This window comes from Ursus arctos, unplaced genomic scaffold (genome assembly GCF_023065955.2).
Source record: "Ursus arctos isolate Adak ecotype North America unplaced genomic scaffold, UrsArc2.0 scaffold_27, whole genome shotgun sequence".
Taxonomy (NCBI): Eukaryota; Metazoa; Chordata; class Mammalia; order Carnivora; family Ursidae; genus Ursus; species Ursus arctos.
In genome coordinates this window covers 15,374,948-15,435,700 of record NW_026622952.1, presented here as the reverse complement: position 1 = coordinate 15,435,700, position 60,753 = coordinate 15,374,948, and the positions used below count along the sequence as shown (strand labels likewise).

General features: G+C 45.2%; 3 protein-coding genes, 1 long non-coding RNA gene and 1 other non-coding gene across 14 annotated transcripts; 2 read left to right on the top strand and 3 right to left on the bottom strand.

The window, feature by feature from the left end:
- Positions 1-547: 547 nt before the first annotated feature.
- Positions 548-21,297, top strand: RNF122 (ring finger protein 122). Of its 3 annotated transcripts, none has more exons than XM_057303441.1 (7): positions 548-651; positions 3,991-5,336; positions 10,112-10,268; positions 15,703-15,748; positions 16,048-16,089; positions 17,453-17,535; positions 17,790-18,912. In XM_057303441.1, the coding sequence occupies exons 2-7, from the start codon at positions 5,312-5,314 to the stop codon at positions 17,902-17,904; spliced, it is 468 nt and encodes a 155-aa protein (XP_057159424.1). In that variant the 5' UTR covers positions 548-651; positions 3,991-5,311; the 3' UTR covers positions 17,905-18,912. The 3 variants fall into 3 exon arrangements, with proteins under 3 accessions (XP_057159424.1, XP_026364190.1, XP_057159423.1); XM_057303440.1 differs by lacking the exons at positions 548-651; positions 3,991-5,336 and adding exons at positions 7,077-9,736; positions 20,200-21,297 and having other exon boundaries at positions 17,790-17,900; XM_026508405.4 differs by having other exon boundaries at positions 548-5,336.
- Positions 21,298-32,212: 10,915 nt separating this feature from the next.
- LOC123001542 (uncharacterized) lies at positions 32,213-37,724 on the bottom strand. The gene is made up of 2 exons (XR_008955987.1): positions 37,550-37,724; positions 32,213-32,433 (listed from the first exon to the last, which is right to left on the bottom strand). It is a non-coding gene; the product is annotated as an uncharacterized LOC123001542 (long non-coding RNA).
- On the bottom strand, positions 37,595-37,698 carry LOC113262311 (small nucleolar RNA U13). The gene has a single exon (XR_003318758.1). It is a non-coding gene; the product is annotated as a small nucleolar RNA U13 (small nucleolar RNA).
- Positions 37,725-37,971: 247 nt separating the features above from the next.
- Positions 37,972-48,043, top strand: TTI2 (TELO2 interacting protein 2). Of its 8 annotated transcripts, none has more exons than XR_008955982.1 (9): positions 37,972-38,067; positions 38,405-39,108; positions 40,257-40,443; positions 41,166-41,258; positions 42,602-42,789; positions 42,867-43,010; positions 44,945-45,107; positions 46,039-46,220; positions 47,853-48,043. XR_008955982.1 is itself a non-coding variant. In XM_057303428.1 (8 exons), the coding sequence occupies exons 2-8, from the start codon at positions 38,462-38,464 to the stop codon at positions 46,141-46,143; spliced, it is 1,527 nt and encodes a 508-aa protein (XP_057159411.1). In that variant the 5' UTR covers positions 38,002-38,067; positions 38,405-38,461; the 3' UTR covers positions 46,144-48,043. The 8 variants fall into 8 exon arrangements, 3 of the variants coding, with proteins under 3 accessions (XP_057159411.1, XP_057159412.1, XP_057159410.1); XR_008955981.1 differs by having other exon boundaries at positions 37,972-38,107; positions 38,402-39,108; XR_008955980.1 differs by having other exon boundaries at positions 38,007-38,067; positions 38,402-39,108.
- MAK16 (MAK16 homolog) lies at positions 44,150-59,040 on the bottom strand. Its single transcript, XM_026508402.4, has 10 exons — positions 58,771-59,040; positions 56,227-56,276; positions 56,025-56,134; positions 55,854-55,918; positions 55,313-55,464; positions 54,098-54,152; positions 48,654-48,728; positions 47,824-47,934; positions 47,024-47,089; positions 44,150-46,866 (listed from the first exon to the last, which is right to left on the bottom strand). The coding sequence occupies exons 1-10, from the start codon at positions 58,783-58,785 to the stop codon at positions 46,672-46,674; spliced, it is 894 nt and encodes a 297-aa protein (XP_026364187.1). The 5' UTR covers positions 58,786-59,040; the 3' UTR covers positions 44,150-46,671.
- Between the last annotated feature and the right edge of the window lie 1,713 nt (positions 59,041-60,753).

Here is a 60,753-nt window from a genome sequence, read left to right as displayed (position 1 = left end):
TGTCACCTCTGCTTCATTCTACTTGTTAGAAGGTCCACAAGCCCAGCGCACTCTCCAGGGAATGGGAACTCGGCTCCTCCTTTTCAGGGGAGGAATATGAAAGAATGTGTGGACATGTTTTCAAAACCACCCCAGTGACCCAGCCTGCATCCGAATTAATACACTAGACGTACTGGCTTTGGTGCAGTGGCGCTTCTGAGCCATGAGACTTCAGGATGTAGTTTGATGATAGCAATAATGAGCATTTACTGGGGGCATTTTTGTTCAGGTCATCTGCCAAGCATTTATCACACATTGTTCCTCACGTGCTCCTGTACGGTGGATTCTACTGCGAGCCCTGATTTTCCAGGTAAGGAAACAGGTTTAGCAGAGTTCACACCAGGCCAGATTCCAGAGCCTTCACTCGTAAGCACTGTACCAGCGTTGAGGAAAGGGCATGTTTGGAGAAGAGAGATGTGAGTTTGGTTGGAAATCTGTCACCAACACTTAAGAGATCTGTGATTTTTACTAAGACCTAACCTTCTTGGCCTTCCATTTTATCCTACAGGCAAAGAGCGAACAATAGTACGTGGAGGGTTGTGGTGAGGAATAAAGGAAAATACACGAAGCACTGGGCACACGGCTTGGCATGCGGTGGGTCGTCAATCAGAGGTATGACACTCCTCCCGTCTACTTTATTATCCTGTTTCCACTTGCACAAATGAGATGGTTCGGCTGTGGCCTAAAACATCGGCTTCATTCCAGAAATCCAGAGACACAGCAGGACTATGTATCCTTCCTAGGAAACACAGGACCCTAAACTCCTAGCTTCTGTTTCCTTCCCGTGTCCTTTCACGCTTATGAAGAGCATCACAGGGGCACCGGGTGGCTCAGTCGGTTAAGCGTCTGACTCTTGATTTTGGCTCAGCTCATAACTTCAGGGTCATGAGATCGAGCCCTGAGTCAGTGGACTCTTCTTAAGATTCTCTCCCTCTCTTTCTGACCCCTCCGTGGATTTCCCATATGGGTCAAGAGCTGAGGGACAGGGTAAGAAAATTGCTGCTTCACTTTCCTGGGGAAACAAGGAAATTATGAACACATTTCTTCAAGACTTGTATCAATCCCTGGAAAGCATCCTGGTACTGAGACCTCTAGGGTATCTGGACAGTGGAAGACCAGATCTTTCAAGAATAAAGTGAGTGAAGGATCTGATTTGCCCAAACATACAATGAACAACTCTCAAAGCCTTCAAAGAACCACATGATCCTTTCATGCAAACTTCTCTTAAGAAAGAAAACAGTTAGTTGGATTTAATTATCAGCTTTTCTTAAGATTTTATTTTTATTTATTTATTTGTTTGTTTGTTTGGGGGGGGAGGGGCAGAGGGAGAGGCAGAGAATCCCAAGCAGACTCTGTGCTGAGCTTGGAGCCCAACATGGGGCTTGATCTTACCACCCACAACACATGACCTGAGCTGAAATCACAAGTCAGATGCCCAACTGACTGAGCCACCAGGCATCCCTTGGTTATCACCATGGTTAGCATTCCCTTCCATATTGTAGGGCTGGATTTGGAAGACCATAGAAGAGAGAGTCTTACTGAAGGTGAAATGGGGTGACCGAGTCTTCTGGCCCCGTGTTCCTCCACAGAATTAGCTGTCTCTCCCTGAAGTGGTTCTCTAGTGCTCGCAAGGCCTAAAAATGAAGGGGCTCACGGGGTGTCTAAGAGGATGTTAGGGTAGGGCAGTAGGGATGAAGAGAATCCCTGACTCCTGAGAAGGTTTCCTAGAGGCTTAGTATTACCTTTCCCTCTTTCTGTGGAAGATTTAGAAACACAATTCTACTTCAGATTCCTCAAGTAACTTCGAATATATAATCTTTCAGCCTCCTTACTGTTTCAACGTCTTCCTCAGTAAAATAACCAGACGTGTCTTCCTGACTCACAAGAACCTGGGGGCCTGAACCATCATCTGGATAGGGGAGCAGGGCTACGTTACCTAAATAGTATTGATACAAAGTGGGAAATCAACTTGTCTTTGATAAGACCTTCGGTCTAGGAAATGCTGGGAGACTAAACCAGTCTTTTCGAGGATGCGCGAGACCAAAGCCCTTCAACCTGTATCTCCCCCAATCCAAGCCATCATCTGAGGCACAGCCCTGTGGCCACAATAGCCAGGAGGGATGAGGCTGAGGGACTGGGAAGGGGTGCATTGGGCTTGCCAAGTGAGAGTCCTTTAGTGCCTCAGGAGACCTTACTGAATATTTAAAATATCAGACTTAGAACAGAAATCGTTATAGAACATTCAGTCTAATGGCTGAATTCATGGTCCTTGTCAGTATGACCCAAGATGTTCACCGTCCTGACTGACGAGCTCTATCCCCATGAGAACTCCTGCTGTTCCTACCTTCAAGCCGTCTTCCCTCCTTGGGGTTCTCTTTAGTCTGAGGAGGGCGGGAAGAAGCAGCATCTCCCACTTCTTATAAATTTTTCCTTCAAAATTGGAAAATTTGTGCCCTAGAGGCTCCTGGCAGGAACTTACTGCAATCAGGCTCACTGATCAACACCTTTCGCCTGAGCCAATGTATAGAAAGAGTTATTGCATAACAATTATACAATTTAAATCCTCAGCATTGTTCCTAGAACATGGCTTAAACCTTATGGCAACTTATACACATGCACGTACATACATCTATTCCAAAAATACTTGTCGAACCAGACACTTGCAACCACAAAAGCGGTTCATGCCCTTGAAAAATCTCTTACAGGGAGGGCTCATGAAGGGTTCAAATTTAGGAAATCACCAAATTATCCTAATAATCCCATAACATACTACATTGTACGGGAAGTGTTGAGAGAGACGCAGAGACGGGGTGATGACAATGGTGAGCACAGAAGAGGTGTATTTGTATTTATTGATTTACTTTCAAATATTTTATTTATTTATTCGTGAGAGAGAGAGAGAGCGCCAGAGGGAGAAGTAGGCTCCCTGCTCTGTAGGGAGCCTGATGCGGGACTCGATCCCAGAATCCTGGGATCACCCCGTGGGCCGGAGGCAGACACTTAACCGCCTGAACCACCCAGGCGCCCGAAGAGGTGTATTTTTAGCTGAATCCTGCAAAATGTCAGGCGCAGAAAGAAAAGGGGCATTCAAACATAAGTGATACCATGTACAAAATCATGGTCAAGAAAGAATATCCTATTCAAGGGCCAACAACAAAAGCTTTGTGGGTGACCAATAGTACGTGAGGAAGGAGAGTGTATTTGGCATTAGGAAGACAGGCAAAGGCCAGATTGAAACCATTTGAACGGGACACTCTACAATTTGACTTCATTCAGTAAATAACAGGGACCAATAAATGTTACCAAGCAAGAGAAGTAAATGATCAGATTCATGTTTCAGTAAGATAACGCTGGCCCAACAGAGAGGCCGGATTTGAGAGTAAGATCAGAGCATTATTTCTCTCTGCATAATTGCAAGAGAATTTGGCAGGGAAGGGGTGGGGGGAGGGTAGAGACAAGGCATTCTGGGGCCCACCCTTTCACTACTGAATCAGAATCCCTGAGCTCAAGGCCTGGGAGTCTGGATATGTAACATCTCTAACAGAAGTGATTCACATGGGCTTTAAAGTCTGAGGCATAGACGAGAGTCAGGCAAGTTAGGAAGTTTTTGCAATTGCCCAATTAAGAGATGAAATGAGCTGGATCTGTACGTGATTCCGATCCTCAAGACCAGCTTATAAAGAAAAACTATTGTTTTAAGACAATTACGTAATTAGGTGCTAACCTAGTTGTGCGTACTGCTAGGTGATTTTAGCCAGGTTATTTAGTACCTTAACCCCCATGCTTCTCAATGACAAAGCACTCCTATGCATAATCTTGTTTGAGTGTCACAGATGCCTCCGAGTTAGGGAAAGTGTTTATCACCTTCAATTAACAGATTAAGCTTAATTGGGAGATGAGATTGAGTCATTCTTATTTGTTTGCTTGCTTGTTTACTGTCTGTCTCCTCAGGCACTAAACATCGCTGGAGAGTAGAACCCGGCTGACTCCGATGACCTTGATGGGTCCCCGGAGCCACAGTGCTTGGCACAAAGTAGGTTCACGGTGAATATATTCTGAATAAAGGGAAGACCGAAAGACAGACAAGACAGAGATAAACAAGCGATGCAACATCAGATAAAAAGAGAGCATTTTGGAAGGGGGGGTAAGAGATTCAGTCTTTCCTCCAACTGTATTTATTTCAACACCTACGTGGTGCCGGATGCTGAAGACGCTGCCCTCAAGATATTGCCAATGTCGATTTCTGTGTTTGATTATGCTTCCCAGGAGCGTGGAGCCCTGATAAATCTCCCTTAAACTTCATCTTCGGGACTTAGTTCCTTGTTTGTGAAACGAGGAGCTGACCAAAAAAGAGAGGCCAACTCGACTCTGCAGGTCTCACTTTTGTAATTCATCTACTTCGACCTCTTGCTCCAGTTCCCCCTTTTGCAGCGAGCAAAGGAACGTGCTAGCCGCCACCCAGGACCAAGTCCTTGCCCAGCGAGCAGAAATGTAACCCCTCCCTAGAACTGGCTTCTCGGAGAGCTATGGAAATGCTAAACAGTAACAGCTCTGGAGGCGGAAAACAATGTGGCACTAATTGTTCCGTTTCCTCCACGTCCCTGGCGGAGGAGGCCGGCTCCCCGCCTGCTCCGAGCATCGCACGGCACAGCCTGCTTCTCTTTAGAGCGAAGTTTCCCGAGGACTGGAGAAGGCGAAGCGGGAGGCGCCCACCGTGCAGAGATGCTCTCCCCTTGGAGTGGGGCGGGCCTGCAAAGAATACCCGGGGCCAGCAGGACGGCTCTCATTGGCCGGAGGGCGGGTGACGGGAGGGGGGCGGAGTTTCTCCGGGGGAGTAAAAGAGGGAGGGGTGTGCGCAGCCCGTGTCAGTTTCGGAGTCCTGGCCGCTCACCTTAGCACAGAGAATCGCGAGCCCAGCTTCCCGCTGAATCTTTTCCCTCCTCGGCAGGCCGACAGCCTCTGCGAACTGGGCGCCCCCACTCTGTTCTGCAGCGTTCTGCATCTCCCCCAGCCCGGGGCCCCTTCCTACATTTCCTCTGTGGTGTACTGATCCAGGGGACTTTCTGTCTGTTTTCTCCTTTTCCCTCTTTGTTGCTCTAAAACCATTCAAGCCCAAACCCCCCCTCCGGAGGGAGTTCGACTTCTCCAGAAAGGCGGCTGCCACGGACTACACCGGCCCCTCCTGCGGACCCGAAAGCCGGTGCGCCCACCCCGCCTGCCCTACCCGCCTCCTGCCTTCGTTCGCCGGAGGAAGCCAGCCGAGACTTCATTGATGCACCCATTCCAGTGGTGTAACGGTGAGTCCCCGGGCCGGGAGGGCGAGCGGACGCTGGGCTGGCCGCAGACGAGGTGGGGCGCAAGGCTTGAGATCAGAGGGCTCGCGCTCTTCCTCTTGAGCTAAGTTTCTCATGAAATGGGACGGGTGAGAAAGCGTCCTGGCGCCCAACTCGGCTCTGCACAGCGCGGAATTTGAAAAAAAAAAAAAAAAAAATCAGGTTTAACTCAAAGCCCGGGACCGTTTCTGAACGTGCGGGGGGCGTGGGAGCCGAGGGGTTCGCGGCCTTTGTGTGGCGGCTTCGCTCTTCTACCCCCTTCCCTTGCCTTTGTGCGCTCAAACTCTGGTCTTTGTTGTGGTTGTCGGAGGAGAATTAAATCCGCGCTCGGGTTGGGATCTCCTAGAGGGAGCTCAAGTTCCCGGCCTGGAACTTTGCAGGCTATTTTAAATATGTATACATTGCGGCGTGCGGGACGGGGCGCGGGGGCGGCTTCCTCTGTGTCTTTGTTGGCTTCTCACTGGCTGCTAGAGGGCTTTGTGCTTGGGGAAGACGCCGGATTAAAGAGCGTGTCTTTATTGGGTTGATAAAGCCTTGCAGATTTCTCGGCGCCCGGGTACCTTTGGGTGCAGGACTAGGCCGGCGGGAGCCGTGCTCTCTGGCCCCAAGGCCAGACTACGGTACCCGCTCCCGAGCCTCAGTGGTGACCGCACTTATTTTACCCAATCACTCCTCCACCCCACTCCCTACCCACCCTCCCTGGCCTGGAGTGATGCTAAATCCATCTCACCTGAGGCTTTTTGGCGTTTCAGGTGATACAGGTTGGGCTTGGGGCTGACTCCACCCAAGCTACGTTAAAGGAGGGCCTTTCTGAGCGGGTCAATTAAAAGGTATTGAATGGTATTGGATACTAATAGCTCCCAATGGCTTTGGTGTTTTGACCATGTTCCAAGGCTTGGAGTTTCTGGAGAAGTGGGGCGGGGGGCATACAGCTGGCCTTATCTCAGTATGGTCTGCTAGCTAGTTAGAAAAGAAAGAAGAAGGAAAAAAAAAAAAAACCACCCTTCTTGAGAGCAGACCCCTGCCAGATCTTGGATGAATTCTTCCAAGCAGCTTTTGTTTTAAGGCAGGGTTTGGACAGCGTGTGTATGAGCGGCCCCCCATCCCCCTCTTCCTCTTGCTGGTAGGATCTAATTTCCTGAAAATGAACCAAGCTGTGTGTGATAGGCGGGCAATGAGGGACAGGGGGCGGAGGATGGGGCTGAGGAAGGACGGTGCATCCCAGCATCTGGGAAAGATTCCCGTTGGCTGGGAAGGGGAAGCATTTCCCAGACCCACTGGTCTTTCTTGGCCAGCCCTTCTCTTGACGTCATTCCAGCTCCCAGCCTGCTCACCACCGAGATGAGACATTCTGATGTCAAGGCTTTCGTAGGTCAGCTGAGACAATGGAACAGAGACTTCAGGAGAACTAAGCTGGCTGGCACTTGATTCTGGCCCTCCTGTTTCACATGAGGTTTTTAGACCAGCAGAGAGCTTGCTGCTTTTTTGTGTCACTTAAAGTGACTGATAGATCCTGTTCTTTGACTCCGAGGAGGAAGTAGTCCCTTCCCCCATCCCTTTGTTGGGGGGAGAAATATCTGGAGTCTCTCTTTCCTGGGGTTGGTATTCTGCCCCTACAAGTTTTGGAGGAAAAAGGCCTCCTGCTGTACCTTTTGGCCAATATGTATCTTTACCATTTATTTTTAAGTATAAGTAAATGTACCATCTCCTTGGCTATGAAGCTCTTCTCACCTTCATCCTTTTATCATAAAGTCCCAAGCTCACTGACTCAGTCCTGGAACGCCAGGGAAAGGCTCTGTCAGAAGAGCTAAGATGGTCAAGGTAAACTGATCAGAGGCCCACTGAGGCCAGAGTGCCTGCAGAGTGCATATACATGTATATCCTCTCCAGTAGCCCCCGCTCTACAGTTTCCCAGGACAGGAAACCAATGAGGTTCTCTGGGACCCTACAGACAACCAGGATCTAGCTCAGAAAACCTGCATGGAGAGCCAGAATATGCGGTTAGACCCTCTTATGTCATCAGACGTTGCTGAGGTAAGGAGCCTAGAAGCAAGGGCTTCCTGCTGAACGTAACAAGGTTACGAGCTAATTGTTCATAATCTTTTCAAAGTCTTTCAGAACAAGAACTGCTACTTCTATTTTTTGTTTTCCCACAATGTCTAGGTCCGTGCAGAAATCAGCCCCTCAATAATACTTGTTGGTTGACCGGTCATTCATTAGCCGAGGGCAGTTTCTGGGCAGTTTTCCCAAATATCACTCTCCTTACTTTGAGTGGGAGCCTGTGCCAAGGGTAGCAGGTTGTCTTGAAAATCAGGAGTTATTTATCTGTCATCTAGTTAATTGAAAGCAAGCCAAATGCTAGGCGAGGCGCTGGAGAATATACACACGGCCAACCAAGTCCGCTGTCTTCAGGCTTCACTCTGGCTTGGGAGCGTTCGAGCTGGTTAGGACTCTTTTCCTTTCCGATTTCAGGATTCTAGCCCCACCTCTACTGCTGTGCCTCCCTCAGGACAGTGAAAGCCTTAGTGTTGTCTTCGTCCCTACACAGTAAAATCATCCAGTCATTCTTTGCTTTTTTATATGCAGTGTCTGTCATGGGACTTGTCCTGCAGTCAATATTTGAGTTCAGTTAAGTTGATGCTTGGAACAGCATGTGAGATGGCAAGAGCCGGAATGTGTGGTACAGGCCATGAGGCCTGTAGAATTCAGAGGAAGAGAGGGCACCCTGGGATATCATGAGGCAGGCTTGGTGGACTTCCAGAAGGGAGAGGGCGTTTCGGGCAGGGAAAAGTTGCGTGAACAAAGGCATGGAGGCAGGTTAAGGACGGATTGGACAAGAAATAATGAGATGGGTCCATGTTGGGTGATTTCTAAGACTGAGCGGGGGAGGTTGAAGAGACCCAGGGCGTGTGTGTTTAGGAGGACTCGAAGCCAGTCATGAGCTTGGGAAATACATGATGGGCTAAATTAGAGGAGGGACCAGCCATCGGTGAGGTGTCTGGGACTGAGACTCGGAATAGAATTAGGCCCAACATCTGAAAGAGGGTTGAAGGGAGGCTCGTGATACGGTCACCAGATTGATCTAGGGGATGACAAGGCATGAGGTGTAGGACATCAAAGTTGACTTCCAGTCCTTCTAAACCAGTCTTCTTCTGAGTTGTGGTAGCACTGGAAATTATAATCTAGAATTCTGAAGTATATTTATGGGTTCTGGCTCCCAACCAAGATGTCAGGCCAGTGCTCAAAGCCCGTGTTGAAGACTTGAGTGCAGAGGTCTTTGGATACAAGCCTTCTTAGCTGCTTGGCGATCGTTAGACGGGGTATTTAATGATTCTTTTTCCCCTGTCGAAGGGGGGAAAGTAAGTTTCACAGAGGCACTACGGAGATTAAATCCGTAGCCTGAGAATGTGCTTGGGATGTAGCAGGTTTATGGTAGATTGTAGTTTGCTTGTCTCCACACTTGCTGAAATCCAAGAATTGCATTAGGCATGCCTTTTGGATCACTCTTAATATTTTGTCCCGATTGTAGGACAGAACATTCCACCCGGCTTACTGTTTATATCCTGTATGTATTTTTTTCTTACTGTTAAACATTACAGGAAATTTACTAATTCTCAAAACGAGTACTCCCCAAATAGAGAGTGGCTCCAGGATTGGTTCATCCAGCAATCACTGCCATCATCTGGTCTCCCGTTTCCTTGTCCCTTCTGCCACCCTCTGCCCTTGGCTTTATATTGAACAGCTTTCTTGTCCAGCTGTAACTCGGCTGTCAGCATTCCAGTTGTCTCGGGAAGATGTGACTCTTTCCTTGTCCAGCAGAACTTCGTTCTGCTTCTGGCCAGAACCTGTCAACCTACCTACCTCCACACCAAACCCTGGCAAGGGGAAGGTGACTACAGCGATTAGTAGGCCAATCGGATTTATCCGAGCCACGGGAGAAGGGGAAGCGTCCAGTGGCTGGTCAGTGCTTCCCACATGGCATGCAAAGGACTCTGCCAAGCACCTTGTTAAAAAATGCAGATTCTGATTCATTTTGTTCAGGGTGGGCCTGAGATTTTGCATTTCCTTAAACAAAATTTTGCATTGGATGGCGATGCCACTGTGGAAACACACATCCAGGCTTTTGAGTAGAAAAGGGGAAAGTGGCCAAAGTAAGCTGCACCCCCCACAACTTTCTGGAACACTGGCCCAGCCTTGCGGTGAACAGTTTCTATTCTGGTCCTGGTGCAGCTTGTCTCCTGGAGCAGGTGGCTTCGTAAGGACGAATGACCTTTGCAACCGCACCTTGCAGTTTACAAAGCTTAGTTCTCCTAGACCTCTCGGTTTTTTGCTTGTTTTTAAATGACAAAGGGAAGCGTAGATAGGTAAGTTCTTAAAGGTCCTATCTCTAGGGAGAGGCAGTGTTGCAACCCCAATACCCATTTTGTCACCCAAGGCTCTTCGTTTAGCTGCTGCTTCTAGTTGATGGGATCAAGGCTTCTATTGGCCGATCCTTGATCCCCTAGGTGGGGATGCGGTTTTCAGTACTAGCGGTGGTATCCCATTTCGTGGAAGGCTGACTTGACCCAAGATCACAGGGCTGCTCAGCGTTAGAGCTAGGATACGGAGTTAAGCCTCTGTGTGGAAGAGGTTTAGGAACCCAGAGCCTGCTGTCCCCTCTCCATCCTGGCCGACCGAGTACCAGCAGCCGCGGTGGTAAATTTCCAACAGTAACATTTTTCCTCTCCCTTTCTTTGCAGGGTGTTTCTGTGGCCTGGGGCTGGTTAGTACCAACAAGTCCTGCTCCATGCCACCCATCAGTTTCCAGGACCTTCCTCTCAACATCTACATGGTCATCTTCGGCACGGGGATCTTCGTCTTCATGCTCAGCCTCCTCTTCTGCTGCTATTTCATCAGGTGGGTGGGGGACCTGGGGCAGGCAGGCAGGGAGAAGGAGGCCAGGGGTGGGGGGAGCCAAGTAAGACTCCCTCAGCAGAGTCCCTGGCTTCCCACTGGGGCCCCTGCTTTGAGGTCAGGGCTTAGCCTGCCCTTCGCTGGGCCCCTGAGGGCTGCTGTTTCTATTTTCATCAGCCTATCAAGTTGTCCCAGAGCATATAAGGTCACCATCGGTTGGGCTGTATCGCACCTCTTGGCCGGTTATCCCGCGGTGGCCTAGGATTACTGTCTGACCAAGTAATAGCGTGAGTCTGTCCCTTCACTGTGCCTCCACTTCCTGCTCTCAGCTCTCGGGTGCCAGGGGTAGGTGGGCATCGATGACACCCGTGGCGTGTCCCTCTGTCCTCCTGGAAGATCCTGTTGTCAGCCCTCCAGATGCTAATATTAGCAAGCTGATGTCTGCAGAGCTGGTTGTTTATTCTCTCTCATTTTTGATAGTGGGGGGGGGAACCCCCCAAAACCCTATAAAACATTACTTGTTCTTACTCCGTAGAGATGCTGGGAAGGACTTGAGCATGGCAGGGCTCCTGAGGCTAGCCAAGCTCCAGGCACTTTCTTCACCTCCTGTTGAAAGACATGGGAACTGGTGGCTGGTTTTCTACCAAAAATTTGGGGCATGACTGGTATTTAAAGTGGAAATTAAAGTAGTGTTTCTGAGGAGGGCATGGCTCTTGGTATTAACAGTTCCTCATTGCATGGGACTGCCTTGCCTACTGGGGAGTGTGGAACCTCCCTGAGCACCTTGTGGTTCTCAGCGCCATTGTGATACCCACTCCCTCCTCCCTCCCCCTCCCTCCTCCCTCCCCCTCCCCCACCAGGTACAGGTGTGCACATGCGCAGGGACACACTCTTGACCAAATGACTGCGTAGCTGTGAGCTGGAGTCTTCCCAGATCATTTAAGTTAAGATGAAGGAAAGAAGGAGTTCTGGCTTCCTATTGAGATGTCTTGGTGGGTCTGAGTGCTTCACCTGGAGGCAGTCTTGGGGGAAGGCAGACAACTCGTCCCTATTCCTGAGGCTAGAAGAGCTTCCTCTCAAAAGGGGAAGTGCCCTGAGTGCCCCCAGTCAGCCGCTTTAGGCCTCTTCTTTCTCAGAACTTCAAAAAAGTTCCTGGGACTGGAGTTTTCCACTTACAAGTTTATGCAAAGAAGATAGGGGTTTATTTTCCCTCTTGTACAGTTGAGTCTAAAATTTGCATAAGTGGGAACGGAACGAGGGCAGTTTTTCTAGTAGCTCTCCATCCCCCATTTCGCTTTCCCCAAGCCTATATTTTCTTCCTCAAACTTTCTGGCTTCCTGACCACCAGCCACCCCCGTCTCCCCACACCAAGCAATGCATGCAGTTCCCCAGAGACTGAAGACGGACACATACCAAATACCAAAGGTTTATGTATGATGCTGGGGGAGGGGTCTGCAAAGGCAGCTCCGTCTGGCACACACCCACACTGCAAAGGGGGTCGAGTGAAGAAAAATCTAGAAAATCACCCTGGGCCAGGAAGTGGGTGACTAGTGTTGATTTTCTAATTCTGTCACTAATAGAATAGGTGTTTTGGGTTTTAGCTACTGTTTACCAAGTGCCTTCTGTGTGCCACGTCGTGGTTGGTGTTTTTTGACACCTCCCCCTTCCCCAGCGTATGCATTAGCCCACTTCGTAAATGAGGAAACTGATGCTGAGGCAGTGAAGGGTTTGCCCAAGGTCCTGTGTCGAAGAAGATCCAGACGTGGGCTAGCCTGGTGGTCAGCAGCTAGAGTCTTTCAGATTCCATACGTGGCAAGTGGAGAAGCGGCCGTGGCATCCCCCCGCACCCCCTTTCCGCTAGAGAGCGAGGTCCCGCAGAAGGACAGGCTGCGGAGCTAGGTCTGGCTGACTTATTTTTGGCTGGCTGGAGTAAAAGAACAGAGCAGTAACCACATGATACCCAAAGCTTTCCTGACTGCGGGCCGCTTGGCGCCACCTGTCCCTTCTGTTACCCCACCTTCTGTCCTACAGCCTGCCCAGAGCCAGCTGACCCCGGGGTTTGATGGTTCCAGAGGCTCGCTGCTGTGTGGCAGCCTGTGGCTGTCTATATATAGAAAGACACACAAGCCCAGAAGCCACTTCCTCTCCCTGCTTCTCAGTTTCCTCCACAGCCAAAATAGGCCCGTGACCCCTGCTCTCCACCTGGCGAGCTCATTGGCCAACACCAGCCTCCCCTCTCCAGCTCCCCCTCACTCCTTCTTCCCTGGTCCCCAAGAGCTGACCTCTGCCCTACACAGGATGGAGGGGCCAGTGAAGTCCAAATAGGCAGGAAAGGAGCAATTATTTTCAGGACCTGGTTGCATTGTTTGTTCCAAAAGGGAAAAGGAGCCAGGGAGAGCCCACTGGCAGTGGCTAGAAATGGTCTCATTGAAATCCGAGTATTTTTAGGAGCTTTGCTCACCCGACAGCTGAGCAGGCCACCTGTCCAAAGTTGCTGGCACTGCGTCCTCCACTGGGATGGCCCAGGGGGTTTGCCTTTTGCTTTTGTTTCCCTTGCAACCTTTCTTGGCCCCCTCTCCTCACAATGTATACCTTCCTGTTCTAGAAATCTACACGCAGGGTTGAAGGCTCTCAGAGTTCTGGTGGTACTGGGCTCTGGGGCCCCGGCTGCAGGCGGGTCCTTGACCGTGACCATTGAGTGGAGCCAGGCAGATAGAAGGGATTGGGGGGGGGGGACCCCACCTCCTATGAAACAAGCGGGAAGGCACAGCCCAAACTGTTGCTCAGAGCCACGTGGCAGGTGAGGCAGTGGAGACACAAAAGATGCGAGCCGGCTCGTTCTCGGAGTTAAAAAGCAGGCCCCTCACCACTTCCTTATTTACCCTCCTACAAAGCAGGTAACAGCAGCAGCGTCTCCCTCAGAAGGCCGCTGTGAGCACTTTGATAATGAGAACACTTTCTTCCTTCCGCAGGTCGGTTCCCTGTCAGCCAGGTAACAGTTGTTCCTTTAGGCTTCGGATGCATCCACCCTGCCCTCTTGTTGGGAGGTGGGGACAGAGAGGCCTGCGTGTGAAAGGCTTTTCTGGACTAAGGAATTCCCTGCAAGGTTGAGGTTGGGACAGTGGGGGTCCCGGTTAAGCCTTTGGTCCAACGCGCCAATGACCAGAAACTCTCCAGTGGGTGTGTTACCCTGGGCCTTAGCCCCATGGTACGGGACTCCACCTGGACTGGAGTTCTTTAAGATTTTATTTTTAAGTAACATCTATACCTGACTTGGCTCAAACTCACAACCCTGAGATCAAGAGTCACATTTTCCACTAACTGAGCCAGCCAGGCACCCTTGGACTGGAGTTTTTTGTTTTTGTTTTTAAGATTTTATTTATTTAGAGAGAGGATGTGCAGGGGGAGGGGTAGAGGGGGAGAAAGTGGGGGGAAGCATCCCAAGCAGCCTCCATGCTGAGCAGGGAGCCTGACACGGGGTTTAATCCCACCACCCTGAGATCATGACCTCAGCCGAAATCAAGATTCGGATGCTCAACTGACTGAGCCACCCAGGCGCCCCTAGACTGGAGATCTTACGAGGTTCTGGGTACACAGCCTCGCCGGAGCCCCTGACTTCTGTTAGGAACAGTGGCAGTAGCTGGCAGGCCGATCTGGATCTGCTCCCTCACTGGGCTTTGGGCACAGCTCTGCTGCACCTTCCCCAGCTCTGGCCTCGATTTACCTTCTCCAGGGTCCATGGAGTGAGCACCTTCTCTCAATCCTTTTGGTTGAGGCTTGTGATTCGAGATTCTTTTCCTCTAACTCAGATCAGCACTGTTAATTCTGCAAAAGGACAAATACCACAGGCTTTGGAAGTCCTCCAATCTCTATCTTAATAACCCCACTCTATTGTGCAAAAGCAGCCGTAGACAATAGGGAAATTTTTTTTTTTTAATTTTATTTATTTATTTGACAGAGACATCCAGTGAGAGAGGGAACACAAGCAGGGGGAGTGAGAGGAAGAAGCAGGCTCCCAGCGGAGAAGCCTGATGTGGGGCTTGATCCCAGAATGCCGGGATCACGCCCTGAGCTGAAGGCAGACGCTTCACGACTGCACCGCCCAGGCGCCCCGACAATAGGGAAATTTTGAGCATAGCTGTGCTCTAATAAAATCTGTGGGTACTGAAATTTGAGTTTCATGTATTTTTCATATGACATGAAACATTCTTTTGATTACTACTTTCTACCACTTAATAATAAAAAATCAGTCTCAGCTCCCAGGCCCTATAAAACAAGTGGTCAGCTGGCTTTGGCCCTTAGGCCATAGTCTGCCACACCTATTATAACTTGATGGGCTTCTGATGTTTCCAATAATCCGGATCTGGGGTAGAAGGGATCAGTGGACAGGACGCCCCATCTGGCTCCTAAGTATAGAAGCACATAGAGCTACCTGCTTCGTTTGGAAGGTTTCTTTCACTGCAAATAAAACAGCAATTAAAAAAAAATAATAATGCATAATCATAGTCCCAGCCATGAGTTGTAGCCTTGTTGATGAATGGGTGTTTCCCAGGTGGTCTGGTGGCCTCCTCAGGACAATGATGTGTCTCACCTAATAGGGGAAACCGGGTCCAGTATGTGGTACAGAGCTCAGGCTGTCTAATCTGGTAGACTCTGATTCACAGCCGCCTATGTTGCCAGTTTGGGCAAGTTACTTTACTTCTTTGGATTTCTGTTTTCCTCCTCTGTGAAAAGGAGTTTCTCAAAGTACAGGCGTATGTTTCCACCGGGATGGCCGCATAACAAGTCCTCCACAACTACGGTGTTCTTGCCACTAGTAACAATGTCTGCGTTTCTTGGCTCTTGAGAGTTAGGTCGTATGTAGGCCCGCAGCTTGAAACGGGGGGAGAAAAAGAAAACAGGAGGGATCACCCGTGTTTGCCTGGTGCTGTGAAGGGGGGAGTGTGCTTTGGTTCCAGAGTGCTTACGTTCTCCAGGAGGAAAATTCTGCAGGGTCAACAGAGACGTACGTATCCTGCCACCCTGACTTCATGGCAATATCCCTTTTAAGACGATCTGACTCCTTCTGTATACTCAGGAAGCAGATCGTTGATCTCTAGACTTGGGGAACCTGAAGAACGGTACTGGGAAACAGCAGGGAGTAGGCGGGAAGCATTCTGCCAGAATGTGCTCTGCCGGAATTCCCCAGTCTGTGGGACCCGCCAATAAGTGGCTTTTGGGCCTGCGAAAAAGCCCGAGGCCTTAATCCACTTGGGGTGACCTGCACAGGTCCAAACCACACTCCGTGGATCTGTGGGATGAGCTCGCCCTGTGGCAAGCGGCCTCCCCAGCCCCAGAAGAATGGCCCGCGCAGCCCGCCTGCGTCTCTTACTCTGAATGGCTCTATTCGTGCCAAAGCATAGTAACCTCTTCTCTCCGCTTTCTCTTTCTCCCCCAGCAAACTCCGGAACCAGGCACAGAGTGAACGATATGGCTATAAGGAGGTAAAGTGCTGCCTCTTCCCCTGAGACTTCCTGTCCTCCCACGTGCCCTGCTAGGGAGAGGGCAGGGTGCAGGCAGGCTGGCCTGGAACCCCCTTGGCCTCCCCCCCGGCTCCCTTGGTAGCTGACACTTAATTACTGTCCTCACTGTCTGGCTTGTCCCAGGGAGTGCCTGAAGCCTTCCCCCTCCACCAGAGGGAGAGGAAGAGCTTTCTGTACAGGGCTGGCGACTCCCTTCTTTGGTTGAGCACCTGCCCCCATGGTTGGCTGCTTCTGACACCATGCCCCCTCTCTCTTCCCAGGTGGTACTTAAAGGAGATGCCAAGAAGCTGCAATTATATGGGGTAAGCACACTGGGACAGCATGCAGGAAGGGCCCCAGCTGGCAAGGCAAACGGCAGCTTCTCCAGCTCTCAGCCTGGGCCTTTCAGGAACGTCAGACCCCGTCTTCCTACCTCCCGGGGCCAAATAAATGGGACGCGTCCCAGTAGGTCTGGAATTCGTGATGTCTGGAACCAGCGCAGGCAGAGAACCTAAATGGATCACAGAAGGGTTTGAATAAGCGGGGACACGTGACACCATGGAAGGCTGCTCTGTGTAATGTTGAAGGGGAGGGTGGGCACACCACTCCATGCCACAGACAGAGTCCAGCCACCCTTCCTTTGACCCCCATACATGCGCACTGTCCTAGCCGACTGTGGAGCTGACCCGTGTATCTGTCCCTACCGTTCTTCCCTGTTTCCCCCCAACCAGCATAGCAAGTCCTGGGTCTCCTCACACGGACTCTTCAGGAGGCCGTTTCCTCTTCTGGCCTGCTTGCACTCATGAGATCATCTAACTTCTTTCTCGAAGCTTCCATCTGTAACCACAGACACTTGTGCGTGGGGTGTCTGTGGTTGTCTGGGAGCCGGAAGGATCCACAGGTATTGCTAGACACGAAACAGCCCAGCAACGCCTCATTTCATCCCTCTTCTTTTGTTTTTGTTTTTAAATTTTATTCATTTGAAAGAGAGCGAGCAGGAGGGGAGGGGGAGGGGCAAAGGGAAAAGCAGACTCCCCGCCAAGCAGGGAGCCCAACATGGGGCTTGATCCCAGGACCCTGAGATCATGACCTGAGTCGAAGGCAGCTGCTTAACTGACTGAGCCACCCAGGCGCCCCTCGTCCGTCTTTTTGATTCCTGCTGTTGCATTTCAGCAAATGCGGGTGTCCCCTGAGCCCTCCTTGAGAGGAAGAGTTCAGCTCTGAGGGGTTAATACATAATGACAAAAAGCTGGATTTAAAGAATATTAACGGAACACCATATCCCCCTCCTTACCTCTAGTTATCGATGCATGCTCCCTTGTCAAATGTACTGGGTGAGAAAGGGTTAAAAAATGTTCTTCTAGAACAATACTGGTCAATGGAAGTTTCTGTGATGAGAGAAATGTCTGATATCTGCACAGCCCAGTATGGAAGCCGCTACGGCCACATTGCAGCTACTGAGCCCTTGAAATGTAGCTAGTGCAACTGAGGAACTAAACTTTTAATTTCAACTTCTTTTGGTCAATGGAAATATCATGTGTGGGTGAATGGCTACCCTCTGACTGAAGTTTCGGTGGCTGATGAGGAAACCGGGCCATGGCTAAGTTTTTGTGTTGGTAGGGGATGAGCTGATGCGTGAGTGTCGTTCTTCTCGTCTTCTCTCACATAGCCCCCTTCTTCCCACAGCAGACCTGTGCCGTCTGTCTGGAAGACTTCAAGGGGAAGGATGAGCTGGGTGTGCTCCCGTGCCAACATGCCTTTCACCGGAAGTAAGTGTCCACTGTGGGGAATGGGTTACCAGGGATGCCCTTTGAAAGAAAATAAGCAGGGAGCATCTTCTAGAACCTGTAATCCCGCCCCCTCCTGTCTACCCTTTGCCAGTGATAACCTCCCTACATCCTGTCTGGACACCAGGCAAGCCGGAAGGGTTGGACTGGGGCAAGGATAGAGATGTTCTGGTCTGAGAAGCAGCTGGGCTCGAGGAGACAGATGTCACCGGCTGGGTGTCGTCTTCTGTCCACAGGTGCCTGGTGAAGTGGCTGGAAGTACGCTGTGTCTGCCCTATGTGTAACAAGCCCATCGCCGGGCCCTCAGAGGCTACTCAGAGCATCGGGATCCTATTGGACGAGCTGGTGTGAGTTCTGTCTCTACCCCAAGGCCTGGAGAAGACCTCTTGCCTCCCGGGTGCCCGGTCCCTCTGCACAGCTTCAGTGAACAGGACTGTTGGGCAGTGATTGACATGCTTACCTGAAGGGGTGGTAATGCAGGGCTGGTCTCCCACCATCAGCGTGAGACCGGAGTTGCCCCACCTTTCTGCTTCCTGAAGCCTTCCTCCCTGCTACTCAGAACTAATGGCTTCCCCCATAAAGAACACTGTATCTCGGTACTGGACTGTCTACCTGCCTGTCCCTGCTGGGGAAAGCCATCCACCCTTATCTGGCTGAGCACTTGGAGTTCACCCCCTGAGGGTTCCCCTTAGGAGGACAGGCTGCCCTGACCTCGAAGAAGGGATAAGATGGGCTGTGCCCCGCCTGTAACCTCCCTCCCCTCTTCACTCCTTGCCTGGGAAGGTGAGAAGGGGAGGAAGGGATGACCAAGGAACCATCAAGGAACCAAGTGCCTCCAGCGCGGGAGGCTCTGGAGGAAGTCGGGAAGAGCAGGGACGTAGAAAAAGGAAAGTCAATGTTTACATGGGGCCTGTGGGAGTAAAGGCTGGCCCGCAGGCGGGCCGGCCCACCACAGGGTAACCGGAGGGCAGATCCCTTCCCCCTGCTAGGATCTGTGGTGCTGTCCGTTCATTCTCTTCCTCGGTTAATCTCAGAGCTTCCTATTCTGTGTTGGGGTTTGAGTGCCCCTCGAGAGGAAGGGCTTGTTCTACACTCAGACGAATTCCCAGGGGCTTTTTCTAAAGGAGCAAAAGGGGCCTGGGGATGGGGGTGTCTGAAGGTTAATTAAGGAGGCAGCAGCAGATACTCTCTTCCCCTTTGTAAACAGTATTTTTATACTTCATCCCCACCATCTCAGGCTTTGTACGTGGAACCCCTGAATGGAGGGGGTGGGGTTTTCTCTCCCCCACCTGGAGTAGGTGAGGGTGGGACAAAGGTATGTATTTAAAGAAAATTAAATTTAATAACAAGTTTCTCTAACTTTTTGCCTGTGGTTGTGGCCTGTGTCTCTTGGCCCTTTTCCGCCACCAGAGGAAACAAAGTTCTCTTACTCCTCCTCACTTCCCTGAACTTCAGCACGTGCCCAAAGTTTCCTGAATCTTAAAAAGAAAAATTGATACCAGATTATTACCTGTATGCCCTAGGACTAACATTCGTGTACGTTAAGGCCCGATTAAAAATATTCTAGAAATCAGCTGAATGAGCTTGGCTTCAAGAAAGGTGCGATGTGTCCCACCATGATGCGTGCTGGAACGCTGAGGTTAGCAAGACTTGAGATTAATCAAATCCTACACGAAATTCAAGCGATTGTGCTCTTAACACCACTCAGGGTCCTGGTTGCAACCATATAGAGGCTTGATCTCTTTCCCTTATTAAACTTTTTTCTCATCTCCTCGCTGACAATCACGGACACATGCTACCATCCTATACCAACATTTCTTCGAAGTGTTGTGTCACCATATTTACGCCCCCGTGTGCGCTCAGATCTTGTACTCACGCCGTCCAACTTTGCTCTCAACATCTCAAGGGAGTGTGGAATCAATTACGGATGTGCAAAGTGGACTGGGAGGGCCGGGAACGGTTTTCTTGGCCATCACAAGCATGGAGCGGGTGGGCCGTGGTTGCCCTGGGTGGCGGCCAACGGTCGTCCCAGGAAGCAAGCCGTGCGTACTGTGCACAGTAGGAACATGGAGCGAAGGAGGGTGTAGGTCACAGGTGTGTGAGAGCTGCCCGTGCACCTGGAGGAGCCAGGGCTCACGGGTAGGGGTGATAGCGTCCCACCCCTGCAGTGGGGCTCGTGCCCCTCCGACCGAGATTGTCAGCACCCGTCTTGGTGGGGTCCTTTGCCCGAGTACCTCCTCCACGCTCTGAGGAATATCCCCCGGCTCCTTAAAGCCTCTGCCCCCTCCTTGCTGTTGCCACCCCTCCAGAGTCTGGTCTTTTCTTCATCAGGGGCACCGGGTCTTCCTCGAGGACGGCCAGCTTCAGTGCGGGGAGTAAAATGTATTTCCTAAGCAAGACCGCCCGCCCTCTAGCTCGTGCCGCAGACTCGTGTGGGTGCGTTGCTGGGATGACGGGGAGAGCAGGTGGTCTGCAGGTTGGCCTCAACATTAACATGCTCCTACTTCACCAGCTCCCCTCCTCTTAAACTTATCAGACTTGGCATATTCCCATTAAAATGTTGACACTAAAATGTCCGTGTTCGCAAACCTGACTAGCGTCCTGAAGTCGAAACGACAGGGTAAAAACGCCTTGTGTTACTTGCAGGGCTTCAGTCGAGCTCGGTAGAGCAGTGCACAGAGGGGGGAAAGCTGTTTTTGCTGATCGGAGAGGAAGGACAGTAACCAATCACAAGGTAAATAGTCGCTGGCCCCAAATACACTGTCATTAGTGTGGTCTTGTTTCTCAGGGCGGTGTTTCTGGGGCACCTGCCAGCCGGGGCTAGACGCTGCCAGGTGCTGGAAGGCAGGACAGCCCTTGCCTTTGGAAAGGGTGCAAGTACGGTGTATTTGGGGTGAGCCAGCTCATGGGGCAGAGACGCTGAGCTCTGGTGTGGAAGTGACAGCAGGGGGCCGGTAGGGAGGTGATACCAGAGCTGAGTCCTGAGGGGGTGACCCGGGCGAAAGCACTCCAAGGGTTAACCAGCCTGGTGGGTGTTAAGAGAGTGCACACAAGTCTGTATGAAGTCCGAAAGGCTGGGGGTGAGACCGTTCCGTGTGGTCCGGGAGCCTGGGACTTGATAGGGGGAGAATCCTGAAGTTCCTTTAGATCAGGCTTTTAAAAGATCCGAGCACCGTTTGGAAGCTAAGCCAATGCTTTTCTTCTCTGTGCACAAAATATCAGAGGCAGCATGTGTAGCACTGCTCCCATTACTGAAGAATTTGCATCCTGAGTAAAGAAAGAGCAGGGGCACCGGTCAGTAGAACATGTGACTCTTGATTTCGGGGTTGTGAGTTCGAGCTCCACGTTGGGAATCGAGATTGCTTTTTTATTTTTATTTTTATTTTTTAGATTTTATTTATTTATTTGACAGAGAGAGACAGCCAGTGAGAGAGGTAACACAAGCAGGGGGAGTGGGAGAGGAAGAACCAGGCTCCCAGCGGAGGAGCCTGATGCGGGGCTCAAATGCCGGGATCGCGCCCTGAGCCAAAGGCAGACGCTTAATGACTGAGCCACCAAGGCGCCCCTCGAGATTGCTTTAAAAAAAAAAAAATCAGGGATACCTGGGTGGCTTGGTTGTAATTCCAGGGTCATAATCCCAGGGTCCAGGGTCCTGGGATCGAGCCCCGCATTGGGCTCCCGGCTCAGTGAGGAGCCTGCTTCTCCCTCTGCCTGCCACTCCTGCTTGTGTGCTCTCTCTCACTATCTCTGTCTCTCTCTCAAATAAATAAAATCTTAAAAAAAAAAAAAAAGCAAAAACCAAAGAAAGAAACTGAAGGAAGCTGAGCGATAATCATATATACCAGGATCCTAACTGCAACGATCTGTGGTAAGCAAGCACCATTCCAACAATCAGAAGATAATGACCACTTACCCACCAAGTTCTTTTACAAAGTACATTTCGCTTTCTTCTCTGTGTATATATCCCCTCTGAGTTTGGGATTAGGAAAAGAGTGTTGAGGAAAGCAAATAAATGGCTTACTCGTAATTACACCGATTATGCAGATCTAAGCTCAATGTTGGCTTTGTTGACCGATAGTAGCTTTGGAGGCAGACTGCCCTCCATGAAGATACTTAAAGCAGGAGGTGCTCTTGGCTCCTGGGCTGAGGCCATCAGGGCAGACAAGAACTCCAGGGCACTGTCAGCTGATTTGTGTGCTTACCATTAGCTAGGACCATGGATTTTTTTTTTTTTTTTAGCTCCACAATAGATGACTGCTTTTATTTTGTTTTTAAAGATTTTATTTGAGAGAGAGTGAGCAAGAGCGAGAGAGCACAAACCCAGGGAGAGGCAGAGGGGGAGGGAGAAGCAGGCTCCGCACTGAACAGGGAGCCCGATGCAGGGCTCAATCCCAGGACCCTGAGATCATGACCCGAGCCGAAGGCAGACGCTTAACCGACTGAGCCACCCAGGTGCCCCAGATTATTTCTTTTAAAGAATCTTCTGTGGATCCACCAGGTAGAAAATGGTTAATTGGAGTGGGAATGAGAAACTCAGAATTTGAAAGTCCGGGGCATTGATAGATTGGGACAATGGGTGCCCTGAAGAATGGCACCTTCCTGTTCCCCTTCTCTCCCATCAGGTCTTCCATTCCAACTCAAAGTCACTCATTGCCCATTGGGGCTCTTCTGCCTCCCCGGTTTTGCCATGCCCACCCAACACCAACAGCCTGTGTCTTCCATTCTTCCACCTTCTTCAATCTCTCTGGGTGTCAGCATAACCTGGATGCCCTTGACCTTATCACTCACTCACTACAAGTGAATCTTTCTGTCAAAGCCGTATGCACAGATTCAGAGCAACAGATGGGATCAAATTAGAGACAAGAAGGTCAAATGATGACCAGTCATGTGTGCTGATATGTAACCAATGCCATTCTTGGGGAGAAAATCAAGCTGCTTACCATGCCTCAGACCCCAGACCATCAACACCACTGGATTCCTACTGGTCCTACTTTTTAAGAAATCATGCCCGTTTAATTCTTCCTTTAATAAACTGACATACTGGGGTGCCTGGATGGCTCAGTTGGTTAAGCGTCTGCCTTCGGCTCAGGGCATGATCCCAGCGTCCTGGAATCGAGCCCCTCCTCGGGTTCCCTGCACAGGGGGAAGCCTGCTGCTCCCTCTCCCTCTGATGTTCCCCCTGCTTGTGCTTTCTCACTCTCTCTGTCATAAATAAATAAAACCTTAAAAAAAAAAAACCTGACATACTATGTAGACAGGGGCGATATGACCAATGTCACCTTTGTGCTTTGAAGTGGCTTCTGCGTCTCTCCCTATATGACAGTCTCAACAACAAACCAGGGCATGTGCTCTGTAGAAGGGGAAATGTCCAGCACCACCAGCAGCACAAGGAGACATCTTTGGTGGCTGCTAGTGCGGTTCACAGTCTCTGTCACTCTCCATCACTGCTATACGTCAGCACGTTTTCTTACCATCCTCTCTCCTCTCTTGTTCCTTTCTTCTCCGTCTTCCTTTTTTCTTCATCACAGTCTACCCTGTGACATTACTGAGAGCACCAAAGCTACCACAGAACCCTCCTGATGGGCCACGATTTGTCATGAATCATTCAAAAGACAGCCCAGTTATTAAGGGTTTTTACCCAGATGATGGTGCGAGCTCCCCCGGGAGCCAGCTCTGGGTCTCCACGTGTTTGATATTTATATATGCTCATTAAGTCTCAGGAAGGTGGCTGATACCCTCCAAGACAGGAGAATCCATGATGACTTTAAAGGCATGACGCAATATGAGAGGGGCCAATAAATCCAAACCCAAGAGAAGGAAAACCCAGGTTTGCTTCAGTGGAGAGAAGCCGATTTGGAAGCACAGTGGTTGTCAAGTTGGGCAGAAGTTGAGAAAAATCCAAACATCCAAAATGCAACAGCATGGCTGTACTCAGCCAGGGAGTCAGCCTCTCTGCCTTCTTCAGTATTCGCCAAATCTCTGTTGGATAATTTGACTCCAATTTTTATGTCTGCGGAAAAACAGAGAAGCTATAAAAAGTCCTATGAGGGAGGAACTGGAGGATTTTAAATCTGGCTGGATAAAGACGAAGGGGCAAGCAACTTAGCGGTGGGCTTTGCTATTACATTGCCGGCATAAACCTCCATCACAAACTCAGTCACTCCAGAAATAGACTGCTTTCTTGCCTTCAAATTGCCTTTGACCCCGAGCCGCCAACCTTCTCCTCGTCTTTGTGTGCACACTGTGTTTGCCTTCCTCCCCAAATTATTCATGAGCCTTAACAGTCTTAAGCAGCTCACTACTCTCCCCCCATCCTCTGTACGTGCTATGAAACAACAGATCTGTCTGTTCTCTGGGCCCCAGAGACCCCACATCCCTCATCCCTGGTGTCCAGCCTGCAGTATGGGAAGCTTGCCGAGGTGCCGAGGGTCCAGCTCATCCAGGAACCCACACAGCTTCCTCCGCTCACACCCTCTCAGGCTGCTACCTGGGAGCTAAGGTGACCATCCGCACTCACCTTGGGACCCACCACCATTTTCCTTTTCAGGTTGGAGAAGTACAGAGCGAACTACCTGCATTCCACGATGAACATTCTGGTATTTGTTTTATCCCATACCTATCCATTTATCCATAATCAGTGTATTTTTCAATGCATTTGAAAGCCAACTTCAGATACCGAGACACTTCTTACATTAAATTTTACAGTTAGCTTCTCTCTTTGCAAGTGAACGGAGAATGACCAGAAATCTGCCTTGAATATGAAGATACGCACTTTCTGATAACTTGCTGCTAAATTCTGAAGGGAAGCTCTGACGTCGGGGTGGTTTTAGAAATTACTCAGATAGGAAATCATCTTATATTTAAAATGAGGTGAGAAAGCTTTTTTCTCTGCCTCTGGTAACTTTTAACCTTGCTCCATTTTATGCTGGCATCGAGGAAAAAAGGAAGGGGGGGAGGGGAGAAATGCATCGAGAGTGTAGGACATCCTCCTCTCAGTGCACATATTACCATTTCTTGCGCAATTACCCATGGAATATTCTCATTTTGGACTTTTTCCACACCCTAAATTTAGCAAGCTGGAATTATCTTTTAAATACCACTTTAAGCAACCTTTTTGAAAAGAAGAATGCCAAAGAGGGGGAAATCTGCATTTCTCTGTGGTTAGAATGTAATGGCCTCAACTTAATTATTCTGCAAAGCTGCAGATTACTCCTTTATTATATGCTGCAGATATAGTAAAGACAGTAATCTAGCAAATTCATTACAAGTCTGAAGATTAGACATTTATCCATTCAGATTGAGAAACAGGCAACGCATTTACAAGTATCTCTACTTTATACGCTCTGGTAACGGCGCGCATACAGGCAACGCATTTACAAGTATCTCTACTGTATACGCTCTGGTAACGGCGCACATACAGGCAACGCATTTACAAGTATCTCTACTGTATACGCTCTGGTAACGGCGCACATACAGGCAACGCATTTACAAGTATCTCTACTGTATACGCTCTGGTAACGGCGCACATACAGGCAACGCATTTACAAGTATCTCTACTGTATACGCTCTGGTAACGGCGCACACACTGAAATGAAAAGTTGCCTTAAATGTGTCAGGCAGGTTTCATTACTTAAGGGAATTCTATGTTTGAGTCTTTTTAGGTCTAAAAAAGTCTTTAAAAATGAGACCTGAGGACTTTTCCATTTGTTGATTTCTGAACTTTGAAACAGTAAAATCTTCATATAAAATCAGTTTTTCTCCAAGTGAGACATTGCTCTAGAATACAACAGAATTTCCTTTTTTCTTTTTTTAAAGATTTTATTTATTTATTCAACAGAGATAGAGACAGCCAGCGAGAGAGGGAACACAAGCAGGGGGAGTGGGAGAGGAAGAAGCAGGCTCCCAGCGGAGGAGCCTGATGCGGGGCTCGATCCCGCAACACCGGGATCACGCCCTGAGCTAAAGGCAGACGCTTAACGACTGCGCCACCCAGGCGCCCCACAACAGAATTTCCTTAAGTCAGGTTTACAAAGAGAAATATATGAAGCTAGCACAAATGTAGAGAGAAGTTTTGAATGGATGGTTTTCGTTCATAATTATTAGTTTTACCGGGGGGGGGGGGGGGCTTAGTATTTGAGAAACAAAAGGTTTATAGTGATGAACTGTGGCTTTTTAGGCGATCAGGGGTACCTTCCTTGCTGCTCCTCATTATGAGGCTAATTTGTACAGTGGAATAAACAAAAAATGGGTTTTAAACCCAGCTCTGTCTCCAATTAGCTGGGAGACCTGGCCTGGTTCTGTTAAGTGAGGCCTCCCATTTCTCCTCTGTAAAATGGAGCTAATAGTAAGTGCCTCCACAGTGTGGTTAAGAAACCTCAGAAACCAATAATACATTATATGTTAATTAAATGAATTTAATTTTAAAAAATGAAAAAAAAAGTACATAAAAGCACGTGTAATACAGACTCAAAGTCACATTCAAATATAAGCTATTTTTGTTTCTAAAGTAATAGGGACTTAGACCCGCAAATAAGAGGACTGAGTGACAAGTCTGCAAGAAACAAGAAAGCTTGTGTATTTCCCCCAACAGTCCGATAGTCCTTTATCAACTATACACGATGTCATAGGTGCTGCACTTTGCTTTCCTTCACTGGGCATGGCTGATATCCAGCAACTATGCCATCTGTAGAGAAGTCAGATATGGGTCATTGTACTTGGAGCCAAATACAGAGGAATACATACCTCGAACATTTTGAATTTATCGGTCAGCCAACGTATACGAACCGAGTGCCTGCGACGAGCCGGCCACCGTGCCGACCCACAGAGACCACAGTGGCCCCTGTTCCCAAGATGCGTGTGGTCTTACGAGAGACACGAAACGAACATCACGTATACAGGTGACGAACATCACGTATACAGGTGCCAAACACGATCAAGTATGCAGCACCCACCTGAATTAAACATGGGCTGGGGGTGAGTGCAGGCAGGAAAGGCCTTTCTGAGCAAGAGGCATTTAAGCAGAAACCAGAAGAACGACAAGAACTGAAGAAAGATCAGGCAGAAAAAGCATCTGTGAGCACGTGGAGGCCAGACGGAGCCTGGGTGGTCGGGGAACCAATCTGGCGTGGTTGGAGCTCAGCAAGAGAAGGGAAGTGGGGGTATAAGACGAGACTGCAGGGACACTGGGGCACATCCTGTAGGGCCAAGTGGCCACAGTAAGGAGTTTGAATTTATGATAACAGGATTTAAGAAGAGAAGCGACATTATTTGAGTTAACTTTTTCATGGAGATGGGATGGTGGGCAAGCATGGGGGCAAGAGGCCAACTGGAAGGCTGCAGAGTGGCTCAGGTGAGGTGGGCTTGGACCGAGATGGTGGTAGTGGCAGCAAAGAAACACTAATGAATTCAGGATATAATTTTGGAGAAAAAAGTCAATAGAACTTGCTACCAGATGACATGTGGGGAGGGAGGGACCAGCAAGGATGACCGGTTTCTGGCTAAATGGCTTGGTGGAGAGAAGGGTTACTCAATCGGAATGAGGTTATAGAAAGAGAAGCTTTGGAGGGGAAGATTCCGATTTCGTTTTAGAAATATTTAATTTACCCAAAGGCACAGCAAAGGAGAGGCTAGGTGGGAATCTGAAATGCACCGTTCCGAAGCCCAGCGGCACGCATGGGCGAGATGTCCCCAGCGGGGGTTGAACTTACAGATGGGATTGAAGGCCATGGGCAGCATGGGCTCCCCTGGGCGGGGGGAGAGGACTGGCAATGAGAAAGGGGTCCATGACACGTTCCAAAGCACCACCACCTTTCAAGACCAGGAGGAGGCAGAGGGTGTGGGAAAGGGGAAGGAGTGACAGAGGAGGAAAGAGAACCAGGAGAGGTGAGCTCTCCACAGGCTAGAGAAGAGAAGGCTTTCAAGAGAGAAAGATCAAGAGTCAAATGTTCCTTAGCAATCAAATAAGAGATGGAGGAAAGTGGCTGCTGACTTTGGCAATGAGAGCTACTGGTGGCCCAAGAGCAGTTTTGCTGGAGTGGGGGGCGGGGGTGGAGGCCGAGTTGCGTGTGTTGAAAAGTGAATGAGAAGAAAGAAGCCATTCCTGAAGAGCTGAGAAGAAACAAAAATAAATGAATCTACTAAACGTAGATTGAGTTGGTCACAGAGCCATAAACAAAAGAAACAAATTTTTCGGGGCACCTGGGTGGCTTAGGAGGTTAAGCGCCTGCCTTTGGCTCAGGTCATGATCCGATGCTCCTGGGGGGGCCCCTGGACCGGACCGAGTCCCCGTTGGGCTCCTTGCTCAGCAGGGAGTCTGCTTCTTCCTCTTCCTACCGCTCCCCCTGCTTGTGCTCTCTCTCTGTCAAATAAATAACTAAACAAAATCTTTAAAAAGATTTTTTTTTTAAATAAGAAAAAGTAAAAAATTTTTCAGGTGGCTAGACACGTAGCATTTGGTTGTAATTATTTACCAGTATATCCTAAAGATAAAAAAGAACAGCAAAGAAATCTTCAATTATGTTCAATAATCTTTAGTGATAACACTTCTATTTTAATACCTTTATGTGTATATTTAGGTTAAAGCAAAGAAGTAATTGTTAATGTTGTGAGAAGTGAAAGAGATGTTTCATACTTTAAAAGTATAAGCCTGATATCTTAATTTCAATAGGAAATATCAATATGAATCCATGATTTATTTTCATTTTCTAAAGAACACATATTTCTTAGATGTGTCTGTTGAGCCTGGAAACCTAAAATAAGGAAAAAAACCTCAGGAGCAATGGCATCCCACTCTTTCGATTATAGCCTTTAAATAGCATTTCCCCTTAGAAGGAGCCAGGGCTCTGGAATGGTTGATTCAGTCTTGCCATTCTAGAACGCAAGGAAGAAACCCAAGACTACTGGTCATGTCAGAAAGACACAGGAGCCAAGATGAAAAGACTCCCATTGGCCTCTAATATGTGTGTAGGGGAGGGAGAGGGTGGGGACAAGGGGTATATAGGAAATCTGTGTCTTATGCTCAATTTTGGTGTGAACCTTAAACTGCTCTAAAAATTAGACTATCTTTTAAAAAAAAATATTTTAAAGACTCCCTTTGGCCAGGAGCGCCTGGGAGCTCAGTCGGTTAAGGGTCCGACTCTTGATTTCCGCTCAGGTCATGATCTCAGGGCCATGAGATTGACCAGGGAGGAGCCCCTCTGTTCGGCTCCGTGCTCAGCAGGAAATCTGCTTCTCTCCCTCTCCCTCTGCCCCTCCCCTCACTCATACAAGTGTGCATGCCTATGGTTTTTCTCTCTAAAGTAAGTAAATAAATCTTAAAAAAAAAAAAAAGCCTCCCTTTGGCAAGAGATAGGACAATTAGAGTATGAAAAGAATAATGACAATGGAATGAATCTCATCGAATCTATAAAATTCCTTGAGATCATATGAAACTAACTAAACTAGGGCACTAAACTCATTCTAAAACCCGGTCAATAAAGGGGAAGAATCAAGCCGTTTCCCTGCTTTTCCCGTCCAAACTGTATTGAAATATCAGGGGAAAGACTGATGGGGAACTTTATAGCAGATCGCTCTCTCATCAGTAAAAGTGGGAAATCCCGAGCCTCTAGTGATACAATCAGAAGTACACAGCCCTGCCCCCAAGGCTGAGCCTGCCTTTAATCCGGCCTCTAGGTCTGACTATCTCTCTATAGGAAATGGGGGAGATAAAGGGGAAAATTCAAAGACAACAAGAAGAAGCCATCTGCCAAACCCAGAGTTGCAGTCCTTTCACAAGACAAATGGCCTGTTTCTTCAAGGGCATTTTCAAAAACAGAGGGGAGCTATTATAGTTTTCAAAACTCGACAGACGTAACCAGGAGCAAGCTTCCCGTGAGAAACGACATTCTAAGGGGACGATATAGGTGGGGAGTGAGGCAACATGTGCGGGTTTGTTACTTTGTTTTCCATTTGAAGACATTTCGCTGAGCAGAGAATCGGAGTCCTTGCTGCAGGGGGGCATGGTGTCGGGGAGAACATTCGAACAGTGGAATGGAGTCAGCCCTTTGGAGCACCACAGGGAAGGATTAGGGCACGGGAAGGGAATGCGGTTGGAATGAGGTCCTCAAAGAGACACAGTGAGCAAGAGCCCAGTCCCTGCGGAAGGACCAGTCCCTGGGTAAGATGTGTTTAGACTAATACACTAATAAAAAACACGTGTAGAAATATGACGCTGACGGCACCGATCTGAAAAAGAAGGTAAGCGAACCTAGACCTTTAGGAGGGAGAAAGATACACGGGACATGCAGTGGGTATTTTCTAGCACAGTGAAAGCTGACTTGTTGAGTCAATTTTCAACATGCCTCTGACTTTCCTTACTCTGGTGGATAGTCTATGTTTACAAGATTCTTTTGTTTATAGCTCTCTTTGCTACGCTGTTTCAAAGAATTCTGGCTCATTAAAAGCCATTTGGTGCTTACCCTACAAATCCTATGAACATGGGAGCCTTCCAAATAATTAGTATACTCTCTTCACCCAGACCAGCCTTCATTCTGTTCAAACCTCTGTAGCCTCCCAGGCAAAAAGATATAGTGGTAACCTCATTCTCCATAGGCCTTCAGGGGTTGTAAATATTGGACTCTCGTTTTTTCCATTTGGCCCGTCATCAGAAAAGTGGCTTTGCCGCAAGCCGTAATTACCTTCCAGTGAGTTCCCAATCCTATTATTAACCACGCCGAGACCACGTGAACCCTGAAAGACGGAGCTGCAAACGCTGTCCTGCTCTGCACACATCAGTTTTGACTCTTCGGAGAAAGAAAGGGAGCAAACTCTGGGTTTTGGTTTTTTGTTTTACTTTCTCTCATTTTTGTTTCTCCTGATGAGAAAGTCTTCACCGCATACCGTTGGTCGTATGGTCTTGGAAACCTTGAGAGATACAGCTAAAGGTTTAGCCACCAAATCTCTGGAATTTATTGCATTCTTCCATTTCTCCTTAAGGGAAATAGTTAAAAATTTAATCTCTTTGTCCATAACCACATTCATACATAATTTTACGTGGGTGCACACGGTGGCCTCTGTGCTTTGTGAAAAGGTGTGGCCAGGCTTTCCTTTCTGTGTGTTTGTTGTGCTAAAACTCCAGCAGCTTCCTCTCTTCCTCCTTTTCCCCACCTGAGCGCCCAGGGCCATCTATGCTGAGAAGCTGGGAGATACGCTCCCGTGTTTCCTCCTGGCTCAGGTATTCTTCGACCCATACCTAGGCATGTATCTACTTAGAAAGGCATGCGTTTTTTTAAAGCACTGTCTTATAAACAGGCAGTCACGGCATCTCTTGCATCCCATGTCCACCATTGCACAATACCTTGTGGGGACCCCCCTAGTCCCCTGGTTTAGCTCCACTTCATTCTCTTTGTGAATGGCGAGAGAATTCCCCAGTGTGAAGGTGCTCCTGGTGAGCCTTTGCTTTGCGTTCAGGTTTTTGCCCTATGAAACCACACAATGAACCTACTTGTTTCTCCTTGTGGTCTTAAGAACCCATAGCCTTACGTACGGTCATCTGTATTTGATAGTCTCAGGAACACAGCTGCCAAGGAATTCATTTCTTCTTTGAAGAGATGTTGCCAGATTGCTTTGCAAAAACTGGAGGGAGAGGAAGGGAGAGTTAAGGAGAGGACGCGAATGTGGCTAAAAGGCTTACTCTGTGAATTTCCATTGTGCGGATTGAATGAAGGGCCAGGTGCCATATAATGACCAATCCAGTGATGTTATTAGTTCTAAAGACGGTAGGCTCCCCAGGTGACCATCGGGGCCTCTGTGGAGGGTGGCCATTCACGAGGTGTGCAGCGAAAGGGACCCTCCACTTTTAATTGTGCACCTGGGGGTTTAGGAAGGAAGGTCAGAGCCATGAAGCACACAGGCTTTGGGGGTCAAACGGACCTCACCTCAAGTCCTCACTTGACCCCTTTCCAGTGTGGCATCTTGGGCAAGTGACCCAACTTCTTAGCTTCAGGAGCCTCCTCTGCAGAATGGAGAGAGTGCTGCTAGGCTCAGAGGGTGGCTGTGAGGACAAGCGTCTGGAAGGCGCTGAGCAGAGCGTCTGACACTCGGGATAGGGGACATCGTGTCTCAAAGGCCTTCATTACGGCTCTTCCCCGCAGCCCCCTCTTGGTGCACACGCCAGCAGGTGAGAGCCGCTGAAGCAGGGATGTGTCAGATTCATCTGGGCATCTTTACATATCCAGGGAGTATTTTAAAGTGAATCCCAGACATCATCTCATGTGGACTGTTAATACTTGTTGTGTCCTTCTCATAGCAGCTCGCAAAGTGGGATCTGGAGACCCCTGAGGGTTTTGAGCTGAGGAGGTCCGCCAGCTGAAAACTACCATTATAATAATACTAACACTGTCTTTTTCCTTCTCATCCACTCACGGATGTGCAGTGGCGTTTTCAGTCGCAGACTGAAAGCAGCAGCAGATCTGAGAATCCAGCTGTCTCGAACTAAACTGATAAGACCGAGTTGCAAAATTTTACAAATCTGTTTACAAAAATGTAAGACAATGCCACTCTGGGTTTGTTTGTTTGTTTTGTCTTGGACTATGTGCTTATTTTCATAAAAATAAATTTGAAAACAGGTTTATTTAAACATGTATATTTATGTTATTGCTGTTTTAAAAGAATCAAATGGATATTTTATTTTTCAAAAGATTTTATTTATTTATTTTGAGAGAGAGAGAGCGCGTGAGAGAAAGAGAGCCCGAGCAGAGGGGAGGGGCAGAGGGACAGGGAAAGGACGACTTCCCACTGAGCGCCGAGCCTGTTGAGGGCTTGATGTGGGCAACTTCATCCCAGGACCCTGGGATCATGACCGAGCCGAAGGCAGATGCTTAACCGGCTGAGCCAACCAGGCGCCTAGGAAAAAAAAATTTATTTCACATAAAGAAAAGCTCTTGGGGGTCCCCAATACATTTTTACTATTTTATTTGAGATTTAATTCACATAACCAAAGGATTCACCTTTTTAAAGTATATAATTCAGTAGGTTTTAGTATTTTTACAAGGTTGGGCAACCGGCACCACTAGCTAACTCCAGAACATTCTTATCACCCTAAAAAAGAAACTCCATATCCTCTACCCGTTAGTCTCAATTCTTCCCCCTCCACATCCTCTTTCTGACCCCGACTTGTTTCTTCTGAACATTTGATATACATGGAATCTTTTCACTTAGCATAATGTCATTAGGATTCATCCACATTGTAGCAGGGGCCAGAACCCCCTCACTTTTTGTACCTAATATTCCACTGCATGTATATGCCACATGTTGTTTATTCGTTCATCAGTTTATGGACTTTGGGCTTGTTTCTGCTTTTGGCTATTATGAATAACGCTACTAAGAACATTTGTGTCCAAGTTTTTGTATGGATACATGTTTTTAATTCTCTTGGCTCCATACCTAGGACCAGAATTGCTGAGTCTAACTCTGTGTTACTCTATGCTTAACTTTTTGAGAAACTGTCAGTTTTCCACAGCAGCTGCACCATTTTACATTTCAACCAACAAGGTATAGGCATTCCAATTCTCCATAGCTTTTCCAAAATTTGTTATTTTCAGCATTCTTGATGCTAGACATCCTTGGGAGTATGACTCAGTAATTTTTAGAAGTGTAAAGAATTTTGAGACTAAAAGTTTTGAGAATTGCTTTTCTGCCATAGAGCTTATAAAAATAAATACAATAACATTGTCGATCTAAAGAGTAACAATAATTCCACACAATTGTGCAACACCAGGGTGATCAAGTTGGCCTGGACAGACCCAATTTACACCTTTTTACCCTTTAACCTTCTCTCAATTGCCTTCTGTATGTCTTTTTCCAATGTATTGAGAATAAGATCCGACACTGCATATAGTTGAGATGTCTTTATTTATTTATTAAAATATTTTATTTATTTATTTGACAGAGAGAGAGAGACAGCCAGCGAGAGAGGGAACACAGGTAAGGGGAGTGGGAGAGGAAGAAGCAGGCTCCCAGCAGAGGAGCCTGATGTGGGGCTTGATTCCAGAACGCCAGGATCACGCCCTGAGCCGAAGGCAGACGCTTAACGACTGAGCCACGCAGGCGCCCCGGTTGAGATGTCTTTAAAAACTTTTAATCTCTATCAGTTCTCCTTCTACTCCATTTCTTTCATGTTCGTCATCGACTGAAGAAACTGGGTAATTTGTGGAACTGCTCACATCCTGATTCGGCTGATTAAACCATTGTAGTCTCTTTTCATCTGTTTCTTTGTCCTCCATGTTTCTTGCCATTTGGTAGTTAGATCTTGAAGTTCGATTACATGAAGGTTCAATGTTTGTGCAAGAATATTTCGTAGATGCTGTGTACTTCCTATTGCATTGCAACAGGAGGCATGTGGTATCTGTCTGTCTCACTCAGTGATGTTAAGATAAATCAGTGGGTTCAGGGTTTTTAACTTGATTCAGCCATTATATGTTTCCCACCAACATACTTTTTAAATTTTTATTTTTAAGTAATCTCTATGCCCAACATGGGGCTTGAACTCACCACCCTGAGATCAAGAGTCCCATGCTCTACCCACTCACTGAGCCAGCCACCTCATATTTTTATTAGCATGGCTGTTGCTGCCTTGTCCCAGTGTTTCTTTATGAGTTGTGAAGAGTGACTCTCTAATTCCAACTGTTCTGTTGCATTTATTTTTCTTACAAACTATTTGGTTACCCTGAAATGATAGCAGAATAAATGCTTGATTTTTTCCCCTCTTATTTACCAATTTTCCAAACAAATAGCTCCTTAGATGATACAAGAGTAAACAATGAGGGATTTTAAAATATATTATTATGCATTCATGGATTTGTATACATTTGATATGTTTCAATCAATCAGTCATTATTCTTTCTTCAGCCCAAACTGTTCCATCTTTAGCCAAAGGGTGCCCCTGTTATCTTTGTTCTTGGGCTCTTTTGACATGACCTTAGTAGTATTTGATAGCTACCTTACTTTCTGGCATAACAAAATGCCACAGGCTCATCTTACACAATCCCTGCCCCAGTTCTGAAATCAATCATCTCCTAAAGGGGTCTTTGTTTGTCTTAGTGGGCAATGGCATTCAGACGACCAGTTTGGACACTAGGGCTGTTCATAGCCAATGGATTGCCATTGCTGCTTGGCCTTTTCAGTGGACACAGCTAACATATATGTATTTTGTAGAAAGAGAAAAATTAATCATGACTCACATTGCCATTGCCGATTCAAATTTTCCATTATACAACTTATCCCTAATATCATTGATTTGAGACTTGTATCTCTTCGTCTTTCACTGAAGACCTTGGTATCTAACGATATCAGTTCAATGACTTATTTACTATTTTACTTACACATATATGTACAATACAAATACATGCAGTAGCAGCTAAACAACAATACCAGCATTATTACTAATAAATACTATTATTAAGTGCAGTTTGATTTCTTTGCCATTCTTTTTTTCCTGAGGATGTGTCATGCTAGGGATATGTAGTCAAAATAATGAATTCTAAAGTCAGTTACTTATTTTTCCAGGTAGTTATGTCAGTAACTCCTGATAACACTTTGATTAGTGACTTTTTTTTCCTTTGGGAAAATGATTTGTTATTTTCTTTAAAAAAAAATAACCATGTACACCATTTACATGATTCCAAAGTCAAACTATAAAACACAGTATATGAAAATAAGCCTAGCTTCCACTCCCATTCCCTTCACTCTTTTTTTCCTATATGTAACCATTCTTATTAGTTTGTGATTTACACCTCCATTGCCTCTTCTTAAAAATGTAAGCAAATGCACACATCTTTCTTAGAAGAAAGGCAACGTATATGTGGTCCCAGCCTTGCTTTTTTCACTTAATGTATCCTGGAGTTCTGTGGCCTTCCACAGAGATGGGCTTCATTCTTTTGTAAAGCTGCACAGAACTGCATTGTGTGGCTGTTCCGTGGTTTATTCAGCCGTTCTTCTGTGGGTAGACTTGTGGGTTCAACAAACATTTATTGCGTGGCTAAATAGTGCCAGGCACTGGGGATAAAGACATGGTCTCTGGCCTCAGGAAACTCAGAGTGAAGAGGGGGAGACGCCTGCAACACAAGCAATTTGCTCACAAGGGAGTGAGATCTTGGATCCACTTAGCACAAAGAGTGCGTGGAACAGGGCAGACAGGCTCACACACAGGAGGGACACAATGACACTCTGTTGGTTGGCATCTTCCTCCCACGCCGACCTTAATATGGGAGAATCCCCATGGCAGGAACTTTTTTTTTTTAAATCAATGTTTGAAATTACTTAGAAAATCATGAGTGCCACCAATTGGTCAGAGAAGGCAAGGCCAAATGAAAGAGGCAGAGAGGAAGGGTCCTAACCCCAAAATTCCCTTAAAAGAGGAAACGTAAATAAATACATAATCTGTGGTTTAACAATTAACGCCGGTATTTAACACTCACTGGAGACCAATCTAAGCCGTTGACACATATTTTTTTTTTTTTAAAGATTTTATTTATTTATTTGACAGAGAGAGACAGCCAGCGAGAGAGGGAACACAGCAGGGGGAGTGGGAGAGGAAGAAGCAGGCTCATAGCAGAGGAGCCTGATGTGGGACTCGATCCCGGTACACCAGGATCACGCCCTGAGCCGAAGGCAGACGCTTTAACGACTGCGCTACCCAGGCGCCCCCCCCCCCCCCCCGTTGACACATATTTAACTCCTTTATTTTAAATAACAATCCTAAGAAGTGGGGACTATGATTCCTCACATTTTACGGTTAAAGAAATAACGGCACAGACAGGTTACTGAACTCTCCCCCAAAGGCACATAGCGAGCGAAGGGAGCGAAAGGAAGAAGGGAGCAAGGAAGACAGCTCACACAGGATACTCGCAAGCAGTACCCTCTCCCCCAGATGGGACAAAAGCACAGTGTCTTTGCGGACCATAATCACCCCTGGGGAGGAGAAAGTACGGTTGAGACCTCCCTCTCCACACACATCCTCCCTCCCCAAGAATGGAAAAACCCTGCAGGGCTTTCTCCGGACTCGAGGGGCGCAGGAATCCCAACGCCAGTAGCTGAGCTGCTGGAAGCGCGCCGCAGGCCCAGCCGGCCCGCGCCGCAGGCCCAGCCGGCCCACTCCGCAGCACGGATTTGAGCAGCGTCCGCGAGCTGCGGAGTTGCCCGCGGAGGGTCCCCCTCCGAGCAGCCCCCGATACGGCTCTCCAACCCCTCCATACCCTCCAGGTGTGCGCCGCCCATTTCTCCGCGCTCCCGCTCACGCCTTGGCAGCAATGAAGTCCGCTTCCCCGGGCTCCTACGACAAGGGGGAAGCTACATGCAGTCACCGACAAACTCCCAGGGGGAGTCACTACCCTCCAATGGAGTACCCCAGGTCAACTGCACACATTTCTACACTCAGGAAACCCGCAGCGAGGGGACAAGTAGTGCTGACGTAGCATGACACGGGCAAGAACAAAGGGTCGCACCGGGCAGTGGCTCTCCGCCCCGCTCCGCCTCATCTTGTCTCTAACCGAAGGCAGGTGCTTGTGGGCCCCCCACCTTGAACCTGCAGATCCCCTCCGCCCACTGACTCGGGACTTGCTCCCTGCGTCGCCTACCGCCCAAACCCAGTACTGCACAAGCCTGCAGCCCAGCGCCGCGCGCTCACGCCCGCTAGCCCGCCGGGAGCGCGACTGCGCCGCTCTGGCCACCTCTCCTTCGCGGTGGCCTCGCTTCTGGAGAGGGGGTCAGTTCCCCACGCCAACTCTTCGCCCAACACTAGCCTACCATTCGACTTCCAGCAGCCTACGGACACCCACTTTAAAAAGCCGGCTTCCAAACAAAAAGCTACACCCAGTACCAGACCAGACTCCGAAACGCGAAAGCTAACGATCACAATTAGACTGGTGGGAAAAGTTGCTCCAACAACCTGCAGACACATCTCGGCCTAGAAATAACGGAAACCGTAACTTCCACCTTGAGAAACAGTGACAAAAATCCCTACCTTTTCTCAGGAGAGTTGAAAGATAAAAAGGATCCTCCAAGTTCACGTCAGACGGGTAATGTGCCCAGGTCGTAACAAGGTTTGAGGGAGGCACATGTCACACAACAGCGTGAACACCCAATCATCACGCTCATGAACTACAAAAGGATCGTTTGTTTATTACTCATGAAGAACTCCCGAGTATGTCCCACTGACTTTTTAGAAAGGGTGACAGACTACGTGCTTATATATTCAGTCACAACAGTAAAATCTTGTATACTTTTAAAATACCTTCGATATTTTTCTTTTGTTTCTACCTTAATAAATGAAAACAAAAACAAAATTGGCGAGCGGGTATATCTATGCAAATTTCTCGCCCAAACTCCACCTTTTTGGGGAACCTGGATCTATGTTACTTTACGATAAGCAGGTCGTGAAATGACGAAGTGTTGCCTGAGTATTGGCGGAAGCTAGCCTTGTGCTTTGCGGCAGCGAGGGGAGCTAGGTCCGGATCCTGATATGTACAGCCGTGCTGGAAGGTCTGGAGGGACCCGTGGAGGTGTTTGTGTCATGCCTTAGGTGTTTTTTTTTTCCTTCCTTAAACTATTTAGGGTTTTTGTTTGTTTGTTTTGTTTTTAATCTTCAGAAAGGCAAGAATAATCTATCTACTGTTGGGAGTCTGAGATTCTGTTACTCCCAGAGAGGCTTCTTTCCCTTTCCTGCATCTTTTCCTTTACGCAGACTTTACTCTTTTGCGGGTTAGACTCTCGCCCCCCACCCCCACCCCCCTACGTCTTGCCTTTTTATTTGGTTTTAGTTGTGTTCTTTAGGAGAATTCCAGCCTCTGGGGGGATTTTTTTTTTTTTTCTCTAGCAGATCCCCACCAGCCTCCCATCTTGGCTCTCTGGAGGAGACCAGCTTATCATTGCCGGGATGGAGCAGGACAGCTCTCGGGAATCCCCATCGCAGGAAGGTTCTTCCTTGCCGGGAGAGCCGCCTTCCTCTGCCCTCGGACAGTCCTTCTCCCAGGTTTTGCACCGGCTTACCAGCCAGGAGTCCCGACGGGGCAAGACCAGAAGTGCAGCACTTCAGGACCTCGGTGCTCTAATAGAAGCCACAGAATGTGATCAGTTATTTGAGGGGAGCGGCACATCGCTCCGCGGAATGCCCGAGATGCTGGGGCAGGTGGCAAAAGCCCTGGAGAAGTATGCAGCCCCACCCAAAGAGCAGGAAGGTAGAGGTCATGCTAACGCTGAAGTGGCCGAGAAAGCGGCAGCGGTTGGGTTACTATTTCTTAAACTATTGGGGAAAGTTGAGGCGGCCAAGAATTCCTTGCTTTGCCCTACATGGAAGATAGGCCTGCGTCACTTGGCAGGACCCATCTATATTTTCGCGGTCACGCACAGCTTGGAGCAGCCATGGACCAGCCCAAGAGCCCACGAAGTTGCTGGAGAGGTGCTCTCCTTACTCCTTCGAGTTACTCAGTGTGGTTCTGTGGCAGGATTTCTGCACGGAGAAAATGAAGATGAGAAAGGGAGATTTACGGTAATAATGGAGCTTCTCAAACCCGACTTGAATAAGTGAGTATTCTTGTCAGAAGGGCCACTAATTAGAGCTTCAGCCTAACATTTTAGAATGTTAGAACTCAAAGAAACCTGAGTTTCTCTGATGGTAAGATAAAGGTGTTGTAATAATAGCAGATGTCTTAAGGCCCAGGAAGGTTGCGATTTGCTATAAATGACATTATTAGTTATTGGCAAATTCGGCATTAGAGCCCAGGTCTTCAGATTCCCATTTCCTAGTGCTTTTTCCAGCCCTGACAACTGCCCTGGACATTGGAAGTTCTTTCTCATTTATTTATACTCAAATTTCTTAAGGTAGGTGAGGGTGGGGATTTGGAGAGGATTTAAACTTATGGTTTGAATTTAAACTTAGGGATCTTTAAATTCATCACTAGTTATTAGATAAGGATGGTTATTAGATATGGAAGTGAGGTTTGGGATGAAAAAAGCCCTTTAGATTGCTATTAGCTGAAGTATTTTCTGTGAGTTCCACTTGCGACTTTGTATGTTACTATTAGTAATACAAGAGTGATGACAGAAAAATGTGTACATAACTGTCAATTTGCCAGGAGCTTGGAGTTTTGAGGTAGTCTGGTACTTCTTTTTATTGGTGCTGAGTAGGACCAGGTCAGAGAGCCTTTCTGAACCTCTTTCATTTTTTTGTGATATAAAAATAATTTTATCTATTACACAGTTATTTTGAAGGTTGAGTGAAGTGTGTAAGCCCACTTTATAAGCTGTAAATTGCTTTTGTTCAAATATTGATTCACTTGCTCCCTTGTAATACTTATAATAATACTGAAGACATTTCCTTTACTCCCCTCTCCCTCCTTAGCGGATCGTCCCTGTAACCACCCACACCTCACCACAGATTCTTTACAAGCTACTGTTGTAAATGACTCCTCATTGGATAAGCTTTAGACCCAGAGCCCTGGCTGATTGATTGTTAAATGTATTTAGTGTCAGGTTTTTGGTTTTTTTTTGTCTTTTAGCGCAAGTTCTGTAAGTTATTTTGATCTAAATCTTAATGTGTAACTATCAAGAGTTATGTGTGATGTATTCTTTTCAGGGACAAGAAAATGCTCTGTTTAGCTTGAAGAGGTTGATTTTCTTTGCTCATTAATACCACGTCACTTTACTTAATGTGGTTTCACGTTTCCATGTAGGGAGTCCTGGAAGAAAAACCCTGCCACCAAGCATGTTTTCTCATGGACTCTGCAACAGGTCACCCGACCCTGGCTGAACCAACATCTGGAAAGGATCCTTCCCCCATCACTGCTCATCTCGGATGACTATCAGACCGAGAACAAAATACTGGGTGTACACTGTGTCCATCACATTGTGCTGAATGTGGTAAGCAGCCTCTTTACTCTGTCATCTTGGATGGGACAGACCGAGTCATCATGGTACCATTTTATTGTTGTCTTTTTTTATGTCTTTTATTAACTTCCTATTACTATTGTTATGTGACTAAGTTCACTTACTGATATTTTTTCTTTATATTTTCCTTTTGCCAACGTAGATTGTATCTCATGGGTAACATGTGTAAGACACCTGGGCCATTATCCTGCATGTCAAACTGAATAACCAGACCTTGAGTAATTAACAATTAACTTTCAAGGAGCAAAAAAATCAGAAACTGAAAGAGGTTATACCCAAATGTGCAAGCTATTATTATATTACTCAAGGGAACTTTTTTTTTTTAAACTGTGTATTATGGAGCTTTTAAAATATACACTGTAGAGAGTGGTATAATGAATCCTATGGCATGATAGATTCTGTGTAGCCATACTTCAGTTTCAAAAATTATCAACACTGGGTGCCTGGGTGGCTCAGTTTGTTAAGCATCTGCCTTGGGCTCAGGTTGTGATCTCAGGATCCTAGGATCTAGTCCCACAGGGGGCTCCCTGCTCAGCGGGGAGTCCGCTTCTTCCTCTGCCCCTCCCCCCTGCTTGTGTGCCCACGCTCGGGTGCTCTTTCTCTCTCTCACAAAAATAAATAAAATCTTTAAAAAAAATTATCAACCTTTTGGCAACCTTGGGAAAGTTTTAATTGGGTAATTTGTCTGCTTGCAGCCAGCTGCTGATTTGCTCCAGTATAACAGAGCGCAGGTCCTCTACCATGCCCTTTTCAACCACCTGTACACACCAGAGTACAACCTCATTCAGGTAATGGTAAGATTTGTTTATAACTGTGAATCTCAGTTCTCACATTTGAGTGGAAGGTGGTATTATGTGAATAAGGATAGTTGAGACACATTTTCCTCTTTTGGAAAGTGAGGATGATGACTAAGTCATAGCCACCTTGAAAATAAAGAGGTAGCAAATGACTAGTGAAAATGTCTCAGTACTAAGCAGGCATCCACATTTCTGAGTCTCCTTGGAGGAGCCAGTGCTTTGTCTTCATCGGGGTCAATTATATATCACTTGAGGGTGGCTTTGTCTGAAAAGTTCTATTTTTATTAACTTGTGTCCTTCTCTGCCTCTTTGTATCAACACACACTTGAAACTCTTTGTATGTTGGATATTACATTGTCATTCTTCCTTCCAGAAGACAGTGAATACCTACTGTGTGTGACTAACCATTGTAGGTTCCAAGAGTGAATGGATCAGACAGGGCTTCTGGCTTTAAGAAGCCCTTTGGAAAGACATGTAAATGAATGAGTATTTATACATGTCTATAGTACAGTGTGATGAATCTATTAAGAAGAGGTTTGTAGAGAGTGCAGTGGGTGTCCAGCAAAGGGCGGCTAACCAGGCTTGGTGGTCTTGGGATGGTTTTAGGAGGATTTGGTGATATTTGGTGATATTTGGTGAAGGAGGTGATATTTGAAGGATGAACAGAAGTTTCTTGGGGGGGGAAGAACATTCTGAAGACAAAAGAAACAAGTTATATAAAATCAGAGGTAGAAATAACCTCTTCTTTTATGCTTGTCCTTCCTTACCCTCTCTCCTCTGCCACCTTTTGTTTTAAATATTAATTTAAGTATTAAATTGAAAATTCAGGCACCGACAGCCAAAAAGTTTAGGGCTCTTTAGATGACGGTTTAAAAACAAAACTAAGAAAAGAACCCAAAAATCCCAAGAGAGCTAGAAGGGCGTGCCTAGACACTGAAACTTCACATAGGGTGGTCAAACTGGACACAAATGAGGACCATCATAGATTCTTTGTAGGAGCAGTTTTATTGTGAGTACGTGTAACTATCAATTAAACTTAGAAGTCTAGTGGCAATAGACTCAGATTCCTAAAATTTCAGTTAAAGTCCCAGCTGTGCCCAAAAAGTCCCATTTCACAGCTTAGCAAAGAGCAGTCTGGAAGAGAAGGTGTTAACTTGTTTGGAGATCATGTAAAACAAGCTTGAAAATATAAAGAAATATACACTTAATGTATTACTGGTATCTTTCAGAATTCTAGGACACGGACCCCAAGGATAGATGAATAAAGTTGCTAGGTCAGTCAGCGAATGTGAATGCAAATGGACGAACAGTTCTTTTCTGTTACTTCCTCCTAGGCTGTGCTCCTGTGTCTGCTGGATTTATTCCCTGTCCTGGAGAAAGGCCTGCACTGGAAGGGAGGTGCTGCTCGACCCACCACGCACTGTGATGAGGTCCTGCAGTTGATCCTGACGCACATGGAGCCAGAGCACCGCCTTCTCTTACGCAGGACCTACGCGAGAAACCTCCCTGCGTTTGTGAAGAGGCGAGTGCCTGGGCTGCTGGTCCGGCCTCCTCTTCAAGCTCGTCTCCTTGGTGCCACATTTTCTCTTTCTTTTTTAGGTTGGGGATCCTAACTGTCCGGCACTTAAAGAGGCTGGAGCGAGTCATCGTTGGTTATCTGGAGGTTTATGATGGACCAGAGGAGGAGGCTAGACTGAAGATACTGGAAACTCTAAAACTTCTCATGCAGTATGCATGGCCCAGGTAAAACAGCCAAGCAGGCAGGTGTGCCAAGAGGGGCAGAACTCAGCCAATTTTCTCTTCAGAACTTGCCGAAGTGTACTTCCAATACAGAGTCTTTTTTTTTTTTTTAAGATTTATTTATTTCACAGAGAGAGAGACAGCCAGCGAGAGAGGGAACACAAACGGAGAGTGGGAGAGGAAGAAGCAGGCTCCCAGCAGAGAAGGGAGCCCGATGCGGGGCTCGATCCCAAAACCCTGGGATCACGCCCTGAGCTGAAGGCAGACGCTTAGTGACTGAGCCACCCAGGCGCCCCTCCAATACAGAGTCTTAAGCACATGCCTTATATTTGAATATCTTCCATTTTTACATTTCTATTGGATTTTGAACTGAGGAAGTCGCATTGAAAAGATAAAATACACCCATTGTTATTGCAGGTGTACCTCTCTCTAGATTTATAATGCATATTAGAATTTCAAAGGCCCTTTAGAAGTGCTACAATAGACATGCTTAACTTTGTTCACCCCAAGGTTTTTAAAATCTAATTGAGAGCGGAGAACTTCATGGCACATTACTGAACACCTGAGAGCAGTGACCAGGCGAATACTAATTGAGGATATGATTGCTTAGAAAGCATTACAACTCTGGCTGGAAGTTAGTGTCAGGAACAGTAAACTGGAAAGTAAATACTTTCTTGCACGGACAACAAAGTTTAATTCACCGAGTCCGTTGCTCCAACAATGTCTGTATCTGTTCTGAACCATAATACTCTAATTTCAATGGAAGATTCCCAAAGTCTTTACCCTTAGTTACATCTGTAACTGGACTGCCTTTGTTGACTTCTGGTCTTTCTCTCCTACTGAACTGTAAGCCTGCCCTAGGATCCTGAGTATAGGAAAGTTTATGCAGTACCTGGTTATTAAATACACAAGTACTAGAAGAATGAATGGACTAGAACAGACTGAATGGATGGATGAATGAAATTGAATCCAGTTAGTGTTGCCAGGCCTCTGAAGAGCAGACTAGGTTCTAAGTAGAGATTGGCAGGTGTAAGCAGGAAGGTTAGAAAATGAATGTCCTGTATGGAAGGAGCGGGGCTGGGGAGTGGGAAACAGTGGGTTTTATGTTGATGACAATTAAGAGAGCTGAGCAGCAAACAATATAGGAAACCGCTTAATATTTATTAAATCAAGGGATGCAAACTTATTCTTCCAGTCACATTTCTGTCCAGAGATATGGTTTAGTATGCATGTTTTCCCACTACAAATTACTTTTCAGCTCCAATTAAGGCTTTTACAAGGTTTATTATTAAAAAAAAGTACATACGATTTACCATTTAAAAGTAGACTCTGACATTAAACACCTTCACAGTTCGTACAACCATCACCATTATGCTTTTCCAGAACTGTTTTTTATCAAGATAACAACTTTCAGAAAGGGTAGTAAGTTGAAGTAAAGGCTGGGCTTAACTGATGTAAGCCAGGATCTGGAACTAAGTGACAGATAATTCTGTTTGACAGAGAGTTCCCAGAAACCAAGCTTATTCCTCTCACTTTAACTTCTAGGCCCAAGACTGCATAAAAGTTCAAGTACTGTGGACCATTTCCTTTTCTCTGGCCCAGAGTCTAAGCTCCTACTAAGGGGAGATCCTAGTTCTCCCTTTTCAAGAGGGATTATTTCCTTACAGTAGAACCAAACTTCTGGAAGGGAACAAGGTATTCTTAGGCCAGAGCGTGTAAATGGGTACACACTACGCTGCAGAGGAAAAGGGGGGCTCGAAGTCAAGAAATCTGATGTCTCGTCTCTAATTCTGCTTCTAGTTCCACGGTCTTTAGGTCATTTCACTTCAGTTCCTTCATTTAGGAAATGAGGGCTTTACCACTTAGATGGCCTTCGAAATCTCAGCTTTAATATCCTGATTTACAGTATGAACATAACTTTTTCTTCTTGATTCCAGAGTTTCCTGTAGACTTGTGGTGTTGCTGAAGGCTCTTCTGAAATTGATATGCGATGTAGCAAGGGATCCAAACCTTACACCTGAGCCTGTTAAGAACACCTTATTAGAGGAAGCCACAGATTGCCTCATTCTCCTGGACCACTGTTCTCAAGGACAGGTGAAGGTAAGAGAGTCTGCAACCTGGTCCTTAAGTAGTTCCTATGACTGATGATAATTTGCTGTTCACATGCCTGACCAAGTCTGTAAATGAACATGGAGGGTTCAGGTCCCCAACTTGGAGACCACTAGCCTTCAATAGAGGTTGATTAACATCTTATTTTTCCTTTAAAGCTATTCAGAACCATTTAGACCAAAAGGCAGGAGGATTAGGAGAGTTCTCCGGGGTGAGGACAGAAAATGCACAGAAGATTAAGAGTTTATAAAACATAAGTTTTATTTTAGTCATCTGAACTTTTTTTTTTTTTTAAATGATGAAGTAATGAGCTATAAGCCACCGAGGAGTAATAATATAAGTAAAATGATTCAGATCCCAGAAATGTTTCCAGTTTTTCCGGGGCAACTGTATTTTTCCATATTCGTATTTATCCACATGGGAATTCTTCCTTTAGCTTCATATTCCACCAAAGTTAACTTCTCAAAGCCAAAGCATATAAGAGCTATGTGTGTGTATTTATATATATTTAATAAACTATTGCCTCAGTTCTTTCCCCATTTAGAAATCTTCAATTTAAAGTTATAAAGCAGCTTGAAAAGAAATTCATATCTTAAAAATATTTAGAGATAGTATAGTTTGTTCTTTTATCAGTTTATTCAAATGACTTTGTGTTGGCTCTTTCATCTCAGGCAGTTTTCGAGCCCTGGATCCAATCTGATTTGCATTGGCTCATATTAACCTGCTTCTTCCTGAGCCAGCAGGACACTTCTGTGCACGCCAACACTGTTTTTAACGTTACACCTGTTCCACGAACTGTGCTCTAGTCTTGTCTGTTCTTTCTTTCTTTTGAGTATGGTACCAAGAAAGAAGAACCAAGGTAAAAGGAAAAGAGATACCAATTAAAAAGAAAAATCAAAGCCTGTTTGGTTTCATGTTTCAGGGTCTCCTGGTCAAAACTCTCCAAAGCTGTGAAGACAGCAAGGTGGTGAACTGTATCAGGAAAGTGCAGCAGGTGTCTGAAGGCGCATCCTACGACGGAACTTAAATTTGTCTTACTTTCCTAAAGCAGGAAGGCTTTTCTTCTTGTTCCGATTGTGTAAATGGAATTATTTAAGAAAAAAGGTATTTTCATACTAAACATTATAATGTAGACCTTCTTTTTCCTTCTTTTGTTCCCAAAGAAGTAGGGAAAAGAGAACAAGAAAAAAAATGAAGTCTGGACATTTCCAAATTAAGTTGGGGGTGGGGGGAGAGGACGCCAAGGAAACGGGTGGATAACATTTAAAATTTAGAAATATTTACACCCACAAATTCATCTGTTAAGCTTCTTAGGCTCAAGCTGTTACTTCAAAGCATATGCCAACGCTATAAAAATACTCTGTTCACAACTTAAGGCTTCCTCTGCTCCCTCCCAGATTTCTTGCCCCACAGAAGTAGCATAAATATTAAAAACACAAATATTGTGTTAAATACCATATGAAAGAGCAAAAACTGGAGGTGTGCACATGTTTATGGTGAAAGAAAGGAGGATGTTGGAAATGTTCAGTCCTGTTTACAAATGTCTGAAGAAAAGTCACGTAGTTTTGGCCTTGGCCACAGGCTCTGTCTCCTGCTCATACTCTATCTCCACGTAGGCTCGTTTTCTCCGCAAGGGTCCTTTCAAGGGTGTTTTGCCTTTATGTCTGGCATCAAGGGCCTTTTCTTCTTCCTCGCTGGAGGATTTATCGTCTTGGTCTTCATCACTGCTGGCATCCAGTTTATCCATATCCTGATATGGGGAGGGAAAGAAAAGAGAAAATGCTAGATTCAAACCCCAAACTCCTTTCATTGTACTCCAGTTTAGAACCAGAGAATTTATTTGCCTGTTCCAGAAACCTTCTTTTCCCCGAGGGCCAAAGGACATCTGTTTTTGCCCAAAATCTCACCTCAAAATCACTTATGTCACTCTCATCCACCTCCTCGTCTTCCACAAACTCTCTCTTTCCCACACCCTAAAATAAAACGTAACTGTTATGTTCAAAACACAGAACGAACATTCAGCTTACACATCCAGTTTTATTCTTTGATAAGTCAGTGCGTAACGAACAAACAGATTCATAGTCTACTTACTAGGCTCAACCCAAACCGACTTACTTCCAAGTTTAATACTTCTGATTTAAAAACATTTCAGGGATATCAATTCTCATGCCTAATATAAATCATTACAGGTAAAACATCCTCATTTTAATTTGTTAAAAAAATTAGTATATAGGTAGGGCTTTAGAAACAATTCTGTACATTTCATTAAACCTATGAATTTCAAATATCAAAAAAAGGTTACTACTAGGAAAAGTACACCTGTGTGCCTATGTGAGTGTACCATGTGATTTAGCAACTACTTGCTAAATCTGGCCTTTTCCTAAAAATACAATCATTCAAGTACCTCCTCTATATCAGTAGTGAAATTAAATCCTGTATAATTTCAGTAGGTTCCTTAATGGTATAATCTGTCAGCTGATGAGGATTCATTTGTCCCCTTGCAGGAAAAATTTTAGAATGCCGATAAGTAAAACTGTCAATGTGTAGCTTGTTGGCTGAACTAAAATTAACCCCATGATAGAAAAAAATGACCAAAGAATTATTTTTGGTTCAGGGAATGAAAATAATATTCTGTCTCTCAAGTACACATGAAGAGCTCTAGTTCTACAGATTACTGCTTGATGAAGCAAAAACAAACAAGGCTTACTTCTTCATCTTCGTCATCTTTTTCCTCAGAATCTGAAGAGTCACTCTCTGCCTCCTGCTGTTCCAGGGCCTTGTCGAAGGCATGAATGGGGAAGTTGTAGATGTCGCCATACTGAGGAAACAGAACACACATCGGCTGTAATGGCATCTCAATCTTACACTTGAAGTCCACTGTCCAATAAGCATATTCCTCAGTGATTAAACGAGAATATTTAATTTGATAAGTAGTATTTCTGTATTAATTTTAAGCCTAGAACGGACAATGTCTTTAAAAGCACATTTTAAATAACCAGTGGTTAAAATCAAACAGGTAACTTCCCTGAAGAATAGAAGCATATCACTTAAAACTTAGAAGTTTATAAAACACATGGGTTGGAACAAATGTAAATTTACTGACAAAGGAAATAATAAGGAAAAGTAAGTTTTATAAATTTTTGTCTTATAAATGACACTAATTTTTAAAAAGAATTAAAAACTCATTTTAAAGAACCTTAGAAGACTAAGGTAATATGCAGGAGGATCAAACTGCATGCCTTTTTTACGGAGATCTGGAATTGTTGCCTTGGGTACAGGACTGGCAATACGGTGCAAAGGCAAAGGTCTCTTACACTGAATAGAGTGTCAGGGGGACCGGAGCACTGTATGTGTTTCTGTCAGTGAACTAAAATGGGAAAGCCAAGGCTTACGTATTTGTTTTATTCCAGGAACAAAAATCAAAGTGAAGATCTTTCCAGCATCTTTGATGATAAAACACATTTCCCACTATTTCCTAGCATGATACTATTGGTCTAAAAAATAAAATTTATATCCCAAAGCTCCTAGCTTTCTCACCGTATCTTGTTTCAGTCTCTCCAGCAATTCCTTTTCAATAGCATTATCCAGCTGAGCAGCTATTAATGCCTTTTCCTGTAACAGACAAATTTGAGTAAACCCATTTACTCCATTAATACTCATTTTTCAGCCTCTAGAAGTGGAAGAACCCATCAAGTTTTTATTTAAAAAGAATCACTTTTTTCCCCTCCTGCTATCACTGGGATTTGTGCCTCTCCAGCCAGATATATTCCTGCCTTCAAACCTTGGGAACCTGTTATTTTTAAAAATTCCAATGGTTTTATACATAGCATTCTAAATTATATTCTAACGAGGCCTTTCATAGATACACAAAGCATGCAGATCTATATACATTTAAGTGTCTTAGAAAATGAGCAATCCTGAAACAGATTTTGTAAAAGCTGAGAGAGGGAAATAGAGACTTTTACTCATCCTTTTTCTAAAACCATGTTAGATTCCATGTGACAGAAAAATAGATTAAAAATCTCTTCCTCCAGTGATCTCACTGAAAATGATACATGGTATCAACCTGCACCAGTCACAACCAAAACATAAAAATCTAACTTCAGTCTATCTTTCCAGCCTAAGGCTGCATTAATTTAGTAGTAAAGATCAGAAAAGATTTTAAAGTCTCATATACTGAAGGTTTGTTAGAATGACAAACAGTGTGCAGGATAAATCACAGGGAGACTGGGGCACAAGATCAGTTAAAAGGCTATCGTAATGTTCTGCACTGTTCTCTAAAGTGGGTGCTCACACCTCAAAGGCGATCCACTGAGATGCAGGCAGAAAACAGTCAAAATTGCGGTGTATTTTTTCCTTAAAAACTGAGCGTTATTATTATTTTTTTAATACATACTGACATTGGTGCCTTAACTCTGGCCATAAAGCAAATAGCTGTGTGTCAGATACAGTAAGGAAGATAGCCTAAGGGAAAACTACGGCAGAGTCTGAAAGTGGGGAGCTCACTACTTCATTCACATGATTACAGCATACAGCAGCTGATGTCTGCTTACGTGGATTTACAGATGATACTAAACAGTTTGCAATACGATAGCAGTAGTTCTAAAGATACGCTATTTAATTGTTTAGTACTTAAAAAGAGCTGCACAACTTAAAGAATTATGCATTTTTCACAAAAAGAAAAACGTTTCAAATTTTCCAAGATGACAAATGACTGTGTAATATGTAACAACAAAAGTTTTAAAAAATAAATACGCTTACTCCATTCTTTCAAGAGAAAAGCAGTATTTTAACAGTGAGTTGAAAATGTTTTTAAATAAACTTGTTCTGTGGGTGGAACATTTGAGAAAGAAAAGTGATTACATCTATAAGTGACACTGAAAACATACGCCTCCCATAAATGCAGCAAATCACACACTCGAACAATCTGGAAACGTAATTTTCCAGCCCATTTAAAAATCCACCAAATCGACAGTTTTCAGAGGGCTTCAGACTTATTTGGTTAAAAGCAGAACAACTTAGTTTCCTCTGAAAGGCTTGCAAGCACACCTGTTGAGCAATGCAGAACTGCTGACGAAGGATGAAAAATGCAGAGCCAGTACTTAGTGCAAACAACCAACGATGCACTCCCTGACGCGTCTCTGACGTACCTATCCGTTACAACAGCCAGTAAAAACAAACTTCTTAGCGAAGAACCAGACCTTCATTTCACCACATCAATAACAGGTATGTTACTTACGTACCTATTAGTGCAAGTACACATGTACAATAATATTTATCATAATATACCAGGGAGGATAGGTTCAAAAATTTCTTTGGTGAGGAGTCACAACGGTTTGGAGACCAATGCTATAATAGACAGGAAGTCCAAAACTCTTTATGAGTAATGGGAACAAAAGCACCAAATTATTAAAGTGATTTCTTGATAGGATATGACAAATGATCAGGGAAATGCCTCTTGGTAGAGGGGGAAGTATGAACAGCAAATACCTAGAATAACTGGACATTTCAACTTGTAAGGAAAAACTAATTGCTGGGTCTTGAAAAGCAGAAGAAAAGTCAATTTGAATGAGGTACCAGTGAGGTAGACCGGCAGACTGCTCTCTGTGACAAAGGTTGGCGTTTCCTGTCTAGATTTTCTATGGACAGCACGGTATTACCATCGCTATTAATTAATCTGGTAACAAAGCTGCCTAGTTTACTACAAAGAAACAGATAATCCAAATCAATTCCTTATAACCAATTTGAAAATCCAAAAAAAACTAAATTTAGTGGCCTAATTCGACCTGAACTGACATAAGGCTCCCTAAAAAGTTTTCTGAAATTCCATCTAGTGTGCACCTTCTTGTATTTCACTGCAGAGCTATTAGTGTATCTGATTAGAATGTTCAAACCCTGGAGACCCAAATAAACAAAAGTACTAATGAAAGAGGAGAAATAACCACCAATACCACAGAAATACAGTGGTAACAATATTATGAAAGCCTGTATACCAACATTTGGACAACCTAGTAAGAAACGGATAAATTTCTAGACACCTGTAACCCACCAAAACTAAAACAGGTAGAAAAGAAAATTTGAACAGACCAATTACCAGCAATGAAATTGAATCAATAATCAAAATGCTGCCCAAAAACAAAAATCCAAGACCAGATGTCTTCACAGGCCAATTCTACCAAACATTTAAAGAAGAATTATTACCCATTTGTCTCAAACTATTCCAAAAAACAAAAGGGGAAGGAAAACTTCCAAATTCATTCTATGAGGCCAGTATTACCTTGATACCAAAACCAGACAAAGACACTACAAAAAAAGAGAACTACAGGCCAAAAGATCTCACGAATACAGATGCAAAAATCCTCAACAAAATATTAGCAAATGAATCCAACAGTACAGTAAAAAAATCATATATCATGATCAAATGGGATTTATTTCCAGGATGCAAGGGTGATTCAATATTCGCAAAACAATCAATGTGATACATCACATCATTCAGAGAGAGGATAAAGACCACAGGATCATTTTGACAGATACGGAAAAAGCACTTCACAGAGCACAACATCCATTCTTGATAAAAACTCTCTGCAAAGTAGGTGTAGAGGGGACATATTTCAACATAATAAAGTCCTTATATGAAAAACCTACAGCCAAAATCATCCTCAATGGGGAAAAACTGAAAGCTTTTCCGCTAAGGTCAGGAACAAGACAGGGACGCCCACTCTCACCTTATTCAACATGGTACTGGAAGTCCTAGCCACAGCAGTTAGACAACACAAAGAAATAAAAGGCATCCAACTGGTAAGTAAGAAGTAAAACTCTCACTGTATGCAGATGACATACTATAAATAAAAAACCCTAAAGGCTCCACCAGAAAACTGCGAGAACTGATAAACCAATTCAGTAAAGTCGCAGGATACAAAACCAATGTACAGAAAACTGTTTCATTCCTATACACTAATAAGGAAGCAGCAGAAAGTGAAATTAACAGAACAATTCCATTTACAACTGCATCAAAAACGATAAAATATCTAAGAATAAACTTAATCTAAGAGGTGAAAGACTGTATTCTGTAAACTACAAAACAGTGATGAAAGAAATTCAAAAGGATGAAAAGAAATGGAAAGACATTCCACTCCATGCTCGTGGGACGGAAGAGCAAATACTGTGAAAATGTCTACAGTACCCAAAGCAATCTACACATTAAATGCAATCTCTATCAAAATACCAACAGCATTTTTCACAGAACCAGAACAAACAATCCTAAAATTTGTACAGAACCACAAAAGACCTTGAATAGGCAAAACAATCTTGAAAAAGAAAAACAAAACTGGATGTATCCCAATTCCAGATTTCAAGTTATATTACAAAGCAGCAGTAATTAAAACACTATGGTACTGGCATAAAAAGAGACACATAAATCAATGGACTAGAACAGAAAACCCAGAAATAAACTCACAATTACACGGTCAATTAATCTTTGACAAAGGCATAATGAATATACATACAACGGGAAAAAGTCTCTTTAACAAATAGTGTTAAGAAAATGGACAGCCACAGGCAAAAGAATCAAGCTGGACCACCTTCTTTCACCATACACAAAAATAAACTTAAGATGGATTAAAGACCTAAATATGAGACCCAAAACCATAAAAATCCTTGAAGAGAGCACAGGCAGTAACCTCTCTGACCTCGGCCATAGCAACATTTTTCTAAATATGTCTCCTGAGACAAGAGAAATGAAAGCAAAAATAAACTATTGAGACTATATCCAAAGAAAGTTTCTGCACAGCAAAGGAAACTAAAAAGCAACCTACTGAATGGGAGAAAGTATTTGCAAATGATATATCTGACAAAGGGTTAATATCGAAAACATAAAACAAATAATCCAATTAAAAAATGGGCAGAAGACATGAACAGACATTTCTCCAAAGACATCCCGATGGCCAACAGACACATGAAAAGATGCTCAACATCACTCATCAGGGAAATGCAAATCAAACTACAATGAGGTATCTCCTCACACTGTCAGAATGGCTAAAATCAAAAAACACAAGAAACAGTAAATGCTGGTGAGGATGTGGAGCAAAAGAAACCCTCTTGCACTATTGGTGGGAACGCAAACTGGTGCAGCCACTGCCCAACAGCATGGAGATTCCTCAGAAAGCTAAAAACAGAACTACCCTACAAGCCAGGCATCGCACCACTGGCTATTTACCCAAAAAATACCAAAACACTACTTCAAAGGGATGCATGTACCCCTCTGTTCACTGCAGCATGATTTACAATAGCCGAAGCATGGAAACAGCCCAAATGTCCACTGATTGATGAATGGATACAGAAGCGTATATATATGTACAATGGAATATTACTCAGCCATAAAAAAATGACATCGTGCCATTTGCAATGACTTGGATAGAGCCAGAGAGTATAATGCTAAGTGAAATAAGTCAGAGAAAGACAAATACCATAGGATTTCACTATGTGAAATTTAAGAAACAAAACAAGAAAAGAAAAAAAAATCATAAAGACAAACCAGGAAACAGACTATTAACTAAAGAAATTGATGACTACCAGAGGGGAGGTGGGTGGGAAGATGGGGGAAGTAGGGGATGGGAATTAAAGAGGTTTACCATGGGGGAGAGGGGAGAAAAAAAGAAAAAAGAATGCTCAAGCCCTGCAGAGAATAGTAAGAAAGGCAACATACCAAGGTCGGATTTCTGAAACATTTAACCTCAAGAATTTCAGACAAGGTATTCCTTCTGTTCTCCATTATATAGATCCCCAAGAACCCTTATTTTAACCTGCCCTGAAAGTCATAATCTTAAAATATGAATATCCAATATCTTACCCAATACATTAGTGAACCCAAGGCCTGAACAGTTCGTAGACGATAGTGACTGAATCTTTCTCATGATCCCTACCTACACACCCCTACCCTCAATGAAAATACAGAAGCTATGAATACCAAAATGGTAGGTTACCTCTCTTCTTTTTTCCCTCCGTTCCACCTTCTTACTCAAGGGAACAAGTTTCCTCCTACAGAAAATAAAACACATTATCAGAAAACCAAAGTGCACATTCTGTGTGTTCCTTTAAAAAAAAATGAGAATGGGGTGGCTCAGTCAGTTAAGCGTCTGCCTTTGGCTGACCCCAGGATCGATCCCAGGATCGAGTCCCACATGGGGTTCCTTGCTCAGCAGGGAGCCTGCTTCTCCCTCTGCCTGCCACTCCCCCTGCTTGTGCACCTGTGCTCTCTCACTGACAAATACTAAAATCTTTTAAAAAAATGAGAAGAAAAAAGGATTGGAGTTGATTTTGTACCGCTCAGCTCAATACAGCCAAGATTATATATACTTAACAATTTTCTAGGTGTTTAATGCTATAAAGTCAGACGTTTTCACATTTATTTTAATGTGTATTTTACTTTTTGTTTTCTTTAGGCATTCTGAGACTTCTGAGGGCATTCACTAGGCCAAGATTAATGCTTCAGTTAACAAAGAAAAAGAGTTTTCTGTAGAAGACTGCCATCTTCAGCTTTCTCTGAAGGTCACAGTGAAAAAGTATTAGGATCTACCACTCCTTAGGAAGATAATCAATTAACTGAATTTCACATCACTTTTAAAAATTAGTTTTCAGTGAATTCAGAGTAAAGTTCTTACATTCTTATCTATTCAAAATTTTTAGGTCATTGTCAATTCCTTAATTTTATGATTCTGTCAGGGAGTTATAAAGAAAATTTTCTGAAGCTGCTTTTCAGACAGGGAGGGGATCATTAAGTTTTACTATACTGCTTTTTAAATCCTGCAACATCAAAGGGCACAATTTCAACTGAAGGGAAACTTCTTTTTTTTTTTTTTTTTTAAAGATTTTATTTATTTATTACAGCCAGCGAGAGAGGGAACACAAGCAAGGGAGTGGGAGAGGAAGAAGCAGGCTCATAGCGGAGGAGCCTGATGTGGCGCTCGATCCTATAACGCCGGGATCACGCCCTGAGCCGAAGGCAGACGCTTAACCGCTGTGCCACCCAGGTGCCCCAGGGAAACTTTCTTCTTGTCAGCATGTCATAAAAGGTTGTCCAAAATTGATTTAATAAGAAGCATTACTAGAGATTTCACAATCACTCATCTTCCTAATATGACCCATGAAAAGATAGACTTAAAAAATAAATATAATAAATGAATGACCTAAATACTTACTGTCGCTTTAGTGTAAGTTTTCTAATTCGAATTAGGTACTGGGTGATCTTGGTGAACCTCTGCTTACACTTGTGTCGAATGAAACGGGGCCAGTAAATTAGATTTTCATCTATTTGCTCCAGTGCTTTCTCATAGTTTTTATGAAGCCGGACCTATCAAACAGAAAAAGAAAGCTTAAAGAGTAAGGATAAATTATTAGGTCTTCACTGCTATGATACTCATGGGGCCTAATGAGGTTGGCTTCAGAAATTTAATCCAGAGGTGCCTGAGTGTTCAGTTGGTGAAGCCTCTGACTTTTGATTTTGGCTCAGGCCATGATCTCAGGGTCCTCGGATCAAGCCCTATGTTGGCTCTATGCTCAACAGGGAGTCTGCTTCTCCCTCTGCCTACCCCCCACTTCCCCGCTTGTACTCTCTCTCTCTCAAAAACAAATAAATCTGAATTAAAAGTTTAATCCAGCTATGGTCAAGGAAGACAGAAAAGCACATGGCATTTTTGCTCTTGATTAATGATCATTGTAATTTTATGTCCTAAGTCTTACCCGTTCCCAGAGACGCCTAGGAAAAGCTGCTCGCTCTATAACCTTCATATACAAGTAGCACTGTCCTGCAGGATAAAGTAAATGCCATTAATATTATTTACAGAGAGACTACAGAACATCCTTCTAAAAGCTGCTGACTAGTTCTCATGGAAGTTAAAACTAAGGAGTTACCTTTCTCTTCTTTGATAGTGGCATACTGACTGTTTGCCAGGGGACAAGACGACCGATTACACAGTCCAGTCAGGCTATATTCATTTCTGCAAAAACTCTGAGTCTTAGTTCTAGAATGGGAGGAAAAGAGCAAAAATTATAAGATGGGTGACCAAGAGGGCAACTGAAGGAATCTTTGCTCAAGCTGAAAATCTAGACTCACCTTATTTTAAAGGAACAAAACTGCTTGTTTCCTAGTGTATCCCAGATAACCTACAAGACAAAGAAAAAACCTATTTCAATTGCTCTGACCCAACAGATGGGAGTATTAACTCAAGAAAACAATGCCCTAGGGCAGTGCCCCTATTTACTGAGGAAGTCTCAAAGAAGTCTTTTGAGGAATGAGAGGAGGAAGAAATGCTTTGTAAAACAGTCTGATTTGTTTTCTTTTTACACAGATTCTTGTAGAAAAAGTATATACAAACTGGCAATAACCATCACCCTATGACCCACAGATAAAATTTCATTGGAATTTTGTAAATATTTCTGAATTTTTTCTGTACCTGTACATTCCAACGAGTACGCCTATATTTTTAACAGAAATGAGAAGTATATATATTTTGTAACATTCCTTTTTTACTTAATATGTTCATTATCCATTGTAAAAGGCTGCACAGTACTAGACTGTTGGATATATGTACTGTAATTTGATCTCATCTGGCAAAGAAAATCATCTACTGCTTTCTTCTACTAACATACTCTTTATTCTTTCAACATTGATTGTATGTTTAATTTATATAAGGCACTGATATCTCTAACTCCTGACAAGCAGGAGGTACTCAAGTATTTGCTGAATCAAGGAAGGTATAGTTCCCCCTATCTGCTTGGGGGGAAGAAATGTAAACAAAACATCACAAAGTATCAGTCTAAGTGCCACAAAAGAAGTTTATAAGAGCCTTTGAGTGAGCTGCCCTGAGGAACTGGGAAAGGCTTTAAAGAAGTTAAAGCCTAAAAAATAAGTGTAAAGGGGCGCCTGGGTGGCACAGCGGTTAAGCGTCTGCCTTCGGCTCAGGGCGTGATCCCGGCGTTACGGGATCGAGCCCCACATCGGGCTCTTCCGCTATGAGCCTGCTTCTTCCTCTCCCCCTCCCCCTGCTTGTGTTCCCTCTCTCGCTGGCTGTCTCTCTCTGTCTAATAAATAAATAAAATCTTTAAAAAAAAATAAGTGTAAACAAATAGAACAACATTTTTGGAATTTTATAGACTGTGTGTTTGGTGGGGGACGACAGGAAAAGGTGAGAGGAAATCAAACTGGGAAAGTAGGAGCTCATTATAGCCTGTAGCTTTAAATATCATCTGTAAGTTGATGACTCCCAAATTGTCATCTCCTGGTCAAACTTCTCTCCTGAGCCTAAGTATATATACACCCAACTGTCAACCTGACATCTCCGCTTGGATGTCTGAAAGGCATCACACACATTAACAACCAAATGAAGCTCTCTATTTCACATCTCTCAAAATACTGTTTTCCTTCCCCATCTCCACAAATATAACCCCCACTGAACTATTTGTCCAAATCAAAAAATCCTTTGATTTCTCCCTTTCCCTCTTCACTGAATACCGATAATACAGATCTCAAATCATCCACTTCTTTTCCTCTCCACCATTACTACCTTGGTTGAAACTACTTTGAGCATACTCTAGTCTCCTTGCTTTCATTCTTTCTCTCCTTCAAAAGCCTCTCACATAACTACACAACTTTTCACAAAATAAGTCAGAGGTCATTTCCCATTAGAAGCCCTAAAAATACTTCCTACAAGACTCTACATGATCTTGCCCTGCAAGCATATCCAACTTCATTACCTCTCTCTCTTCCCTCGATTCCTACAGCACAGGTCACACTGGTATTCTTTACTATATTCCTTCTCTCTTACCTCCAGATCTTTGCCTTTTACTGTTCCCATTGCCTGGATTTTTTGCTTTTCCCTCAGCCCATCAATGACGGCTCATTCGCATCTTTTACATCTCAGCTCAAATGTCTTCCATTTAGGAAAACCTTCCCAGATCACCTTTGTCTGAAGTAGTCTCTGTTAATTACTCTCTACTTCATCAACCTTGGTCTTTCTTTCACAGTATTACACAGTACAAGGGTATTCAATTTGTTCACGTGTTTACCATGTGTCTCCTCCACCAGAGTGCTCCAGGAAAGCAGAGGTCTTTTGTCTGCTTATTAAAAACTAAATCTTAAGTACCACAGTGCTTGGCACACCGTAAACACTTTTGTATTTCTCATACATGTAACTAAACAAATGAATCGAGGATGCTTCCAAAAAATTATAACATGGGCAGACAACAGAGCAAATGTAAAGAAAAATCTAACACGGAAAAAGCAAATTTAAAAGTAACATACACGTGGAAGAAAGGGATCCTTAAATTTCATGCCCAAACTTGGCCATACCATCCCCCCCTTACCCCCACCCGCGCCTCCTACGTCCAGTGACACCACAGGCAAAGTCCTTCATTGCTGGGTACCACGGACTAGATAAGCCAACCCTGTATATTGAAGTGACTGTGCTCCAGCCCCTTCACCCAGCTAAGGGAGCGGGATGGGGATCCCGGGTAAACACGTGAGGGCCGCACGCTCGGAATTCGGGGTTCTGGAAACCTCGGTTCTGGAGCAACACGAAGCTAATGGGCCAGCTGAGTATGTGGCTTCTGAGTCTCCTAAAGCAAGAGAACCCAGGTGGCAGAGAAACACGACACTCACATCATCTGACTGCATGGTGTCCGCGGTTCAGCTGCAAAGCCTTGCCAGATCTAGGGAGCAGCCATGCTTCTTCCGGAAAATCACTTCCGGAGAGCCTAATCTCACCTATCGCGAGAGTGTTGATTTCTCGGCTTTGCCTAGCGCCCCTTGGCGGCGTAACTCCGGCGTTAGGTCCGTCACCGCCCTCTCACACCGCTTGGGTCTTGTCCCAGGTCTCCCTCTGGGAACGCAAACCGGGTTAGCGGCGCCCTGACACCCCGCGCAGGAGTCGGCCTGGGGCGCGTAGGCGGAGGTCGCTGGGCCCGCCCTTGTCCAAAGCGCGGTCTTATGACTGCCCCTGAGTATTGGCTGCCCCCGCCGGCGACGGGCCTCCTCTGTCCCGCAGTGCGCTCGGGAAAGCGCGGTCCGCCACCCGTCTGGCCTTAGCGCCTAGCCGTCGGAGCTGCATTACTTTTAAGTCGTTGCCTGGGCTGTGGAGCTCAAACTTGAGACCCTCGCTCCCGCCCTCACTTGCCCTTCACTTAACCCCAGTGACACTTGTGTGGTGTGGCATTGGGTCTTGACCTTTGAAATTCATGGATTAGATGATATTAAAAGAAGACAGAACTTGGAGAATTAACAGTTTTTCCCCTCTTTTTATTTTGACGGGAAAAAGAAAACGTTTAGTAGCTCGCACCGTTTTTCTAAAGAAGGGCGAGTTTAATACCAAAAGAGTAAAAAAAGGCATAATCTCGGAATAAGGATGGGCACTTAATTTGCATATTGCATTTTAATTAATTAAGTATATAATAAATAATGTCATTTTGGGGCATGCAGGTAACAACCATGAATTAGAACCGCCCTGTTGGAAGGGTGCCTGGGTGGTTCGGTTAAGCTGAGGCTTAACTGATTCCACTCAGGTCATGATTTCAGGGTCCTGGGATCCAGCCCCTCCCCGGACTCCTTGCTCCGCGGGGAGCTGGCTTGAGGATTCTTTTTCCCTCTCACTCTGCCCCTCCCCTCCGCTGTCAATCTCCCTCTAAAAATAAATAAATAAATCTTCAAACCAAAACCCACCACCCTCTTGGAAACCATTGATTTGTCACTGGTCTTGGAGCCAAATTTGGGTTATAAAAACCAACTGCTATTTACTAAGTATCTTTGGGCAAATCACCCTTTAGCAAACTATCCCACTTGAAAAATGGGAGTATATGAAGACTAGAGGTATGTTAAATGCATGGTTTACATTGCTTCATAAAAAACAATTGTGATTGTTCTCACTTACTTGTTTTCCCTGGTTTAAAGACCTAGAGGGCAGTCATCACACATACACATGCCCTTTTATGTTAATGAAATCAAGTTTAAAATAATGTGGAAAAGGGGTGCCCGACTGGCTCAATAGTAGAGCCTGGAACTCTTGATCTCCAGGTACTGAGTTCAGCCTACCTTGGGCACAGAGATTGCTTAAAAAGTAAATAAAAAGATGAAGTTTCTTAAGAAATAATAATGCGGAAGAAATAAAAAGCTAGACGTACCACACCACACTCCCCAAATTGTTTTAAGCAGGGGAAGTGATATATTTTTATGTTTGATTTAGAATAATACTCCTTCCCTGCTCACCACCAACAGGTGAATCCAGTGAATAATTTTTAAAACTGATTTATTATTGACATATATTAGTTTCGGTAGTACAAAATAATGATTGATATATGTATATACTGCAAGAGGATCACCTCAGTAAGTCTAGTTAGTATCTGTCACTATATAATTGCAAATTTTTTCTAATGAGAATGTTGAAGATCTACTCTCTGAGCAACTTTCAAATATGTAATACACACTTTTTATATTTAACTATAATCACCATCTGCACATTAAATACCTATGACATTTTTTAAAAGATTATTTATTTATTTTAGAGAGAGAGTGCGTTCGCATACGAGGCGGGCGGGGTGGGGGGGGGAGGCAGAGGGAGAGGGAGAGAGAGAATCTCAAGCCCACTCAGTG

Excerpts from the sequence above, each read along its gene's own strand:
- TTI2 (XM_057303428.1), top strand. The coding sequence starts at position 38,462 with ATGGAGCAGGACAGCTCTCGGGAATCCCCATCGCAGGAAGGTTCTTCC. Across the intron at positions 39,109-40,256 it reads CTCAAACCCGACTTGAATAA|GGAGTCCTGGAAGAAAAACC; the intron begins GTGAGTATTCTT and ends GTTTCCATGTAG. Across the intron at positions 41,259-42,601 it reads CAGAGTACAACCTCATTCAG|GCTGTGCTCCTGTGTCTGCT; the intron begins GTAATGGTAAGA and ends ACTTCCTCCTAG.
- MAK16 (XM_026508402.4), bottom strand. Across the intron at positions 56,135-56,226 it reads TTTTGTTCCTTTAAAATAAG|AACTAAGACTCAGAGTTTTT; the intron begins GTGAGTCTAGAT and ends CTCCCATTCTAG. Across the intron at positions 54,153-55,312 it reads AAACTTACACTAAAGCGACA|GAGGAAACTTGTTCCCTTGA; the intron begins GTAAGTATTTAG and ends TATTTTCTGTAG.
- RNF122 (XM_057303440.1), top strand. The coding sequence starts at position 10,159 with ATGCCACCCATCAGTTTCCAGGACCTTCCTCTCAACATCTACATGGTC. Across the intron at positions 15,749-16,047 it reads AACGATATGGCTATAAGGAG|GTGGTACTTAAAGGAGATGC; the intron begins GTAAAGTGCTGC and ends CTCTCTTCCCAG. Across the intron at positions 16,090-17,452 it reads AGAAGCTGCAATTATATGGG|CAGACCTGTGCCGTCTGTCT; the intron begins GTAAGCACACTG and ends TTCTTCCCACAG.